Source organism: Diadema antillarum, unplaced genomic scaffold, assembly GCF_040938485.1.
Source record: "Diadema antillarum isolate AM-2024a unplaced genomic scaffold, OU_Dant_1.0 seq00000962_RagTag, whole genome shotgun sequence".
Taxonomy (NCBI): domain Eukaryota; kingdom Metazoa; phylum Echinodermata; class Echinoidea; order Diadematoida; family Diadematidae; genus Diadema; species Diadema antillarum.
This window is the reverse complement of record NW_027271809.1, coordinates 185,186-257,274: the sequence shown is the minus strand read 5'-3', so window position 1 is coordinate 257,274 and position 72,089 is coordinate 185,186. Positions and strand designations below refer to the sequence as shown.

Here is a 72,089-nt window from a genome sequence, read left to right as displayed (position 1 = left end):
ATAAATGATATATATTAATTTTCAGTCTGTCAATTTACGTATGAACTAAACAGTGATGTTTTATCACATCTTTTTGATACATTGTTTTTTAAAAAAATCCATCTATAAATACCATCCATAAATCCATCCCTAAATTACAAGTGAATTATCGTCAGTTACAATCGAAACGCGCAAAAAAAAAAAAAATCAGTTTTGTCTCCAGCGTTCCCTGTATTTTGGAATTCCTTGGAAAATAGCATAGAAAATGTAGTTAGTCTTACTAGCTTCACACTAAAGTTAAAGAAATCTCTTTACTGATCTACAAAATCTCATCAAGGCACATCGCTGTTGACATCAGATGATAAATAGTATACATTTTTTTTTTCCACTCAGACACAAGAAATATCTTCCTGAGGGGCCAAAAACATTTTCAGCGCTTGGAAATCATGTACCACTTAATTCTTTTCGCAAACTTCTCGAATGTCTTATATTTGCTTTGTTTATACTGTCTTTAAAGTTTCCGTCTTCTCTCACCCTTCCCCTTTACATCAATATCGCATTTTTATCCCATATTGGCATATATGTGGAGAAAGGCTTATTTATATTTCTCTGCTTTTTTACTAATCCTGCGATATACAGCACTCTCCTCCATTTCCAACAGTCTACCTAATTACCCATCCTACCAATTAATGCAACGTCAATGGTTTTGCTATCTTATCACACAACATATTTGAAATAATTGTATTGTCTTCCATGATTGTGTATATTTTTGTTGGAAATGGAAAAATAGATGAAATAAAATGAAATGAGAAATTGAGATAGAAAGCGAGAGATGTGTGACAGATGGAGAGAGACCAGGACAGACCAAAGAATATGGACATCTTAAGTAGGTGACATCTGAGTTCCCATCGAACTCTCAGCTTGCCCCCAAAATTACAAGTGGTCATCATATTTTACTCCAACATCAAACAGCGGAAGAAGGCGATCTTCGTCTTGCTGGCAGCAGTTGGTCGAGCCGCGGACGAGTTGAGATCTACCACAACAACGAATGGGGTACTGTGTGCGACGACGGATGGGGCCAAGAAGAGGCAGAAGTAGTTTGTAGACAACTCGGTTTTGGAGATGTTATCTACTCCAGCGAGTCTTTCGGGGCCGGAACTGGCCCTATCCATTTAGATGACGTCAGCTGTGTGGGCACTGAATCTCGTCTGTCGTACTGTTCCCACCGTGAGCCCTGGGGTTCGAACAACTGTGGGCACCACGAAGATGTCGGTGTGCGATGCAGCACTTACACTTATGGTGAGTATGGAAGCGTGAAGGCGACTTGTTGAAACAATCTTGGTTGCCTTGTTCTGCCTAGAGGGCGCAAGAAGGGACTTATCATAAATCATCTATAGGTGTCCTGTTTGAAATGGATAGACGCCCTTGCCCAGAAGGAATTTTCCTAAGTTGCCTCTTGCCTTCTCTTGCCTTCTCTTTTGGAGCAACAGCGATGTAAGAGAAACCCGGCCCTCCATATCGCAAATTAGAAAAAGAAAAATGTTGCCTCTCCTCTCTTCTCTGCTTGTGACTTTTTTTTCTGTCTTGACTCGTATTGCCTGCCGGAGCCAATTCATAAGAGATAAAATGTTAATCGTTAATATCAGGTAAAACAAACAATATGTTCCGGAACTTTTTTAGTCATTTTAAATGAATTAATGAGTAAAGAAATACAAGTATTTTTTGAATTGATATCTTGGGCCGCTTCATGTATTTATACTTTCCATATTTCTTGAACCTGTCACGATATTGGAGATCTCATCGATTCTGCATTAAAAAAAAAGAAATGGGGCGGTGTACTAGAAATACAAGAGGTATCGCGCCTAGGCCATTTACACGCATAGCACGACCTCCAGCAAGAAAATTTCTGTCGACCATCGACAACCAAGCGGCAACCAAAACCTCAGATGTTTGAGCAGTGCCTGGTTGCTGACCAATTCTATACTAGTAACCTCCCTGTTGCCAATCAGCTGTCGACCATCTTTTACAAACAACTTGACAATCGGTTGGAGAACGCTTTGTGATCGTTTTGCAACCCCCTCCCTAAGAAACAAAAAAAAAAAATGATGTGCAAAAGGTTTGCAAATGGTCCGCAAATGGTAGGCAAATGGTTTGGGACTTTATGAAGACAACTAGATATCACCTGCCGATTAGTTACAGATTTTCGTTTTAGGTCACCAACAATTACTACAGGATTATAATGATGTAAGCCCCTGGACACATACTCTAGAAAAACGTTTCCAGTACGGTATTTGTTAAGTTGTACATGTAAACTGACAGGCAGTCACTAGGCAAATGGTTCGCAACCACATTTATATAGCAGACAATAGGTTGATAACTGGTTACCGATCAAGCAACCATTCTACAACCGCTTACTGACCAATTTATGACCCGTCACCGGTCAAGGTTTTCGATGGATTATCGAAACCCTTCAGCCGACAAATACGAGTTTGTATACTGGTGACAACCGTTTGCTGACTTCCAGAAAATAAATATAAAAAAAAATATAACACTTCCAGCAACATATTGCCGACGAGATGTCGTAGAATGGTCTTCGCTTATGTGTGACTAGGGCTTTAAAAGAGTTTTTACATCTTCCATTTCACGCGTGGCACTACGCATTTGTTTTGTAGCGTGAGGCTTCTACATTCTTGGCTTCGAACATTGATGATTGGAAGGATACATAAATCAAAAGCTTACAGGTTCTGAGAGTAGTCATCACTTACATTTTGTTAATGCACCTCTAAATTACTTACATAATATGCATACTATGTAATGATGCTTCACCGCGTACTTCATTTGTATCGGAGTGAGTTTGATTAACCAATCATCGGCAAAGTATGACTTTTGTTTTGAACTTTTTTTGGGCACAACTTGCATTTTCCCCATTGCGATGTCATCGCCATAGACACCGAGGGCGACGTTCGTCTTGTTGACGGAAGTTCCTCGGACCGTGGTCGAGTGGAGATCTATCATAACAACGAGTGGGGCACGGTGTGTGATGACGGCTGGGGTGAAGACGAGGCAGAGGTCGTCTGTCGCCGGCTTGGTTACGTCAGCGTCGTCTCTGCTAATGTGTACTACGGACAAGGGAGCGGGCCTATCCACCTCGACGATGTATCTTGCGACGGATACGAGTGGTCACTGTCGTCGTGTTACCACAGGCCTTGGGGTAAAAACAACTGCGTTCACAGTGAGGATGTCGGAGTCCATTGCTCGTACTCTGGTGAGTCTGGCCACTTCGCAAGCATTATTCAGGATGACTTGTACCGCACAGGTGGTACTCTGGGCATGGTTTTATTCTCTCCCAAATAACTGATTGAATAACAATTTATTACTTGAATGTTGTAGCTCAAGTCAATTCAATGCAATGCAATTGATATTTTCAAATCATGGGGTGGAACACCCTCGTCAGCCGAAGGCTGGTTTTCACAGGGATCCACAAAGGTCTTTCTTTCTCAAGTTGTATATACACCATTTCTACACAAATTTAATGAGCAATTGCAAACACGTTCACTTTCAATAAAAGATGCAAAAAAGATACGTAATAACGCTTGGTAAACACGCGAATGAGATTCTCTGTACGAGTTTTTTTTTTTTCGTCACCAAACATTACTATATACATCATTTGTGCTCTTTCTTTTATTATAATGAACTTTATGAGTTCCAATTTATTCATGAGAAACTAACATTTCCGGTTTAACGATGACATATTTGGATCCACCTTACGCAGAAGAAGGCATGGCTGGATGGCTGATTGGGGTTATCGTCGTGTGTTCAGTCTTTGGCTTCACGATCATCCTCACTATCATCGGAACTGTGTGCTCGGCATCCAGCCAGAAGCGACGACGTCAGTCACCAACCGTGTTTTCCGTCAGCGGGAATCCCACCGCCACCACCGACACGGCAGCGGCCCGAGGTGGCGGTGGATACTATAACAGGCAAGACGCACCTCCCTACTCGGCACCGCCACCCAGTTATGCCACAGTCATGTCCGCGCCGAGCAACAATGGTGTGAAGGGTCCTCAGGGGTTCATGTACGTACCGTATCCACCAGGTCAAACGGCGTCGCCGGCAGTGACAGGTCCTCCTGCTGGAGATCGTGGTCCTACTAACACTGCAACTGCTACTGCATTCAGTGTTAGTTCACCAACTGGTTCTCCGGGTGATACTTCATTCAATGCCTCCGGCATTGAAGTTGGGGCGAATGCGAATGGCCAACAACATTAGAATTCAAAAACATAAAAACAGGCTTTAAATGTTAAAATATTGCTTTGCGATTTCCGGGAATTTTAGAATTTTGAATCTTCAGAAGCGTGCAAGAGATGTGGAATAGTGTTCCAAATGACATTAAGCACTGTGTTTCTATGTTTGTATTCAAGAGAAAACATACAGAATATAATTTTATTGTAAAATCATCTATTTTCAATACTAGTGCCTTCCTGTAATATACTCCTTATTATTGATGTTATTATATATCACTAGTTTTTATTTTGTTTTGTTTTGCATTGTATTGTTTTGTCTTAGTGTTAACTATAATTGTTACCTTGTAATTGGGGGAAGCCTTAACAGGTCAATGTTTGTTGCTTCTTCCTCCACACTCTGTTTGCATATAATTGCCATATGTTGTCCTGTATTTTCATTTTTCTTTACTAGTTGTACAACTTGTGGAAATGAAACGAAATGAAATTGTGAATATTGAACATTCAAACACATTAAAAGGAATATTTGTAAGGAGGTACTGAATTTCGTTTTCACCAGCCTAGTGCAACGATACTTTTTATTCTTTAACCACTCCGAGACTTGCCCCCCCCCCCCCATAAGAAAAGACGGACAGAGAGACTCTGCATATAAAAAAAAAATAAATAAAAAGAAGCAAATATCAACTGTGTATCCCGACTCCACACCCCACTCGTAAGTAAGTGTACAAAGTAAGTAAAGTAACTAGTAAGTGTAAAAGTATACAAGTGTCTCACACATCTGTGAATCACATAATGCCGGTTTGACAAAAATTGAGACTAAAGTACGACTGAGTTTGACGACCATCATATTATCTTAACAGCATATAAAGTGCTTTGATTTGTTCGTAAAATATGAATATGAAAAAATTTATGAGTCCTGAAAATATCAACTTGTATCATTGAAAACGAATTACGAGCTTGTGTTTATGACGTTCTCATTCACTAAAAACAACTGATGATTTTGGATGTTATTATTGTTCCGAAGGTTATTGATTAGACAAGATATGATATCGAAAGTGATCATCTTTTAGATAGTTCAAGATAATTGAAAGGAAACTAAACTTTGCAAAACAGAGATATGGAAGAAAGAGAAAAAAAAAGAAAAAAAAGATATCTAGAGAGAAAGAAAAGAACGGAAATGCCTGGCAGGGGTTAGGTACACGAAGACTAGTGAAAGTTGCATAACAACTTAAGGAGAAGCAGATATTGGGCTTGCGAGTAGTTTCTCTATTTATAGAAAGCAAGCTCGTTCAACATGTTAAACTGATGAGCAAAACCCTCGTTAAAACAAGAAATATAAAAAAAAAAAATAAATGGATCTGTAGTAAAATCAAAGACATCTTTGCCCCCGAGGACATCTGGGCTAGCATCTAAAAATCCCCCTGCGCTCTTTGTCACTGGTTTAAAGTTTGAAGTGTCAGTCAATGTCAGTCTGAAAGGAACACAACTTGCTAAATACTCGGAGATCCTCACTGGCAAGTTAACTTACAGTCATTGGAATGTTGATGGCCATTTTGCTGATGTTGGTTGAACATTGTATCGTTGTTCTGATATTGATAAAATGTCTAAAAGTATGCTGTCATATCTGTCAGTCCTGGACTCTGGAAAACACGACAGGCCTTATGGCTGTGTTTCAGTAGGTGTATTAAAATTGTCAAGCAATGAGCAAATAAATGCCACACCACCTTGGAACTAATGATTTTGTTAAACGACAAGCATAATTACGCATTTTCAGTGAAAGTCTTCCATATTTTGTAGACTTGTTGCAGGCATTGCCCCCTCATGAAGAGATATTGCAAACATTCTTTTCTAATTTTCACCATTCGAGCATTTTGAGCAGTTCATCGTCTGAGGTCTGATCGCTCAGGTTGGGGTTTCTATGAATTGACGTCACAAATGATTAAGATGGTATTGTCTTTTATTAGAAAATATCATCATGCGTTATAACAAGACAACAATGTATGCTGCAAGCCTTATGATCTTATGCATATTCTTTTCTTTCTTTTACTGTGTTGATTTGACGACGGTGCCGCTTTTCAATACAATCAACCATTGAACTCCCCACTGCCATAACTGCACAAGTCGGGTGTTAAACATGAAACATCGAGCTGGAAAAATTTCCGGTGCTCATTTGTAGTGTTAAATTAGCATCTCCGGGTGTCTCTTCAAAATAAGACACTTTTTTGGGTTTTAATTATGCAGTTGGTTACTGTTCTTCTTGTTAATTTTGAACTTCAACAAAACAAGCAAAAAAAAAAAAATCCGATAAAGTACTTGATTTATGGGGGAAAAAAACACCACAGTAACACCAGTTGGTGTGGTCTCATATTGACACTGGTTGGGGGTCATACCATTGACGTTAACACCAGCAATATCAAATCAACACCATGTAGTGTCATTGTTAAATCAACACCAGCGCAGTGCCAAAAAAAAAATCACCTTGTCAGCTACAGTGTAAAATTAACTCCACGAAGTGTCACGTGAACCCTTTTCAATACCATCACAACATATACTTTCCACACCTGTCGGTGTAATCCTCTGTTGACACTTGATCGGTGTAAGACTGAACACCCAGGGTTTTAAATCTAACATCGATCTCTTTGCAGTGTTCCGATTTCAAATGTGAATCTATGCATTTCGTATTACATTGATAAAATATAATTTTATTTGAAATAAGAAACGTTTGTTATAAAGTTTGTTACAAAGTTTGTTTGTCTGTGATAAAATCTAACTTGAATCTGAAATATATTGAGCTGAATTGCTTTTCTCCTTTTCATGTAAATGATGATCTTATTAGCCTTGACATATGCTGTATTGTGATGATCCTGGCCTGACCTTTCTATTAGTCCTTGACTTTGCACGACTGTGGTGTGAACATGTCTGCTGTCACCATAGCATAGAAAGCATACAATCTATCATAGACGTTTGCTCTTCACACGCTACGACACCAGAAAGTTTGAAGTGTGTGTAGGTCTTGCGTCACTGACAGAGCTAAGGTTAAGGGTCTAGACATAAATCTAGGCAACAGCAAAGATACATTGATAGTCATGTGTAAAACACACACAAGTACGCACACACATATACACACACACACTCATATATATATATATATAATACATACATACATATAATATATAATGTAAATACATACATACATATAATATATAATGTAAATACATAATAAGCAAACAGATATTACCCTGTATATTGATACAAGATTCTGTTATAAGTTAATATTAACATGTTTTATGATCATTGTCGTGGAGGAAAACAGCCCAATGCTACTGACAACCGGCGCTTTATTGGGTTGGGTCCAAAGTTTATTTACTTGCTACCTTTGCTTTTTTTCCCTAAATGACGTCAGTCTTCCTAAAGCAATCATAACGACAGTACTTGCTTTCGGTCCATCATTTCAGTATCCTGTAAGGCTGAGACCATTATTGCTCTTTCTGAGGTACAGTGACAACACATAACGCAACAGTTTTACAAAATAATTGGTTCTACTAGCCGATTCTAAGTATCTTCTGATGTCTGAGGGCTATCCACATCGGACTGTGCAGAGTACTGTCATGGCTGCTCGGGCAGCTTTCGCGGGACATGCGGTAACGGTTTTCGTATTTTTCATGGTCTTCGGAAATGCAGTGGCGCAGTTAGGTGAGTGCAGTGGGGAAAATGGTTGACCTAGTGTCGCCCCTTGCCATGTGAATGTATGCTTGAGATGGGACATTACACCTGTACGTAATTGATGATGAGGTGTGCATAGAAATACCCAGTCCTTAGAAACCATTTCATGACTTCCTCTTCAGAGGTCCAGTGTATTTGTCATGTTGTGTACAGACCTGAATTTGAGTTCGTCTTCTTCCTTGTTCGAAAGGATAAGCCACTCTGATATCCTCTGGTCTTTTTCCTCTGTCAAACAGTCAATGTATCGAAGCGTGTTGCGATTCGTTCGTTCATTCTTTCGTTTTTTCATTCATTCATTCATTCATTCATTCATTCATTCATACATTCATACATTCATTCATTTAATTTATTTTGTTAATTTGATTTTTAACAACAAAAAACAAGAGAAAAGAATAGAAAAGAACTGATTAATCACTTGCCATGCAACCAGTTGGTTAATAAAAAAAATAAAAATGAAACTAGTGTAGTTTTTCACCTTTAAATGCTTCCTACATTTTTTTCTTTATCACTGCTAATGTCCCCCATGTATGGAAAGATGCGGATTTTAACATGTTTCATGTGGTTTCTAACAATTGAATAAATAGATAAATAAATAGATAAATTAATTAATTGATTAATTAATTAATTAACTAGTTAGAAAATAAATAGATACCAGTAATATTTTCGTCTGTTTTCTATACGGTGGTTCCACTACTAAATGAAGTCGAAACAGAGAGAAATAATGCTGAAATCTGCTAACCTATAAAAGCAATCCAGTATAGGGTAAATGAATAAACAAACAAATGAATAGATAAATAAATAAATAAATAAATACATAAATAGATGAATAAATACCAGTATAATTTTTGTCTGTTTTCTATACGATGGTTCCGTTATAATATAAAATAGAAATACAGAGAAATGATGCTGAAATCTGCTAACCTATAATAGCGATCCAGATAGGGTAAATCTGAGTGAAAAAATTCACGAGTTTAGATTCTAGCGAAATTTTCTGCAGAGGAAAATGACAAATCCATTTTTACGCTTATAATTTTGCACCTGACGAAGATTCTGCTATAGAAGTGACAGCAAAGGCCCCCTTATGACTTGAAAACAAAATGAATCAAAACTACACTTAGTTAATGTCTATTAATGGTGGACACATTTTGAAACGCATAGTGATAGAAAATGATGATAGAAAACCAAGATTACCATGATGGCAGGCTGGATCAATTCATTTTCAAATGTGAAAGGGCATACACGTTACAGTATCCGACTGGTATCCGCTGATGGCCAGTATTACATTAGTACAACCCATGTAGCCCCCCCCCCCCAACAACACCCGTTCTTTTCCATTCAGAATTCTTGAATATATACGTCCTCTTGCAATCATACCGAAATAAGCAAAAACAAAAACAAAACTCCACGAAATTCATTTATAGACCAAGAGATTTGATACACAGGACCAATCTTCTTCCCTATTGTTATAAAAATGTCATTTAAAGTTTCAGAACTCTTTTTGTTAGTACTGAATGGTTTCAATATCGGATCCGAATTAAAGAGTATTGTTGTTGCTGTTGTTGTGGTCTTGATAAGGGTTATCGGTTGGCTGATTTGATCTTAAAAAAAAAAAAACAGGCATCTGATCTTATGTTTTCTGTTTCTCATAATTATGTTGTTTAATGAGTGTAAGAATTATTTTCATTTTTTTAATGTCTTGAATACCAATTAAAAAATAACACGAATGTAAATGCGCCTGTGTGTGTGTGCTTGTATGTGTGAGTGTGTCTGTGTGTGTGCGTGTGTGAAATTCATCTTGCGACGTAACAAGTCAAAATCAGTGTTCATCTTTTTGTTTAATGTTAGGTAATGTTTAGGAATGCAGCTGTTCAACACATGTGTTATAATAGGGTGTGTTGCGACACGGATTGTCGCCCCTACACGGATTGTCGCCCCCGTCACGGATTGTCGCCTGGCGACAATCCGTGACGCTTGTGCAGTTCCCAGTTTTTGACCTCGACGGCGACAATCCGTGTTGGCAAAAGATTTGTTGCGACACGGATTGTCGCCCCGTCACGGATTGTCGCCCCGGGCTCGGGGTGGTTCCCCCGGTGTTAAGCTTTGGTGGGATGGGTATGACTGGTAAGTTATGCGTATGTGTGTGTGTGTGTGTGTGTGTGTGTGTGTATTGTGAGCTGCATGATATGTGATGTGTATGATTTGTTGTGTGTGTGTGTGTTTGTGTGTGTGTATGTGTGTGTGTTAGGAGTATTATGTAGAAACTGTGCATGTGTGGTGGTTGTATAGTGGTAGTGGTTTGTTTGTCTGTGTGTATACGTGTGCCTGTATGCTTACGTGTTTATGTGGAATATAGTGGCGCTACTGTGGCAATACAAACGCCTTCAGAGTGTATGAGCACGTGTTTAAAGAATTCACACCAGCGTTGATCTAAAAATAGTATGGGTGTGTCAACCAATATCAGCGGTGAGGCGGGCTAGGCGAGAGAGAGAGAGACCGAGAGAAAATACATACGAGGGAGGTACCCTCCCCAAATGTTATTTGTCTTTGTTCATTTTTCACTGCAGTCATTTTCTTCCATCAGTCTTATAAACTAGAATGTCCATACCACTATTCTTTGTCCCAGAATAGTTTTGGCATGCTTTATGCATGAGCGAATAATTTCCACACGCCGTAAAAAATTTGTCAATCGTAAGTTGATTTCAGCACAAACGAACTGCCATTGCACACTGCTAATACATACGTAATACAAACAAACACCAACAAACACTCAAACAAATCCTCATAATGCAAATAAACCAACTCAACACTTTTTTCCTTGATATTTATTGATTTCATTCAAATCATTCATAAATCGACCCATTCTTGGTGTAACATGAAAAAAAAAGTTACAAATGGCAATTTGAAACACGAACAAATCCATTTGTTATACCACAAATAATCTCACTTCAACATAGATAACTCGATTATAGACCAACCCTACTAACAATTTCTTCACGAGAAAGTTTTGACATGTAGGGCCCTACCAAACCTATATTCCTTGAATATATATTGGTTTGGATCATGTAACACCTTCTTACTTACAAGGGCATATACATAAAAAAAACACAAATACATTACACAAATCTAGAATGAAATCAGTCATAAAAAAAAACCCCGACCACCCCCTCCCCTCCCCAACCGAAACAAATCTGGGGCCTACATTTATCCTGAGTATTAAATCCTACCAACATCTGTCATACCATTTATAACTATCCTTCTTCAAATCCAATCCACAACCCACCAACCCCTGATTAAACAAAACCTAAATCATCCCAAACCCACATTCACCAACCCAAATACATACACACACACACACACACACGAAGGTTCGTCATTCCGAAGTTTCGTTTTTTTTTTTCCCGAGGCTTCATTTATCCGAAACACACAATTCCCTATATCTAGAGGTTCGTTGATCCAAAAATGAAATTCGGAATAACGAACCTTCGGAATAATGAGCCTTCGGACGAATGAGCCTTCGGACGAATGAGCCTTCAGAATAACAAACTTTTGCAATAACGAAATGTAGCCCCCTTCCCACATACCGACGCACAACCGAACCGATACCACATTCCTTCCTGATGAAACGATTTCCCAATGTTGATAAATAAGACAAATAATGGACCGTATGCAGAAAAGCAGCATCCGCCCGCACGCAAGCTCCACTCCGAATTCATATACAAATCTGCCAAACAAACTCATCAAATTAAAAGCTGCTGATAAAATCAATATCAACGTTTATGCCAGCAACAGCTTACTAGGTATCCCTCCCCACGCGCAGCTAAAAACACATACGCAAAAAACTGACATAATAAACACATTCTTCCATCACACACACACACACACACACACGCACAAACGGACACTAAATTATCATGTGCACGCGCACATACACACTTCCTTGAAACCTCACCATGACTTTTTACATGGCATATTTGCATGGATGTAGCCATGTAAGTTATGTGTTAGTATTTGAATGATTATGTCCAGAACGATATTACCCAGCAAAATGTGCTTCGAGAGCGGGCGACAATCCGTGCCGCCAGCCCTCGTCACGGATTGTCGCCAGGCGACAATCCGTGACGGGGGATTGTCGCCAGGCGACAATCCGTGACGGGGGCGACAATCCGTGCTGCCAACGCCAGTCACGGATTGTCGCCCCGAGCAGGAGGCGACAATCCGTGTAGGGGCGACAATCCGTGTCGCAACATGGTGCGTTTTCAAATGACATGTGAATCTTTCCAAAGGAGCTCGTCTTACTAGACTTAATTTCATTTCAGTGTCTATTGCATTTGACTTGTTTAATACCCAATAGCTGCAAGTATCCTTTGAAAGTTATTGAAAAAAAAAATCATAAACATTCGACTTGAATCGCAGTCATTTTCCATTACATTACATTACATTACATTACATTACATTACATTACATTACATCAGAACAACAATATCCGTAAAAAATGGTTACTAAAAAAGGGCAAAAACATATCATAATATGTAATGATAAACGATTTTTTTTTTCACCAGAAGTAAAGATAACGTACTAGGTGGTGATCAAAAGGACTTACAAAAAAATTATAGTAAGGTAGAACAAAAAAAAAAGAAAAAGAAAAAAAATGATTCGGCATGTAGCCTACATGTAATCAAATATGACCGTGCACCTCAAAACGAACATAAAGTCGCACACACTGATTTTGCGTGAGGACTGAAAATAAGTGAAGTAATGGGTCAACCTAGCCGAACTTGACTTTTTCATATTTTCTGAAAGAGCTGGTCGTTTACATTATGCTGAAATTTGGTATCATAAAACGGGCAGAAAAGTGTGTTTTTTAACAATTAATCTCGAACATTTTTGATAGAATAGTGTGATTAGGTGTGTCTTTAGAATCCCCTTTTCATTTCTGAAAAACCTTGTCCACACTCTTCACTTTCAACTCTAATAACTTTTGAAAGGATAGTGCTACTGCTTTGAAAGTTAATATTAATTATGGACAGAATATGTTAATGAGGCATGCTTAATTTCACTTTAATTTGATAATCCCGTCATTGTTGTTACTCTGGAGGTTTACTTCCTGTTTTTGTCCCATTCATCACACAGCCAGCACCGTTTGGTAATGATTAAGCGCTTCAATAGACACTGTACTTCAGAGCCTCTTTTCTCAGTTTACACTTTTCCTTAGTTTGTGCTTTCTTTCCAATATTTAGATAGGTTAGGAGAGTCCATTTGATTTGAGTTATACATCATTTTAAAGCTTAAAGTCTGTTCTTTCAGAATATGGTCTTAACTAAAAATTCATGTCTGGCGACTTTTTGTTTGTTTTGAGGTGCAGGGTCACAAATAATACATACCTTAAAAAAGCACATGCAATGTATAATGTATATAATATGTAACACAGATGTACGTATATGTATATATTGCGTATGTATCTGTTTTCATTCACTACAATATTATTTTCTAAATATTCAATTCAATTCAATTCAATTCATTTTATTTTCATACTTCTCATTTATGAACATTACAACAGAAACCAGACAAGTTCTTTTACCTTGTGAACAATGTGCAGAAAACAAACAATATACATGGTGATAACACAGTAATTACATGTAATGATAACTGGTCAAAATCGAAATCGAAATGGGGTTGATCAAAGAGAAATATGACGGGACCTACATGAAAGCTAGCTTGTTTGGCTGTAAGCCCCTAGTAATCAGTGTTTGTGAAAAAGAAACGGAGAACGGATAGAAGATAAGACCAGAATGATGATGTAAGGTTGCCAAATTGTATGTAATAAAAAAGAAGAAGAAAAATAATAAGAAGAAAAAACAAACAAACTATACATTAATATGAACTTACTGTGACCGAGCCATCATTATAATACAGCCTACTTTGGTATATATACTATAAACTATTGTTGCATTAAAACTTTCACCAGGATATGATCAGTAAGACACAAAAAGTAACATGTACAACTATTAAGCCATTTGGTGCCTGCCGTCAAGCTCTGCATGGAAGGTTAGAGAGGGGCAGAGGGAAAGAGGAAGAGAGGGAAACGAAGTAGAATGTGGAATTGCTATTCTAGTGATGAATTCAGAGAGCCCGACGGCAAGACCCTAAATGGAATCTGCAACGTGTTGACAAAATGTTTGATTGGACAATAACATACCACAGTATTACATAAGACATTACGACTGTTCAGTGTCTGCAAAATATGCACTCAATAAAAACTCTTTTAATTTACGTTTAAAGGAATATAAAGACGAGCAGCTTGTTATTTCGGGGGAGAGGTCATTCCAGTATCTAGGGCCCGTATACATTATCGTTTTTTTAGCGAAAATTGTTCGACTACGTGGAAGGTGAAATGCGTCACTTTGGCGGGTAGGATAATTATGAATCAAATAGTTTTTTCTGAACATGCTAGTAAAAACATCCGGTAACTCGTTGGCAGAAAATTTGTACATAAATATGCCGACGTTGTAACTGAACAGATCTGATATTTTCAGTATTTTATTTTTCAAAAATAAATCATTCGTGTGGGACAAATATCCGACATGGTTGATATTTCTGATGGCACGTTTTTGAATACGGAACAGTATATCAAGAAGATTTCTAGTTGCATTCCCCCACACAAGAATACCATAATTAAGGTACGGAGTAATCAAAGTAGAATAAAGATTAAGCAGAATTTGACTTGGAAAAACACTCTTAAGTTTATTAAGAACACCCGTATTTTTAGAAAGAATATTACTTAAATAACTAACGTGGGATTTCCAAGATAAATCACTATCAATAAAAAGCCCTAAAAATTTTTATACTACTGACTTGATTTAATTCAGTTTCATTAAATTTAATATGAAAAGGAAGGGTTTTAAGACTATTGCTAAAAAGCATACAATGAGTTTTATCAATATTAAGTGACAATTTGTTGGCGTATATCCAAGATTGCACAGATTTAAGTTCTTTATTCACTGTGTTAACAAGAGTATAAGGATCTCTGTGTGTAAAAAACAGATTGGAGTCGTCAGCAAAACATATAAAGGAAAGAATTGGCGAGGAACTAGGAAGATCGTTAATGTACAAAATGAACAATAGTGGGCCTAGTAAGGAGCCCTGTGGAACACCACATGAAATTAATTTTAACTGAGAATCACGGCCATTTATACTCACAAATTGTTTTCTGTTTGATAAATAATCTCGAAACCAGTCCAAAGCCTTCCCACGTATACCATAATGTCGTAGCTTGTAAATCAAAATATCGTGGTCAATTGTGTCGAAGGCCTTCGAAAAATCAAGAAAAACTCCAATAGTGTGGGAGACATCATCTATAGCATGAGCAACTTTTTGGATAAAAGTGAGTAAGGCATGGGTCGTACTGTGGTTTTTCCTAAAACCAAACTGGGAGTTACAAAAAACTTCACACTTTTCGAGAAATTTGTGTGTGCGCGTATATACCAACCTTTCAAGAAGTTTTGAAAATGAAGTTAAAGGGCCATTCCAGACGATTTTCATAATTTCACATCATGTAGTACATAAATCGACAACTCCATATACAGATTTGTGGAATTTATTGTGGTTCTTTAGCAGAGAAACAATACTTTGAAAAACCTTAAACAAATTACACTGAACAAGGATGATGACAAAGGAGGTTCACATATTTCAGAAATGTAGCAGTGTAATTCCATTACAATACCGCTTGCTTGCGAGTTCACCTGTGCATAATCTATGCATGCCTTCTTCTTTTGTTCTGTTTCCTTGAGCCCCAACTCATGCATTCTTATGGTGACTCTGCCATGTCATCATCCTTGGTCATTGCAATTTGTTCTAAATTTTGAAAATATTCTTATTCTTCATCCAAATTATCACAAATTCTGAAACTCTGTCCTCAGTATATCTAATTTATAGTTGTTCAAATGAAAAAATCTGAAAATCATCCGGAGGTCTCCTTTAACAAAGATATAGGGCGATAATTTGTCACAGATTCTTTTTGTCCTTTTTTAAAAATTGGTACTACTTTAGCTATTTTCATTTTTTTTGGAACTATGCCAGTAGATAACGATAAATTAAAAATGTGTGTTAATGGTATAACTATTTCATTAATGATGTTTTTAAGGAGAAAATTGGTGTTTCCATCACATCCAGAGCTTTTCTTAGTGTTCAAGTTTTGCACGATATCTTTGATTTCTTCTTCAATGACAGGTTCAAAAAAAAGAGACTGCTGATTCTGGTCTTTTAGAAAGTAATAAAAATCAGTATTTGAATGTGGAATACTGCTGGCAAGATTAGGTCCTATGCTTACAAAGTATTCATTGAATACTTCTGCCACATCAGCTTCATCTTCAATGTACTTATCATTATTAATAATATGCCTAGGTGGTTCGATGTTATTTTTAGTGTTCAGCGCTTCATTTATCACCTTCCACGTACTCTTGATGTCATTTTTATGCTTGATAAATTGCTTTGAAAAATACATTCGTTTGGCTAAACGTATGGACGATGTAAGAACGTTGCGATAATGCACATACCGAGACCGAGTTCGACTGTTAGGATCACTTCGGTATTTGTAGAAAAGAGCATTTTTACGGTTAATAGACCTCAGGAGAGATTTCGTAATCCATGGTTTCTTTGGAACCTTTTTACGGTTTGAACGAGTAAATGGCTTAACGGGTATAATGGAATTGAATGCGGATGATAATATTTGTGAAAAGTGTTCAAAAGCTAAATTTGCATCACTTTGGTTATTAACAATTGACCAATTAACGGATCCTAGTCTCTCCCTAAGTCTATTAAGATTAGTTTCTGACATTTCTCGAAAACAAGAATTGGGCGAATAAAAAGAGGCATTACTTATGTTAACATTGGGCAGAACAGCGAAAATCGGAAAATGATCGGATACATCAGACACTATTACACCAAACGTGATATTGGAAAGAGAACCTATTAACAAAGATGTTGTCAATTAGAGTTGCTGTGACATCTGAAATTCGAGTGGGCTTCTTTATAAGAGGTGAAAAGGACTCGGATAACATCACATTGAGGAAATCTTGGCATGCGGAGTTGGTATGACAGTCTAAAAGGTTGAAATTGAAATCACCCATGATGAAACAACTTTTATTCTCCAAATATTTATCAGCTAAAAGTACGGATAAAGATTCAATAAATTCAGTGGGGCTTGTATTTGGAGGTCTGTATATTTCACCGACAACAATACTTTTTCTATTTGGAACCCTAATTTCAATGAAAATACTCTCAATAACTTCAGACATTAAACTGAATTCGTCTAAGAGTTCATAATTCAAATTCTGAGTGACGTAAAGCCCAACTCCGCCGCCTTTTTTACCTGCCCTGTTTTTTGTCAAAAGTGTGATATCAAATATGATATAGCTATAGATAACGATTATAAATAAAGTGCCATATAAACACAAGACACAATTTCATGCTATCATCGCAACTTTTTGTTCATACACAGAAGATACAGTCCGTCTGGTCGGCGGAACCAGCAGGTTCGAAGGACGCGTCGAGATCCTTCGCGGCTCCCAATGGGGTACAGTGTGCGATGATTCCTGGAGCTGGCACGACGCGCGGGTGGTTTGCAGACAGCTCGGCTACGGGGACGCCATAGCTGCAAAGACAAATGCCTACTTCGGCCGTGGAAGTGACAGCCAACCCATTCTTATGGACGATGTGGGGTGCAGTGGGTCTGAGAGAATGTTGGCGGACTGTTACTTCCGCGGATGGGGAAACCACAATTGCCACCATAGCGAGGACGCAGGGGTGGTGTGTTCGGCTCCTGGTAAGTGTCTGAGAACAATCCCATCAGCGATGAAAATGATATTTGTAAAGCATCCTTAATGTGTACTTCTATCATATGCAATGTTAACACAATAGAATCATATGAGGAAAATATCAGAAGAGTTATTACCATTGAAATAAAAATGAAATGTATTGTTTTGATTTCTTAGTGACGAGTTTAATGATGAGGGATCCTTTCTAGTATTGAATAGTAATTGACAGGGAACAATGTTGTTAAACGGAAATAACATTATAGCATTAGGGAAGTGTCACCATATCATCATATGATAGGCATATAATAAAAACGATAATACACTTCATTTATATATATATATATATATCAAGTTGTCCACTTGTTGGTGTGATAATATCATCAAACACAAAACTGAAACAATGTTCATACTGTATTCACCAACAGTTTATTTCTGCACACAAATTTTCGAGAGGTTCGCTTTTTCTCAAGTGTTGATACTGAGAGAACGATAAGAATTATTATTGCTCTCTCAGTATCTACAGTAACAAAGTAAAAAGTTAAACTACTTATTTTTGAAAATTACTGCCTTTCTTACGACACCTTTGTTAAGAGATAATTAAATAAAAAACAGAGTTCACCCACTGCGTTCGAATACATTCATGAATAAGATATAGCCTGCCAATTGCTCCCTGAATGCTGGAAAGACGTACATGTGCTTGTATGAAAATGTGCAGATTTGCCAAATATACCGCTTTCAGTAACTCATGCATTTTTGGCCCGCTCCTGGTCCGAGGCAAATTAGCCCGCGCCAAGCATTAAAAATTGCGTTCAGTAACTATGCAGAGCCGCACTACTTTTACGATGACCCATTCAGAAACTCGGTCAAGTAAGGGATAACTGCCATGGTAACTGAACACCTCATGGACAGAGCGGAAGTGCATTTTCGCGCGATATTTGATGTGCGTGCCGCGCGCTTACGAGCTGAGCAGCGAAAGCGGTGACCTTTGATAGTGAAAGGAATTTTGGCCCGCGCCTGGCGCTTCTATCGTTCATAAACTCTTCGATCAGCGCCAGGCCCGCTCCTGGTGCTAGCTGCAGCAGCGCCAAAATAGTCCGCACCTGGCGCGGGCCACTTTGGCCCCCACAACCCATTCATAAACAGTCCGCTCCTGGTCCGCTCCTGGTCCGAGCCAAGAGGGTTACTGAAAGGGGTATCACACACTTACAAATGTCTTTTTTTATTCAGCCACACCGGTAACCCGAGTCTGGACTGAGCAATGTTGTGTGTAAGCATACCGTCCCCTCTAGCAAGAGGCTAAACACTGTCCCTCGGATAGGACATAAAATGAAGGTCCCGTGTATGAGGAAGCAACAACTCATGCACGTAAAAGATCCCGCTTCATTTCTTCATCGCAAAGAGAAGGGTGTTCAACCCGGTGAAGTGGTCCCACCTCACATCCAACTGGACCCCATGGAAGACCAGCTCAACGTAGCTGAGTATGGGCTATCCAGCCATCTTTTCAGATGGAAAATGAACAAACAAAAACAAACAACAAACAAACAAACAAACAAACAAACAAACAAACAAATAAACAAACCCTTTCGCTCCACTATATCAACGCCGCTTGTATTTTAGTACATATTGGCTCTCGTAGAGAAATATTGTTGACAACTACATATAGTCCATGGGCTAAGACCCGAAAAATAGGTTATTGGTACCACCTGAGGTGGCAAAACCTTTTTGGTGTCATTTTGTTTGTCGGACATAGATACGCTTATCAAGCTATGATAGCATTTCCAAATGAGTAGCTTAGTCATAGTAAATGAATTTTTAACCAATTTGGTCTCGTTTTTATATTCCTATACTTCTGAATCGAATCTAACCGGTACACAAAGACGAGCACTGCCTTCTGTATGTCCACAGGTGTTCTTTTGTAAAAGCGGTGTGCTTAGTCTTTATTCAAGGCAGCGAAGGGAATATCCAACGGTTATGATGTCCACAGCGCTTAGTCTAATATTCAAGACGGCGAAGGGAATATCCAAAGCTTATAATACAGTGTACATCCCTTTATCTAAAAACAAAATGACACCAAAAAGGTATTGCCACCTCAGGTGGTACCAATATCTGGCCTGGCCCATGGACTAATAACACTCTGTCAGAAGTGCTAAGCTCAATTTAAAGGACAAGTTCACCCTTATAGACATGTGGGTTGAGTGAATGCAGCAATATTAGTAGAACAACCCACATGTCTATGAAGGTGAACTTGTCCTTTAAGGCTATATGAATCAGGAAGAAACATAAATTCAACATTGCTTGCTTGTAGTGAATTCAGAGTATGTTTGATTGCTTTAAATAGTAATAGTAAAGTGTTCTAAGTTGCGAAATTCTGCTCTCTCCCTTCCCCCACAACAACGACAACAAGAACAAGAACAACAGCAAGAAAAAGACAAACAATACACTGAAAAAGAAATGCCAAATTTTACCTTCCTCTATGATAGTACGGTCGACCTGCTTGGTCGCTTCGCTCTCGTTTAATAGATTCACAATTCTTTTCACCCTCCTATCACTAAAACAGATCATAGCCGTAATCCTCTCCCTTCTTCCTCCCCTCCCTTCTTCCTCCCCTCCCCCATGACATTGATACGGAAATCACGGTGGTGTAATTATTTTTCCAAAGATTCATGACGTCACTCACAACGTGCGGACGCATTTATAGACACCAATTGCTTTATGTAATCTTTATCAATGGGCCGAATGCATAAAACAAGCAATTGCTTGTAAGCAATTGCTTCAAGCAAAAGCACAAGCTCGTCTAGCAAAAGGTCTAGCTCAAGCAATTGCTTAAATCCATATGCATAACCTTTTGCTAGTGCTTATACCTTTTGCTTGTCCCGCACAAGCAATTGCGTACGTTTTCAACAAAAGGGACGTCACGCCTGTGCGAACACAAGAACAAAGGCGAGTGTGGCAGCATTTATTTGAAATTTGAAACATTTCCTGACATAGCAGAAGAGCTATGAAATGACACTCATAAATGCACACACAGACGCACGTACACACAACTATACACACACACGTATTACTGGCTGATTCCCATTACTGCCTACAGTAGCCCGGATCTGCCAGATCGCACGTGGAGAGACGTATCCTTGCTCTCCATCGAAGTCAGATATATATTCTACATGTTTTTCATCACATTTTGCGTGCTAAGCACTGGACATTCCCGTTGTTGAAATGAAAAATTTCTTACTCTATTTATGTGTAATTTCTAGTGGATTTAAACCACTCCTTCACAAGTGTGGTCTTTCTTCCATGAATATGAAAATGATACTTCAAAGGGAACGTCCCAGATAAGCAAAAGCTCAAGCTCATTTTACAGAGCTTGGAAAATCGTAAGCAATTGCTAGCAAGAACTAGCAAAATGTATGTTTTATGCATACGTTTTTAAGCAAATGCTTGGTCTCTAAGCAATTGCTTGCGGGCAGCAAGCAATTGCTTGTGCTTGCTAGCAAAAGCTTCTGCTCACAAGCAATTGCTTGTTTTTATGCATACGGATTCGAGTAAAAGGCTAGCACGAGCAATTGCTAGCGTTTATGCATCCGGCCCAATGTGTTTGTTGGCAAACTTACAATTTTGCATCATGTTTAATATACACAATTATATGTCTGTTTTTATTATCATTAACAATAATAATAATAATAATAATAATGATAACAATAGAAATAGTAGGAGTAACAATAATAATGATAATCGTGATAGTATGACTTATAATGCGCCAAATCCACTCCACAATGTAGAGTGCTCAGGGCGCAAAATAGCGACACACGTCACTACACCTTATCACTCCCCAATATGATTTGTATTGGCTCTTGACGAAAAATTTGGTTCGAACTACATAATAATACATCAGCACTATTTAAGCTTTCAAGGTTAAGGCTTCAAATTAAGTGAGAAATATATTTTAGCATTGCATCAATGATTGTAACAGCTAAATTATTTCTGATGAGAACTAAGTTCGGTTTCTTGAAAAAAAAAGGAAACTTAAAGTGCTCCATGATGCGATTTCTTTACTCCAATTTTCTAAATATTACATGAACGCATGCTATTTGCAAAAATTGGTGTATGGACTATGTTCCTCCCAAAAGAGAGATCACATCATTTATCGCACTATAAAAACTGATGTAAATCAGGTATTAAAGTCCATAGATCGTGTACACCCCCATTCCAGCCAAGGACAATACATTATTACACTGCTGTAGAAATTACGTGTATTAGCATAGTTTTCATGACATGTACTTCATACTTCCATTTGTACTTACACCTTGCCTGTCCCCCAACACGTGTATTTCTGTATCATGTTCCTCTAATTTGTACTTTTCCCCTTGTTTACGTCAGAACTGGACTGTGTTTTCCGTATACGCAATAAACATGTATATGCTTATATATGCCTATCGATATTACATATTTAAAATGAACTGGAGCTGATTTCAGTCCAATGTATCAACCTCTAACTATCACTTTTGATTTCTTTTGTCTCGTTTTTTGTGTGATTGTTATTTCCATTATTGTTATCGTTGTGTGTTTGTTTGTTTCTTTCTTCAGAGGATGGAGCAGTCCGCCTTGTTGATGGATCCGGCAGTCACGAAGGGCGTGTGGAAATCTTCCACGATTCGGAGTGGGGTACTGTTTGCGACGACTCGTGGGGCTTGAATGACGCAAAAGTCGTGTGCAGGCAGCTCGGCTTCCAGAGCGCCCTCTACCCAAAGATTGCGGCATACTTTGGCAGAGGTCGAGAGGACCAGGCCATCTTTCTCGATAATGTGTACTGCTCTGGGTATGAAGACGAGCTAAGTGAGTGCGGCAGTAGTGGATGGGGAAATCACGACTGTAGCCATAGCGAGGATGCAGGGGTAATATGCAGTCATGACGGTAAGCATATTGAATTATTGTCACTTGTCCTCCCTGTCTTTTTTTTTTTTGTGTGACCTGATAGTAAACGTCATTGCGATCTTAAAGGTGGGCCCAGACCAATTTTGGGTTTTCATATTTCTTTCACAGCTGTCTTAGGGTGTTCAAATGGTCCAATAAATTATCGGAATCGTGATGTTTCATGTATCAGCAAAATAACCTACTAATATGTGCTTGGAAATACAATCATATTTATCGGAACATATACATGGGCTATAAATTCGTAGGGTAATGCTCGAGACAACTTCACAAAGCACCAGCCACATGCAGGAATCATATTTTTAGATTTCTAATGAATCCAAATGCATTAAATTTTAATATTCTATCAATCATAACAGACAAGAATGCACTCTAAACACAAGCAAATCAGCTGAGCCCCACAATATTTTTAAAAAAAGTTTTAGGTGCAAAATTCACGAGGTGTACAATACTTTGATTTCATTTTTTTTTTTGTTTTTGTTTTGAGGAGGGTTCATAGGGGTCTTACACATTTTAGTAATCTCTTGCAAGTAGTGACTATGATTTCAGCATTGAATCACAATATTTTCCTAATGGTAATTCAGTTGTAAGTAGATTGTAATTAAGCACTAACAGATGATGTTTTGGACATTTTCTCTTTGTTAATCATATGCAGCTGAAGAAGGGGCACTCCGACTTGTTGAAGGAACGAAGTCGTCCAATGGGCTACTGGAAATCTACCACGGGGGCTCCTGGGGTAATATCTGTGAGACTGGATGGACCGTCAACAATTCAAAGGTTGCATGCCGCCAACTTCGGTATCAGGAGGTGGAAGCAAATCAATGGTACTACAGGTATGGATATGGCCCTTTCCACTTGTCAAACGTAAGCTGCTCAGGTAACGAAGATGAACTTTCGGAGTGCGCCAACGTCGTGTGGGGTGAATGCAACGACTGCCGGTACGAAGTGGGTATATCATGCTCCTATACTGATGTTGAGTCTACGACGTTTCCACCCACCACCACCACCTCAAACGGTAAGCGAGCAATAACGTGCAATAAACTTTGTTCTGTATTGGAAAAACTGTGATTGAGTCGATATATGCTATGTTTAATCTGGCTTACTCTGGCTAATTGAGAAGCATTTGACTCCATTTTAATCAAACATGTATTTTCCGAAAAAAAAAGACAGAGAGTTCCCATCTAATTCCAAACTTGCTCCAGAAATTACATGTGATCATCAATTCTTATTTACCCCAATATCAAACAGCGGAAGAAGGTGACCTTCGTCTTGCGGGCAGCAGTTGGTCGGGCAGCGGACGAGTGGAGATCTACCACAACAACGAATGGGGTACTGTGTGCGACGACGGATGGGGCCAGGATGAGGCAGAAGTAGTTTGTAGACAACTCGGGTTTGGAGACGTCATTGACTACCGAGAGTCTTTCGGGGCCGGAACTGGCCCTATCCATTTAGATGACGTCAGCTGTGTGGGCACTGAATCTCGTCTGTCTTACTGTTCCCACCGTGAGCCCTGGGGCTCGAACGACTGTCAGCACAGCGAGGATGTCGGTGTGCAATGCAGCACTTACACTTATGGTGAGTATGGAAGCGTGAAGGCGACTAGTTGAAACTATCTTGGTTGCCTTGTTCTGCCTACAGGGCGTAAGAAGGGGACTTATCATAAATCATCTATAGGTGTCCTGTTTGAAATGGATAGACGCCTCTGCCCTGAAGGAATTTTCATAAGTTGCCTCTTGCCTTCTCTTTTGGAGCAACAGCTGATGTAAGAGAAACCCCCTCCATACCGCAAACGTTGAAACTAGAAAAAGAAAATTTATGCGTCCCATCTCTTCTGTGCTTGTGATTATTTTTTTTTTCAAAACAGCTTTCCGATACTCTTTTTCTGTCTTGACTCGTATTACCTGCCGGAGCTTATTAAGCGATAAAAAAAGGAATCGTTAATATTCGGTAAAACGAAAAATATATGTTCCGGAACTCTTATAGCCATTCCAAATGAATAAAGAAATACAAGTATGCTTTGAATTAATATATTCGGTTACTTCATGCATTGAAGTATTTGTACTTTCCTTATTAATTGAACCTGTCACTATATTGGAGATCTCATCGATTCTGCATTAAAAAAAAAGAAATGGGGCAGTGTACTACAAATGCAAGAGATATCGCGCCTAAGCCATTTACACACATTATACGACTGGTCGCCGACCTCCAGCAAGAAAATTTCTGTCGACCATCGACAACCAAAACCTCAGATGTTTGAGCAGTGCCTGGTTGCGGACCAATTACCTCCCTGTTGCCAATCAGCTGTCGACCATTTTTGCAAACAACTTGACGACCGGTTGGAGAACGCTTTGTGAACGTTTTGCAACCCCCTCCCTAAGAAAAAAACAAGTATGATGTGCAAAAAAAATCGCAAATGGTCCGCAAACTCTAGGCAAATGGTTTGTGACTTTATGAAGACAACTAGATATTACCTGCCGATTAGTTGCTGGTTTTCGTTTTAGGTCACCAACAATTACTACATGATTATAATGTTGGAAGCTCGTGAACACATACTCTAGAAAAGGTTTCCAGTAGTGTCTTTGTTAAGTGGTACATGTAAGCTGATAGGCAACCACTAGGCAAATGGTTCGCAACCACATTTATGGAGAAGGCAATTGGTTGGCAACTGGTTACCCATCAAGCAACCATTCTACGACCGCTTGCTGACCAATTTACCACCAGTCACCTGGAATGGTTTTCGATGGAGTATCGAAACCCTCCACCTGACAAATACCAGTTTGTATACTAGTGACAACCCTTTGCCGCCTTCCAGAATATAGAATATGAAAACAAATAACACTTCAAAAATATGCCGAGAAGAGGTCGTAGAATGGTCAGCAGTCGGTCTTCACTTATGTGTGAATAGGGCTTAAAAAGAGTTTTTAACGTCTTCCATTTCACCCGTGGTAATACGCATTCGTTTGGTGGTCATTAGTGTAGGCTTCTTCATTTTTGGCTTTAAACATTTGTTTAAAGGGTTACCAAATCAAAAGCTTACCGTTTCTGGGAGCAGTTATCACTTACATTTTGTTAATGCACCTCTAAATGACTTACATAATATGCATACTATGTAATGATGTTTCACCCCGTACTTCATTTGTATCGGAGTGAGTTTGAATAATCAATCATCGGCAAATTAGGACGTTTGTTTTAAACTTCACTTTTGGTCACAACTTGCATTTTGCCCACGACAATGTCATCGCCGTAGTCAACGAGGGCGATGTCCGTCTCGTTGACGGAATTTTCTCAGACCGTGGTCGAGTGGAGATCTATCATAACAACGAGTGGGGCACTGTGTGCGATGACGGCTGGGGCGAAAACGAGGCAGAGGTCGTTTGTCGTCAGCTTGGTTACTCCAGCGTCGCCTTTGCTAATATGTACTACGGACAAGGAAGCGGGCCTATCCACCTTGACGATGTGTCTTGCGACGGATATGAGTGGTCACTGTCGTCGTGTTACCACAGGCCTTGGGGAGAAAACGATTGCGTCCACAGTGAGGATGTCGGAGTCCATTGCTCGTACTCTGGTGAGTCCCGTTACTTCGCAAGCATTATTCAGGATGACTTGTACCGCACAGGTGGTACTCTGTGCATGATTTTATTCTCTCCCAAATAACTGATTGAATGACAACTTATTACATGAATGTTGTAGCTCAAGTCAATTCAATGCAATGCAATTGATATTTTCAAATCATGGGGTGGAACACCCTCGTCAGCCGAAGGCTGGTTTTCACAGGGATCCACAAAGGTCTTTCTTTCTCAAGTTGTATAGACACCATTTCTACACACATTTAATGAGCAATTGCAAACACTTTCACTTTTTATGAAAGATGCAAAATAAATGCGTTATGACACTTGGTAAAAACGCAAGTGAACTTTATCAGTTACAATTAATTCATGTGAAGCCAACATTTCTGGTTTAATGATGACATACTTAGATCCACATTACGCAGAAGAAGGCATGGCTGGATGGCTGATTGGGGTTATCGTCGTATGTTCAGTATTTGGCTTCACGATCATCCTCACTATCATCGGAACTGTGTGCTCGGCATCCAGCCAGACGCGACGACGTCAGTCACCAACCTTGTTTTCCGTCAGCGGGAATCCCACCGCTGCCACCGACACGGCAGCGGCCCGCGGTGGTGGTGGAAACTACCCAAGGCAAGACGCACCTCCCTACTCGGCACCGCCACCCAGTTATACCGCAGTCATGTCCGCGCCGAGCAGCAACGGTGTGGAAGGTCCTCAGAGGTACCTGTACGTGCCGTATCCACACGGTCAATCATCTCCGCCGGCAGTGACAGGTCTTCCCGTGGTAGATTGTGGTCCCGCTAACACTGCAGCTGCTGCATCCAGTGTTACGGTCAATTCACCGACCAGTCCTACCACTGTTACTCAAATCAATGCCTGGGGCCTTCAGTTTGGGGCGAATGCGAATGACCAACAACATCAAAATTCAAAAACCTAAAACTACATTCAATTTAAGAATATGGTCTCGAGATTACATTGTGAATTGAAAGTGTCCATAAAAGGGTTCAAATCAAAAGTGCTTGCAAGCGTCATTCAAATGAGCCCTGGTTTCCACGTAGTGAGCGTCCCAGAAGTTTAATTTAATGAAAACATTGTTTCTTAATACGTTGTTACATTTACAACCGGTTTTTGTTTATCACTTCAAGAAAAGAATACATGCGCTGATGTCCAGCGCTCCAAAATGCTGATGTATGAAGAGACTCTAAAGAAAAATAATACCCTTAGAATTAAAGAAAAAGCCGACACTGATGGGCGTCCCCACCTCCGCTCTAAGACAATAAAGTACAGGTTTACAAGTGTATCATATATGTATGAATTTTGAATCATTGGTTTTACAGAAATTGAAACTTACGACTTAAACTCTTATGATATGAATGCAATTACAATATTAGCTTAACATCATAGAGACTGATATTATCTGTTAATGAAAAATTGTATGTAAATAATGATAATCTCTAAAAACGTTAATGAACACTGCAGAATTAGAAGAGAAAATAGATTAAAAGGTAAAAAAATAAATGAGTTCTGGATATAGTAGTAGTATTATAGAAAACGAAGTTGAACGTTGTTTTTTATGACGTTATCATTGATGAATTGTACTGATGACATTGGATATGTTGTCACGAATGAATAGTCATTATACCTGGACAAGATATGATATGAAAATGATAATCTCATTTGGCTCAAGATAAATAAGATCAAACTCAACATTGCCCCCCCCCCCAAAAAAAAAAAAGTAATAAGGGGAAAGATAACAAAGAACCAGACAGACATCTGGAGAGAAAAATGGAAAAACCTGGCAAAGATCAGGTCCAATTGAAATGAAAACAATTCCAAAAGAGAAGCAGATATTTGGCTTATTGCTGTTGCCAGTGAGTAGTTTCTTATATATTTTAGATAAGCGTGTTTTGTTATAAGTAAGATATTTGTTAAAACTATTAGAAAGAATAATGGATCTTCACTAAAAAAAACCAAAAAAACTTTGTACTCGAAGAAACCGTGCTAACATCCAATGTGCCTCTGTCAAAAATGTCTTTTCCAATTATAGAAGCTTAAATGTTTATAAGAAAATCTCGCTTGCCAAATACTTGGAGATTGTCACTGGCTGGATACCGATCTCGTTGGCGGTTGATGATTGTGTCACGGTTTGAATCCTCTATACCGTCATAGTTGTTAGCCATAGACTCTGGAAATGATAGCCTTTGATCACCACGTTGAAGCTGTGATTCAAATCACGAGTCATTCTCAAACAATGAGGCAATAGATGCCACAACACCTTGCAACGAATTTCTTTGTTTAATGATAGATATATCATGCATGTTTGATGCACGGCTAAAATACTTTTATACTGAGACTCTTTTCTTGTGGCATGTATTTCTTTTACTTTTTGTGGTGGGTTGTAGCACATTTTATTGTTCGGTTTGTTGCATGAACTTGTCCCTAATTTAGCACTATTGCGAACATTTTTTTTTTCTTCATTTCCACTACTTAGACATCTGTAGCAGTCCATTGTCTGATATCAGAATGGGGGTTTGTGCGAATTATGTCACAAATAAAGTTATCATGCCTTTCATCAGAAAATACAGCGCTTATGAAAAAAGGTAATCCCATTTTAGAGGGCTACTATTTCATGATATATTAACTATGGAGAATGGAATATTGGATGTGAGGAAAGGAAAACTCTTCTTCTTTCCATTGGTACATAATTATTATGTTGATAAAAATGCCATGCATGACTGAGCATGATAACTTTAAATACAACTATGATAAACTTTTTGCGCGTTTTCCAAGTTTGGGTGTTATCATGAAGAAGCATTGGATGTCTCCTCACTGAAAAGGATGAGATCTATCAATGAAAGTGGTCAAATAAATAGGTCAGCCTGTACGAATACGTGTTTGTGTCTAGGGTTTCTCCTAACCTTTTATGGTCCACAACCTTTAACATAGCCACTTGTCCGATAACATGGTCACTCCGACAAAGGCCAACCCAAACAGTCCATTTTCTCTGTTTATATTCAACACATGACTTGCAGCGATATACTAGTACTATGTCTTGAATAGGAAGAGAGAAAAATAGATTGTGGCTTGATACCTTTTTTTTGGGGGGGGGGGACGACCAAGTTTTCGACAACATGACCATGTTGGAAGTTATGGACAATGAAAAGGTGAAAGAAAACCATAAACACGAACCTGCAGGCCTATTTGATTGACAATTTTCATGGACAGATCTCATTCAATCATTGAGACATTCCTTGTTCCTTCATGTGACTCTCAAATTTGAAAAAAGTGCAGTTTGTCATTGTTGTCTTTTAGGTTTGTATATTATAACATTTGTCAGCATAATTAGGTACCAATGGAAAGAAAAAGAGTTCTTCCCTCACAACCAATATTGTGCTCTCCATAGATGACAATTATGAAAGAGTAGCCCTCTTAAGTTGGATTATTGGTGGGTTTGTTTTTTTTTTTTGCCACGCAGAATTATTACTCGCAATTGCCGAGATTTATCGCTTTCTCTCTCTCTAACTTGGTTGATTTGAATTGATGACTGTGACATATTTCAATATAATCCGCTTTTACTACCCCACTGTAAAAATGCTAATGTTGTGTTATGTTGCGGTTTTCTTTTTTTTTTTGATTTCATATTTTTTTAACTTTTTGTATTACACTCATTTGTTTTAATTGTACCTGAAAAAATGTGATATTTGAAATAAAACTTGCTTTAAAATGAATTGAATTAAAGTTGTTTCTCTGCATAGTTTTATCTTCTATACTATTCTCCTCCGAAAAAGTGTGAATCTGAGTTTGATCAATTACTCCTCCCTTAGCTTAGTAATAATCAATGTATGCTTGGTACACTTGATAACCATACTTGCTATGATTATGCCAAATAGGGAAGGACAGTATTTTAGAATACAGTACTGGGTAAGTGTCAGGAAAGGAATACATGTACATTTGTTCATATGCAGTGCATATGTATGGAATCACAAGATGTAGTTTCGATGTTGTTACACTGCATAGAAATTTATTAGGTTTAATGCCGCCTCCAGACGGCATTAAATCAGACAAGAAAATCCAGACAAATATCCAGACAAGAAAAATAAAAGAGACTTATGAGGCAATGATTTGTGAGGTTAATTAGATTCAGTCATGTGTGTTTACATTGTTGTGTTAGGTTCATGCAAGCTCATTAGAAAATGAGGATAGGTTTTACTAGGTTAATGAGATTCAGAAACATTGATAGGTGATTGCCTGGCAGACAATTGTGTTCTGATTGGGACAGGCGTCATCTCACTTGGGAAGTCTTAATATAGCAAATGGATATAGTTTGCTTTGTAAACTGAGTTCTTGTTGCATACTTTTCTCTGGGTCTAATGGTAATTGGCTTGGGTAGGGTTGAGTATAAATATCGGCTGGAGGGAGTAAAAAGACGAGAAACATTTCAGCTAGCACTTCGTATGCGTCGATCTTCGTCGAAGCTCGATACGGGTTCCAGCCATCCTTCAACCACAAGATTTTACTCGACGTCAACGAGATGCTGTAAATTTTTACCTGCCTAGTCGTCTTTCGGTTGTGTTAGGGTATCGCTGGTCTCGAAAGGGGTCTAATTTTACGGTAGCAGAACTGTTTTGAAGGCAGAGGGAGCTGGGCGACTGTCGGCATGGGTGAACGTCAAGCTGAGAGCCAAGTCTACGAAGTCTACTAAGCAACAAGCTGAGCCATCCGGGATGTAGATACAGCTAAGGCATTTGACGACAACGACGCCAGCGCTGAGCGGCTAAAAAGGGATCTCGAACGTCCAAGAAGTTAAGAAATTCCGTGACTATTTCTATGTATTTTTGAATCTGTTATTTCAATAATTGCCCGTGCCATGTGTGAATCTGTTATTTCAATATTTGCCTATGCCATAAAACATTATTTTTTTTTTGTTCAAATCGACTTTAAAGGTTTTTGGGACAATTACCCCGACCCTTCCTATGACCCTATTCCTAATCATAATTTTGAACCTAAATCCTGACCCCCAAACCCAAATTCAAACCCTAACTCTTAAGCCCTTGTTACACTTGTGTTTCTTAACCCCGGACTTTCTCTGACCCAGGACTATCGTTAGTCCCGTACCAATTTTTTCAGCTTTTTTACACTGGCCAATTAGTCCCGTACTATCTCTTGTCCGGGGCTAAGGAGAAAACTGACCTTTTTACACTCGTATTTCTTAGCCCCGGACTTTCCAAACCACATGAATATTCATAATTACGCTGTGTACTGTACACGTACACGCACGCACCGGCAGCACTTGATTACCTCGTTTCTGATTGGTCAGTGAGGGTCGGACTTCGTCTCCGTCGCTTAGCCCAGGATTATTTTTTCGTTCTGTTTACACTCACTTGCTTGGCACCGCAATTGCGGTGCTAACCCCTGCTATTTTGCAGGGCCAGATAGTACCGTACTATCGGTGGGGCTAGCCCACTTTGGCAAAAACGAGTGTAAACAGAAAGTGGGCTAAGGATAGTCCCGTACCAACGGTGGGGCTAAGGCCCCCCCCCCCCCCTTAGCCCCACCGTTGGTCCGGGGCTAAGCAAAAATTTACAAGTGTAAAAAGCCCTTTACTGTAGTATTTACTGTAGCCCTTTCAATAACAGGTGTAATAGCCGGGGATAATAAGGGGGGGGGGGGGGGTAACTGTCCTGAAACAGTTTGGTTACAATTTTAAAAGCATCTTTCAAAAATACAATTCCACTTTAAGCCGCCAATCATGAAATAAGGTGCTTTCATGAAAAGTTTCAAAACGCCATAGATTTCAAATAATACTACATTGATAGTCCGCCTGTTAGTAGTAAAGGCGTGCTCTTAGCATCAGATATATATATATATATATATATATATATATATATATCCATATATATATTCATACATATTTATTTGTTCAGAACAAACAAAAACGATATCTTGACTGATGTGTGTAAACAAAAGAAATATGACTTACAGAAATATGAAATTTGGAATCAGTTACCTTGCGATTACATACACATTCTCATTTCTTTATTTCTTCACTTTGTGAACTCTAAGTAAGAAAAAGGACAGTCAGTATGTGTTTTTAGATGTTCGAATGTGTGTGTGTGTGTGTGTGTGTGTGTGTGTGTGTGTGCTTCTTGCAATACTTATGTTAGTGGATGCATGGGTGTGTGTCTGTGTGTATGCTCCTGTACTGTAAAAGTAAATAATTACTATGCTTTCGTTTTCATTATGCAATATGCAAAAATATACAACCTGGGACCTAAAATTTGTCGGCAAATAGGTCAAGATCAAATATACATTATCATTATAACAGTTCCACGATACAAGTCAAACCCAGCATACATTGTGCATTATACGTTATATAACTTCCAACAATGAGACATTTTTTTTCATAATCTATATTTTGTAATATCGTAAGTCATATTCCCCATTTTATATTTCGTTTGTTTATAAATATTAATATCGTATTTTTTGTTCTAAACAAACGAATATTTCTATGACGCTAAAATTACCCCTGTACTGCTTACATCTGTTATTCTTCCTGTTTGACCAGGTCTCTATATTTTGGTATAAACACTTGGAGTCGTTTTTTGGGAACAAATTTCATTTTCAGAATACCTTAATTTCAGTTTAACAAAAGTTCTAATTCACCCAAGACGTTATACCAATACGAACACATCTACTTCACAATCTTTTTGTTGCAACTATAGTTTTGATTCGCTCAAGCCATTTCAGTCTGACGATAAGCTTTTGGCTAGGCCTTATAGGTCAATCATAATATTCACTTTCCTTTTTGAAATGCTTGACAACATTCACAATAATGGCAGAGACAGTAGGAAACCCATTTATCAACGAGTAAAACAGTTCGATGTAATATTACCAAATTTGGGTATAATTTTTAAGGACAATCTACGAATCTTTCACTGATTACCAACTATTAGACGATCTGTTGGGCAATGATTGATCAAAGTCAATGTCCCAATTCTACTTCTGGGGATTTATTGCGATCCGTTTTCGGAAAGAACGATAATGCATGCGCTGTGAAGAATGATTTCTTGTTACCACTGAAATGTGTATTTTTCGTTGAAGTATTGCTTTAGACATGTGAGAAGATCGTATACTATTGCAAAATATTTCATATGAGGTATGGGAGATTAGATTGTACACACTCAAACATATACACAAATATGGATAGTTCGACGTATATATATATATATATATATATATATATATATATATATTCGATTTCTGCACATTTAGAATATATTTACTGAACAAAGTCGTCTATCCTTGTGTAGTGTTCTCTGAGTTTGGAAGCATGCGTACATCGTGGTGCCATAGAATTGCATGCAAATATGCAAATATCAACGGGTTCAAACAGCACATTGAAGAAATATTGATACATATTCTACAAACATACATTAGCCCAGGAGGTCCGAAAGGTGAAAAGTTACGTGATAGGCACACATAACGTGGGGGACCCCGAACAGACTATTAGACTAGAAAAATACATTTTCTTTTTAGTGCGTGCGAGTGGCTTTGTGTCTTCATTTTGCCGTAAAGTATAAATGTTAACAGGTTGAAACAAAATAGACGGTTATTAGACAGGGAATATGAGCGGACTACTGTAACAATTTTTTATTGTACAGTGTGATATGATATCAATGAGAGTAACACGTTGCTCTGTCGTGGTTGTTTGTCAATAATTTCTTTGGCATGATTTATCCATTATATACAAGGCGAGAATTTAAGAAGCTTCTGAAAATGACAGAGAGAGAAGAGAGAGAGGAGGGAGGTAGTATTGCCAAGAGGGGGAGGGTACAACTCGTAGAGATATGTACTTGCGGTTAGTATATGATACTTAGAACACTCTATCTCTCTGATACAGCTCTGTTTAGATAGGCTACTGTATATAGTGATCTTTGAACTACACTTGTACTATTCGTCTTACCATGTGACACTGCCGCGAATATGTCCGCGCTGTCATCATAGCATTGGAAGTACAGCAAACATCGTAGACGTTTTCTGCTCAGACGTTTTGAAATCAGAAAAAGGGTGCTAAATTGACTGAACACGAATAGGTTTTACTTCACCAACAGAGTCAAGGTTACAGAGATATGTATTCAGCTTTTCATCTAAAAAGGATTCATTTCTAAAGTTATATGCTTATAAAGTTCCCGGGCACGTAACTAAGAGTAAAAGGGTGGGATTTCACGGAGCACGCGAACGATTTGCGAAGGACGCGAATGGCAAAATCCAGCATTCGTATTTTAGTCTGCAAAAGTTCGGCAAACGAACGTGAGGGGTCGGAAGCGTCGTCAGTTGTTCGCGAATGTCGTTTTTACTTCGGCGAGAATTTCAAAAAAGTTTGAAATTTTTTGCGAACCTTTTCCGCACACTTGGTCGTGATTTGATCGTGAATTGTTCTCGAAAGTGTCTTTAAAGCCTCGTCATATGCGCAAGACCTTCGCAAGACACGCGCGATGTTCGCAAAATGTTCGTGAAACCCCAAACAGACTCTGAAACTTTGGAGAATGTCTCGCGTATGTTATGCGAAATCTGCGAAGTTTTTCCGATCATTTTACGACGTAATCGCAAACTGTTCGCGTACATTTTCAGACATTCTCGCGAACGTTTAGCGCACGTTTGGGGGATGTATGACTTATACGTTTTCTACAGATAAAAATCGTAGCATACATCTAAACATCAAAGAATTATTAACAACTATAGTAACAAAAGAAATTAAAGACTAGCAAAGAGAAAGAAATGTTTGATATACAAAAAAAAATCGCAGAATACACTTAAGATTAATCTTAAGTATGTAAAATTTCATTTGAACTATAGAGATTATGTGTCGGAGGAACTGAAAAAAAAATCAGATGCTCGTTTCTAGTGGAGATAGGTATTAGGAAAAAGAATGTAGGCAAGCACACGATAGAGAAATGAGAGAAAAAGAAAGGAGAAATAGAGGAAAGAAAAAAATTCAACTCAAGACAGCTTCCACCTCTCCTTGGGTACATTTTCTCCCATGATTATAGGAAATGTTTCGTTGTTCGCATTTCCGTCGCGTGTTCTTCGTGTACGTAACATGCTGTACTTTCGCAATGATACACACGACATTCGCACAAACGTCGTGGAAACTTCGCACAAAATGCGCAAGAATAGTTTTCGGCTTCATTGTCGGAACACATTCGGAGAAAAACTTTTCCGAATGTTGGATTTTGTCATTCGCGTCCTTCGCAAATCGTTCGCGTGCTCCGTGAAATCCCACCCTAAAGGCTCGCCAAAGGTATATCGACATCACTGTGTCGTACAGGCACACACACACACACACGCATATAACACTATCATTGTATAGCACCAGAAACGCACGTCGGGCCACCAAAATTTCAGAGATGAAGATTTTGGTGGCCCGATCGGGCCACAAAACAGGGTCAGATGTTTGCCTTTTGGCCACCAAAAATAAAAGTTAGTGTGGATACCTGATATATATATATATATATATATATATATATATATATATATATATATGTACCCACATACACACCAAAATGAATATGTAGATACAAAGATCTTAACACAGGAGATTGACCAAGTTAATATTAACAGGTTTTATGCTTATGGTCGTGACGGAATAGATCGGTACCACTGACGTATGTTACTATAATTATTTGGGTTCAAAAGTTTGTTTACTTTTTGATCGCAATTTTCGCTGACGGAACGTCAGTTATCCATAGGCGATCATAACGACAGTATATGCCTCCGGTAGATCATTTCAGTGCCACTGAGGCAGAGAACATTAATTCTCATTCCGAAGTACACAGACGACACAAGAAACAACATTCGGTATTGGCTAACTGTACAGTCGTTGGAGTGCGGTTTCAACAGCACCGTGTATTGTCATGGCGGCTTGGGTAACTATTATGGGACATACGGTGAGAATTTGTGTATTTTTCATCGTCTTAGGAAATGCAGTCGCCCAGTTAGGTGAGTACTGTGGAAAAGATTGCTGATTTTTGTGAAATAAACATCATACTTGTGGAAATATTAGACATGAAAGAATGGACTTAAAGGAGACCTCTGGATGATTTTCAGATTTTTACATTTGAACAACTATAAATTAGTTATACTGAGGACAGAGTTTCAGAATTTGTGATAATTAGGATGAAGAATAAGACTACAGTGTATTTTCACAATTTAGAACAAATTGCAATGAACAAGGATGATGACATGGCAGAGACACCATGAGAATGCATGAGTTGGGGCACAAGGAAGCAGAACAAAAGAAGAAGGCATGCATACATTATACACAGGTGAACTTGCAAGCAAGCGGTATTGTAATAGAATTACACTGCTACATTTCTGAAATATGTGAACCTCTATGTCATCATCCTTGTTCAGTGTAATTTTGTGTAAGGTTTTTCAAACTATTGTTTCTCTGTTCAAGAACCGCGATAAATTCCACAAATATATACATGGAGTTGTCGATTTATGTACTACATGATGTGAAATTATGAAAATCGTCTGGAATGTCCCTTGAATAGATAGCTTTAAAAAGATATGTCAGTTTCAGATTCAGTTTATTTTATTTCGATACAGTCACTCACTTCAGCCAATGGCTGTTCTTCAGTGAGTCCGTGAAGAGGTAAAAACAGATCAAGGAAACATAATACAACATTTCATACTTAGTATACATAACATAAGAGAATAAAAGCAAACACAATTATTATACACTGTAAAATCAACAACATATCAAAGAATACTACAATTTATACTGAAATAATTCCATAAAATCACTTACGCATTAAAAGAAGAAAAATATGCATTATATACAAACATGTGATAAATGAAAAAGAAATGAAAAAAATAAAAGAAAGTAAAGTGGGACCATTCAAATATATATAGACTTAATACACATACTCATCATAAAACTGCAAGTAATTATCTTAAAAATCCTACCTTTCTATAAAACGTATCTATTGCACTTTTAATGCAGCTAAAGAAACACTTTGTTTAACATCACTTGGCAAACTATTCCACACTAGGGCACCACGATATGAGAAACTGCGTTTTTTTAAATTTGTGGTTGGTTTGGGTACATCTAGCTGGAGGGTTGTCTTCTTCAAACTATACAAATATTGTTTGTACATAAATGATTCATTTATATGTGAAGGCATGTTTTCGTTTACAATCTTATACATAATACATAACAACTGTTTATCGCGTCTATCCGAAAGTCGATCAATGCTATCATTACACTTTGTTTGTATCAACTGACATAGGGCTTCACTTGGAAATTTCCAGTCAACCCGCAGCTATATGTGTTGACGTTTGTATTGCAGTACCCAGTCCTGGAAGCTCATTTCGTTATTTCCTTATCAGGGTATTAAACTGGCCCCGAAATCCACCACTTTTGCAGTGAAACGAATATCTAGAAATACTCCATATATTTTTAATATTTTTTCTTCTTTTTTTCATCAGATACTTGGGTACATCCCCCCCTAAAAAAAAAAATACTTCCTAACCAGTATTCCTCAGATGACCTCATCTGTCAATGTGTGTCAATCATTGCTAAAATACTGAAATGTTTAACAAAAGACATTAGAATGCACCTTCCCCTCGACTTACTATGTAGCATAACTCGCATGTTTTTCTGTGATGTTAATGTGACTAACAAAAGACATGTCGAGGGAATTCGAAGTTTATTTGATAAAAAATCGGTTTTGAAATGACTGAAATATCCAAAACAAAGGGATCTAGAGAAAAATGTGCCACCCATCTTTTATTAGGATTCCTTTGTTTTACTTTGCTTTTCGAATATCTCAGCCATTTCAAAACCGACTTTTATCAAAATTAATAAACTCTGAATTCCTCTTAGAATTGTATGCTTTGGAAATCTTCATAACTGATTTCTCAGTATCTCTCATAAAGTTAAAAGCCTAATTCTCATCTCAGCCAATAGTATACTACCACCCCTGCGATGAATTTGACATACTTTGTACCGACCTGAATATACCACCATCTTCTTTCTTGTTCTCGTGGATAAGCCACCCTGATGTCGTCAATGTTCATTTGTAGTGTCTTGTCATTATGTTTGACCTTCCAATCGGTGGACTTCAAGAGCTTCCTGTTAGCCAATTTTCCATGTTAAAAACAATATACAAGTAAACTGTCTACCCGAATCAGTAAACATGGTGACATAAAATGCTGATAAGACCCCGAAAGCAAGTTAGCAATGATAGTTCGATTCATTTTTCTATACGTAAGGTAAAGGCCGTGTCACACCATAACGCGGGCTTGTGGCGAGGAGGTAGTTTCCAGCACGTAGAAGATTTTCAGCGGGCGAACAAGAATGTTTGCAATTTTCATTCATGCCTTGTCATACCGTACGGGGGAACTTCTGCGGCTTGACTTGCGGGGAAACAAATTTACTCCAAGGAGCTCTCCGCAGTTGGTCCGCACCTGACAGTATCTAGCGCGTAGTTGCCCGGAGGCGCTCATCCAAGTCCGATTTAACCGCAGCCAAGTTTTGAGCATGACCAAAACTTTTTCCGGGTGAGTCGCGGGAATGCCCGTAGAGGTCCACGCAGAACGCCAGTAGGAGACCCTTAGCGGCAGTACTTCCCAGGCAATTCCCACGCAGGTACTTCGCAGTCCCGTATGCAGCCAAGATAATGAAATTCTGTGAGATTTCAGCCATTCCATTAGAGGAATTCCTTCACTAAGTTGTCAGCCCCCACGCGACTGGTACAAAGGTCACGCAGTATACAGGCAAGTATAACGCGTCCAGCAAGTAAGACACATGCGCTGACTCGCACAAATCCTTTTCCGCCCTCAGGAATGTCCGGTATGCTAGAAAATCCCTACACGTAACAAGCCCGAGTAGCTTGCCCGGAAAGGTGTGACAGGGCCTAAACACGGCTGCGGGTAAAAAAATATGCGTGCGCACCTCCGGGCGACTACTTTTTAGATACATGCTAGGTACTATCATGTGCGGATATCTACGTGGACCTCCGGGTAGTCAAAATTGTTCTTTGCAAGTCGCACGCAAGGCTGGTGTGATACGGCCTTAACAAACACTACAGTTACCAGCTCATGGTCAGATCTTCAAAGAACGAACTATTTGGAATGGAAGGATACCATGATAGTGGTACATTTAGGGAATAAGTGCGCAAAATGCAAACTAATATATATATATATATATATATATATATATATATATACGCCTATGCATAACATTTGACATTTTCATCCCTGACGACGGGGAGGTCTCCGATAATTTGGATATTAATGAATAGCAGTTGGCATTTAATGTATTCCTCTATCGTAACATTACTATCGTGACTACTGTTACTGCAAATACGCGGATCAAACAAAATGTATGCATTATGCATGTATGATTATTATCATTGGTATTATTGTCATTATTCATAGAAAACGAATATCTAAAGCGTCTAATGAGCATTAAAGAACAGATGTCATGCTACATTTTTGATACACAGAACATACAGTCCGTCTGGTCGGCGGAAGCAACAGGTTCGAAGGACGCGTCGAGATCCTTCGCGACTCCCAATGGGGTACAGTTTGTGATGATTTCTGGGACTTGGAGGACGCACAGGTGGTTTGCAGACAGCTCGGCTACGGGGACGCCATCGATGCTAAGAAATATGCTTATTTCGGCCGTGGTAGTGACAGCAAACCCATTCTCATGGACAACGTGGGGTGCAGTGGGTCTGAGAGAATGTTGGCTGACTGTTCCTTCCCCGGATGGGGGAACCACGATTGCAGCCATAGGGAGGACGCAGGGGTGGTGTGTTCGCCCCCTGGTAAGCTTCTAGGAACAATTTTAAAATAGGGAGAAATATAAAGTCAAACAAGGATAATAAAACAATGGGGTGATGTTTTCATAATATCACGATATGTATATATATAAATCAAAATAATACATATATATAAAAATGACACCACATGGTGTTGATTTGATATTTGTTGGTGTTAATATCAATGGTTTAACACCCGTCCAGCTTCAATAAGAGACCACACCAGCTGGTGTTACTTTGGTGTAAATTTATTTTCACATTTTTTCAAAAATCTAGTATTTTAATGTAAAATTCTTGATCGTCTTGTTTAAATTAAAAATCAACAAGAAGTGCAGTTACTAAGAAACTCTTCAAAAAACAGTTTAAAATTTGGAAATGACACCCGTAGGTGTTAATTTAACACCATAAATGAGCACCGAAAATTTAACACCAGCTCGGTGTTCACTATTCAACACCGGACTTTTTGCAGTGTAGGGCCTATACATAAATAAGCCTATATCAAGGCCCGAAACAAACTTTCTTCGCGGGTGACCATTCAACATTAAAATTTTTCCTGTTCCGGCAAATTACCCGTGAGGTCTGATAGATATAAATCAAAACCAAAGCAAAATAAACCATTTGATAAACTTCAAAATAATGAAGTTATAAATCGTGAGAAAATTGACTTCAGAATCATTGATCATGACTAAGAAATACGAAAGAATTGCATCAGAATATAAAATGATTTAATAAAGCTATAAAACATTTACAGCTGTAAACCCTCACAACTATGTGAAAATTAGCAGGTAGGCTTTACGATTAACGGCTTCAAATACCACATGCTGTGACTGATTTGACAAACATGACCAAGTGTAACATATTCAAAATGGAATTGAGCCATAAATTTTATTTTCCATGACGTTACATAGTTATTTGATGGTTAACGATATTTTTTTTAACCATGGTGTGCACCTCTTTCTATCATTGTACTGATAAAATCTGACTATGAATTTTGGTCTTGAGAATGAACTTTTGGCCTATGAATAGACTGAGTGAATTTAGCCTATAGTTAGCGGCGATCTGGCAACCCTGGTATAGCGGCAGTTTTGATACTAAAATATGTGGAATTTTCTAATCGCGAGTTATTCTCCCTCGAATGACAAAGAGAGAGGGAATGACTCCCTCTGACCTTGACCTTTAAATGATATGTTCTGTCATCAAAAAAAAAAATGCTGCATTACATAACATTGTTTTGATATCCTTTCCATAAACATATAATTTCGTATGCTGGAAGAGGTGTTCCGTTTGCCTTTTTTCTTTCTCTAGAAAGCAGTAACAAAGTAAGAGTTTGTAACACTTCTTTCTGAAAATCAAAGGTGTTGTACGATATCTTTGTGAAAGCTCGCTAATTGGGTTTAAAGGAATATATAGATAACAATTCCTTAAATTGAATTCATATGTCTTCAATAATGTAATGATTTTCAAAGTTTATAATACACGCTCATACGTTCAATTTTATATTTCGTCGCTAAACTTATCACTCCCCTGTCAACGCCCCTTGTACTTTGATACGTACTGGCTGTCGTCCAGGATGGTTTTAACTATATGATTTTCTGTCAATACTGATAAGCATTCAAGTTAAGGCTATAAATCAAAGGAGAAATATCAATCAAAACTCTGCCGTAAATTTATATTATGTTTGATTGCTTCTCAAACAGACGACCTGCGTGGTCGCTTCGCTCTCTAACAAAACATTTTTGACACTTTTCACCCTACACCTTACAAAAACAAACCACAACCATAATCATCTCATCCTCCCTCTCACGCCCTTATATGGACCAGAGATTATGCTGTGGCCTCATGGACTCTTAAGTCTTCGCATCCAGCTATGGCTGTACCAAAACAATTAAAATTCATGACTTGTGACATGAATGCCAGATTTTTCTAAAACTTCATTGATGTATTCATTATTCAATTGACATTGCTACATGCACGTCATCGACATATTTATATCTATGTATCATTTCTCTTCAATAATGATATTCACACTATTTGAGTATCTTGCTATGAGATAATGATACTGGTATTTTTCGGTTATCATTTCACTATGATAATAATAGTGATGATGATGATGATGATGATGATAATAATAATAATATTAGTGATAATAATAATAATGATAATAATGATAATAATAATAATAATAATAATAATAATAATATATATATATATATATATATATATATATATATATATATATATATACAGCTGTATATATATCCGTTGGATATATGCGTTGGGTGTATCCGTTGGGTATATATCCGTTGGGTATATGCGTTAGGTATATCCGTTGAGCATCGTTTGTTGAGGATTGATCAAAAGTTCTCAATGCTGTTGCTGTAAAGCAGAGCATATAAGGCAGACCTGAGCTCTGGCGTCTTATCCGCTACTGGCATGAAGATCGCCCTGCAGCGTGAAACCGTCGGTAGCGGAAAAGACGCTTAAGCACAGGTACGCCTATATGTACATGTATGTATATCTATCTATATATATATATATATATATATATATATATATATATATATATATATATGTACACACATATATATATATGCATGTATGCATATCTCTTTAATAACGATATCCATGTATGTCTTCGGGTCCTTTGTATTAAGTTTCAAAGGTGCTTGCACACCTACTTTATTTCCTTTACTCAGCGTGAATTCCGACCACAATCAAGGGTACCTTTTGTGAGGTACACCATTGTATACTAATCATGGAATTTACCCTCTATGATAAAAATTAGCACAATGATATTGGACATGATATGGCACATTCAAATTTTCTTACCCTGTGACACAAGGATGAGCTGTCATCCTAGAACTGTCTTTGACGCGATCGAGGGGTACTGTAATGTAGTAAACTGATTTTCTTTTTTTGAAAACGTTCGCACCATCCTTTGGAATATAGGAACTACATGTACCAGCATCGTTTTCGTGATATGTATACTACTTCCGGGTTGTTTGGCCCAACCTGTATCATGTTCATCTCATTTGTACTTTCTTTCTTTCTACCCTCGTGACTGGACTACATTTTACCATTGCTCAAAATATATATCTAATATAACTATCTGCAAGGTATATTTCTGAAATGAAACTGAACTGATATCAGTTGATACTGTCAACCTTTAATTGTCGCTTTTGTTTTTGTTTTTTTATTTTGCTTCAGGGTGATTTTGTGTGTGGTATTGTTGATATTGTTGTTGTTGCCATTATTCAGAGGATGGAGCAGTCCGCCTTGTTGATGGATCCGGCAGTCACGAAGGACGTGTGGAGATCTTCCACAACTCCGAGTGGGGTACCGTTTGCGACGACTACTGGGGGACGAATGATGCAAATGTCGTGTGCAGACAACTCGGCTTCCAGAGCGCCCTCAGTGCAAAGAGTTCGGCATACTTTGGCAGAGGTCGAGACGACCAGAAGATCTTTCTTGATGATGTGAACTGCAACGGGTATGAAGAGGAGCTAAGTGAGTGCAGTAGTAATGGCTGGGGAAATCACAATTGCGGCCATAGCGAGGATGCAGGGGTGATATGCACGCATGATGGTAAGCTTGTTTGAGTATTTTTCCCCTCTTTTATTCAGTCGTCTAAATCATGCATTCTTTTGTAACGTGTGGCAGTTTTATTCTCTGTTATACTCTACCTTCTTTTGACGTCTTGCCGTGAAATGTTTTCTCTCTTTTCATGTAAATAACTGGTCCGTATGTTGCTTCACCCAGCAGTTTCCTGCCAACAGGGTGCACTATGCATCTTCGATGATATTGTATTTGTACAGTGTATCATTATCAATGGCACAATGAACGAGAAGTCTCTCTATTTCTTGCTCCCCTGTTCCCTCTCACCATCTTCCACTATCGCTATCACTGTCTTCCCTTTCTTTTCTTTCTTAGCATCACCTGTTTACATGATCAAGTATATGTTTGTTTTTGTGTGTATGTGCGTGGTGTGTGCGTGTGTGTGAAATAGCTTGTTGTATGCCCAGTGGCGTATCTAGGGAAAACGGCGCCCGGGGCAAGCGCGAAAATTGCGCCCCTAATTTCTGAAAAAGTGTTCCACCCCAACCCCATCCCAGTAGGGACTTTAAACACAGTCCACATGATGTACTTTTTCAAGCACTTAAAAGGGGTCTTTTTGAGGGTGATTTAAATGTAATGAATGTTGATAAATTTTGGCGAGCGAGCGCAGCGAGCGAGCCGAAAATTTTTGTATTTCAGCTAACAAAACATGGAATTCTTGTCACTTTTTGCTTATTAAATCTTACAATTCTAATCAAGATATAGTGACGACGATAACGATTTATACCAACAAACTGAGGACTTTAAAAAATACTCTAAATTAGTAAGCGCGAGTGAGCTGAAATTTGTATATTTCCGCGGCATCATCACGATTTGTTCTTAACTCTTTTTTTATACATTTTGGCGAGCGAGCGCAGCGAGCGAGCCGAAAAATTTGTATTTCAGCTAACAAAACATGGAATTCTTGTCAATCTTTGCTTATCAAATTTTACAATTCTAATAAAGATATAGTGACGGCCTTATAGATAACGATTAATACCAACAAACTGAGGACTTAGAAAAACTACTCTAAATTAGTACGCGCGAGTGAGCCGAAATGTGTATATTTCCGCGGCATCATCACGATTTGTTCTTATCTCTTTTTTGAATAAATTTTGGCGAGCGAGCGCAGCGAGCGAGCCGAAAATTTTTGTATTTCAGCTAACAAAACATGGAATTCTTGTCATTTTTTGCTTATTAAATCTTACTATTCTAATCAAGATATAGTGACGACGATAACGATTTATACCAACAAACTGAGGACTTTAAAAAATACTCTAAATTAGTACGCGCGAGTGAGTCGAAATTTGTATATTTCTGCGTCATCATCACGTTTTGTTCTTAACTCTTTTTTGGGGATAAATTTTGGCGCGAGCGAGCGCAGCGAGCGAGCCGAAAAACTTTGTATTTCAGCTTATAGTCCATGAGCCAAGGCCTGAAAATTGCATTTTCGTAGCACCCCCAGGGGGCCCAAGATATCTTGGTACCGTTGGATAGGTACAAGTCTCTACTTTTCGGAAATGATGATCTTAAGTTCCAACTCTTGATCGTTACCATGGCAACGCAGTTGCTACATCACAACCTCTTAAAACATGTGCCAATTCAATGTCATTTCTAGAGAATGAGACAATATATTAAAGGTAAAAATTTTCTGTAAGTAATCGAATTAGTAGGATAGTCTTGTCTTGGAATAAAGGCTTAAGTAACGTACTAAAGACTTTTGCAATAAATATGAACATGGCTCATTCTTCGAGGATATGAAGGTCACTTCAAGGTCAAATCATTGAATATCGCAAAATTGATACAAATTCAGGACTAATTCTTGTGATAAAGTTTTTGTCAAATCCTTCAAGGAACTGTACATGCTACTATGAGTTTGCTACACAAACTAGGAAGCAAGCTGACTCTAACTCTACCACATGACCTCAGTCTGCTAAGTTGTTACCATGGAAACGGAAGTTGAGTCTCTTGTGCAAAATAGAGCTATTGGCTCTGTAACAGGCCCACGTAATAGAAATTTGTTTTTAAAATGTGTACCAATGTAAAATAATGATCTTTCAACTAATTATTTCTCACTATTAATCGTAATTAAGCATTTTAAGTATTTTCAATACAGGGTATCTGGTTAGTTTACCCTCTAAATCCTCCTCAAGGCCATTCTCAAGGTCATTCTCAAGGTCATTCTCAAGGTCAAAGCGCTTAATTTTTATAATAAATGTCAGTTCCTTTGCGAGAATCCCTAATGATCAAATCATTAAAGTTCCCAATCTACAGAGTGTGTTGGGTTTTTTTTTTCTAAATAAATGAAAAGATTGCTCCTTTTTGTTACCATGGCAACAACACTGCCCTACTTTGGCAAAAGGAACCAAGTGACAAAAGTGACATTTCTCGTAAAAGAGCAAAATGTGTCTGTCATTTACACTGACGTCAATGGACTATCATGATGTCTTATCTAACATATCTCTTGGTAGGATGGGTGTTTCAGCAAGAAATTTGGCCTGGAAGAAGAGCTCATTATGTGAATTATGAAAACATCAATAACTCAAATTCGAATGGTATCTCACTTGCTTCCTTTTGACAAAATAGGGCAGAACAGTATTTAGTGCAAATGATTCATGATAGCTTTCCGGCCCTATAGTTGGCTGCATATATATGACAGTAAAGTGCTTTATGTGCAAAAATGATCTGTAACCAAAACTGAATAAAACAGTATCACACATTTCATATTGACTTTCAATGAAGGATAACCATGTACACTAGGTCATTCTCAAGGTCATTTTCAAGGTCATGGTGTATATAAGATTTTCTCTTGCAATTTCGTATGTGAAAACTTAGGAAGTTTTCCACTGCCTCCTCTAAAGCTGTACAAATACATGGGTGTATAATAACATCATTTTAATTCATCATAGATCTGCAACATTTGCCCTTTCACCAAACTGACAACAACACATAGAACAGAATAAAATAATATGGAATAGCATACTTTTATTAACAAATGTTCCTTGGATTCTTCTTCTTGGATAGTTTACATACATGTCTAATTCAATATGGATAATCCACTCAATCCATTCAATGTATACAATGAGGATGAAATGCAGAATGTTTCTTTACCGTAAGGTGAAAGTCTGTTTCTAAATGATCTCAGTACCTGAAAATGAAGATGGAGGGGCACAAAATAATAGAGATCTTACAAAATATATAATGTATTATCATTCGTGATTTAATATACATGAACTTGAGAGGATAAATATACTTTGTTTGTTTCCTTGCCCTGATGATGGATATGGTTTGTTCTGCAAAATTATAAAACGTACTTACAACTATGACTCCAATTAAAGACATAACATACCTTTTGAATGAAAGCTTTTGAAAATAGATGAGAACACTAGATGAGTATTGCTCTTTACTATCAATGTCCGATTGTTCAAATCAAGCGATAATCACACTAAGTCCAATGGAGGCTGCAAAAGGAAAAAGATATATCAAGTAATAAGAATAATTATCTATGCCGCCCAAGTCTTTCGGAGCAATAAAACGTGGATACCAGAAAGACTAAATAACAAGGAACTTAGCAACAAGTAAAACAGTCAACTGAAGTCCAACGCGCAAAAAGTTAACCAACAAATAACATTCATCTAACGAGATGAAAGAACAATGTCAAGTCTGATCAGTAATGGAGATGAGCCGGTGGAGTCTTCCGTCGTGTAGAACGCCGGAGCGTGGGAGGGGAGGGGTCAGCGTCTGGTGCTGCAACACAGACGGAGCGGGGCAGACGGCAGCGTGGTTCCAGGCCCACAGGCGACTGCGAGGTAGGGGCATGGTCCGGTGAGCCGGAGGAGACGGGCTGATCACAAATGATTCATGATAGCTTTCCGGCCCTATAGTTGGCTGCATATATATGACAGTAAAGTGCTTTATGTGCAAAAATGATCTGTAACCAAAACTGAATAAAACAGTATCACACATTTCATATTGACTTTCAATGAAGGATAACCATGTACACTAGGTCATTCTCAAGGTCATTTTCAAGGTCATGGTGTATATAAGATTTTCTCTTGCAATTTCGTATGTGAAAACTTAGGAAGTTTTCCACTGCCTCCTCTAAAGCTGTACAAATACATGGGTGTATAATAACATCATTTTAATTCATCATAGATCTGCAACATTTGCCCTTTCACCAAACTGACAACAACACATAGAACAGAATAAAATAATATGGAATAGCATACTTTTATTAACAAATGTTCCTTGGATTCTTCTTCTTGGATAGTTTACATACATGTCTAATTCAATATGGATAATCCACTCAATCCATTCAATGTATACAATGAGGATGAAATGCAGAATGTTTCTTTACCGTAAGGTGAAAGTCTGTTTCTAAATGATCTCAGTACCTGAAAATGAAGATGGAGGGGCACAAAATAATAGAGATCTTACAAAATATATAATGTATTATCATTCGTGATTTAATATACATGAACTTGAGTGGATAAATATACTTTGTTTGTTTCCTTGCCCTGATGATGGATATGGTTTGTTCTGCAAAATTATAAAACGTACTTACAACTATGACTCCAATTAAAGACATAACATACCTTTTGAATGAAAGCTTTTGAAAATAGATGAGAACACTAGATGAGTATTGCTCTTTACTATCAATGTCCGATTGTTCAAATCAAGCGATAATCACACTAAGTCCAATGGAGGCTGCAAAAGGAAAAAGATATATCAAGTAATAAGAATAATTATCTATGCCGCCCAAGTCTTTCGGAGCAATAAAACGTGGATACCAGAAAGACTAAATAACAAGGAACTTAGCAACAAGTAAAACAGTCAACTGAAGTCCAACGCGCAAAAAGTTAACCAACAAATAACATTCATCTAACGAGATGAAAGAACAATGTCAAGTCTGATCAGTAATGGAGATGAGCCGGTGGAGTCTTCCGTCGTGTAGAACGCCGGAGCGTGGGAGGGGAGGGGTCAGCGTCTGGTGCTGCAACACAGACGGAGCGGGGCAGACGGCAGCGTGGTTCCAGGCCCACAGGCGACTGCGAGGTAGGGGCATGGTCCGGTGAGCCGGAGGAGACGGGCTGATCACAAATGATTCATGATAGCTTTCCGGCCCTATAGTTGGCTGCATATATATGACAGTAAAGTGCTTTATGTGCAAAAATGATCTGTAACCAAAACTGAATAAAACAGTATCACACATTTCATATTGACTTTCAATGAAGGATAACCATGTACACTAGGTCATTCTCAAGGTCATTTTCAAGGTCATGGTGTATATAAGATTTTCTCTTGCAATTTCGTATGTGAAAACTTAGGAAGTTTTCCACTGCCTCCTCTAAAGCTGTACAAATACATGGGTGTATAATAACATCATTTTAATTCATCATAGATCTGCAACATTTGCCCTTTCACCAAACTGACAACAACACATAGAACAGAATAAAATAATATGGAATAGCATACTTTTATTAACAAATGTTCCTTGGATTCTTCTTCTTGGATAGTTTACATACATGTCTAATTCAATATGGATAATCCACTCAATCCATTCAATGTATACAATGAGGATGAAATGCAGAATGTTTCTTTACCGTAAGGTGAAAGTCTGTTTCTAAATGATCTCAGTACCTGAAAATGAAGATGGAGGGGCACAAAATAATAGAGATCTTACAAAATATATAATGTATTATCATTCGTGATTTAATATACATGAACTTGAGAGGATAAATATACTTTGTTTGTTTCCTTGCCCTGATGATGGATATGGTTTGTTCTGCAAAATTATAAAACGTACTTACAACTATGACTCCAATTAAAGACATAACATACCTTTTGAATGAAAGCTTTTGAAAATAGATGAGAACACTAGATGAGTATTGCTCTTTACTATCAATGTCCGATTGTTCAAATCAAGCGATAATCACACTAAGTCCAATGGAGGCTGCAAAAGGAAAAAGATATATCAAGTAATAAGAATAATTATCTATGCCGCCCAAGTCTTTCGGAGCAATAAAACGTGGATACCAGAAAGACTAAATAACAAGGAACTTAGCAACAAGTAAAACAGTCAACTGAAGTCCAACGCGCAAAAAGTTAACCAACAAATAACATTCATCTAACGAGATGAAAGAACAATGTCAAGTCTGATCAGTAATGGAGATGAGCCGGTGGAGTCTTCCGTCGTGTAGAACGCCGGAGCGTGGGAGGGGAGGGGTCAGCGTCTGGTGCTGCAACACAGACGGAGCGGGGCAGACGGCAGCGTGGTTCCAGGCCCACAGGCGACTGCGAGGTAGGGGCATGGTCCGGTGAGCCGGAGGAGACGGGCTGATCACAAATGATTCATGATAGCTTTCCGGCCCTATAGTTGGCTGCATATATATGACAGTAAAGTGCTTTATGTGCAAAAATGATCTGTAACCAAAACTGAATAAAACAGTATCACACATTTCATATTGACTTTCAATGAAGGATAACCATGTACACTAGGTCATTCTCAAGGTCATTTTCAAGGTCATGGTGTATATAAGATTTTCTCTTGCAATTTCGTATGTGAAAACTTAGGAAGTTTTCCACTGCCTCCTCTAAAGCTGTACAAATACATGGGTGTATAATAACATCATTTTAATTCATCATAGATCTGCAACATTTGCCCTTTCACCAAACTGACAACAACACATAGAACAGAATAAAATAATATGGAATAGCATACTTTTATTAACAAATGTTCCTTGGATTCTTCTTCTTGGATAGTTTACATACATGTCTAATTCAATATGGATAATCCACTCAATCCATTCAATGTATACAATGAGGATGAAATGCAGAATGTTTCTTTACCGTAAGGTGAAAGTCTGTTTCTAAATGATCTCAGTACCTGAAAATGAAGATGGAGGGGCACAAAATAATAGAGATCTTACAAAATATATAATGTATTATCATTCGTGATTTAATATACATGAACTTGAGTGGATAAATATACTTTGTTTGTTTCCTTGCCCTGATGATGGATATGGTTTGTTCTGCAAAATTATAAAACGTACTTACAACTATGACTCCAATTAAAGACATAACATACCTTTTGAATGAAAGCTTTTGAAAATAGATGAGAACACTAGATGAGTATTGCTCTTTACTATCAATGTCCGATTGTTCAAATCAAGCGATAATCACACTAAGTCCAATGGAGGCTGCAAAAGGAAAAAGATATATCAAGTAATAAGAATAATTATCTATGCCGCCCAAGTCTTTCGGAGCAATAAAACGTGGATACCAGAAAGACTAAATAACAAGGAACTTAGCAACAAGTAAAACAGTCAACTGAAGTCCAACGCGCAAAAAGTTAACCAACAAATAACATTCATCTAACGAGATGAAAGAACAATGTCAAGTCTGATCAGTAATGGAGATGAGCCGGTGGAGTCTTCCGTCGTGTAGAACGCCGGAGCGTGGGAGGGGAGGGGTCAGCGTCTGGTGCTGCAACACAGACGGAGCGGGGCAGACGGCAGCGTGGTTCCAGGCCCACAGGCGACTGCGAGGTAGGGGCATGGTCCGGTGAGCCGGAGGAGACGGGCTGATCACAAATGATTCATGATAGCTTTCCGGCCCTATAGTTGGCTGCATATATATGACAGTAAAGTGCTTTATGTGCAAAAATGATCTGTAACCAAAACTGAATAAAACAGTATCACACATTTCATATTGACTTTCAATGAAGGATAACCATGTACACTAGGTCATTCTCAAGGTCATTTTCAAGGTCATGGTGTATATAAGATTTTCTCTTGCAATTTCGTATGTGAAAACTTAGGAAGTTTTCCACTGCCTCCTCTAAAGCTGTACAAATACATGGGTGTATAATAACATCATTTTAATTCATCATAGATCTGCAACATTTGCCCTTTCACCAAACTGACAACAACACATAGAACAGAATAAAATAATATGGAATAGCATACTTTTATTAACAAATGTTCCTTGGATTCTTCTTCTTGGATAGTTTACATACATGTCTAATTCAATATGGATAATCCACTCAATCCATTCAATGTATACAATGAGGATGAAATGCAGAATGTTTCTTTACCGTAAGGTGAAAGTCTGTTTCTAAATGATCTCAGTACCTGAAAATGAAGATGGAGGGGCACAAAATAATAGAGATCTTACAAAATATATAATGTATTATCATTCGTGATTTAATATACATGAACTTGAGAGGATAAATATACTTTGTTTGTTTCCTTGCCCTGATGATGGATATGGTTTGTTCTGCAAAATTATAAAACGTACTTACAACTATGACTCCAATTAAAGACATAACATACCTTTTGAATGAAAGCTTTTGAAAATAGATGAGAACACTAGATGAGTATTGTTCTTTACTATCAATGTCCGATTGTTCAAATCAAGCGATAATCACACTAAGTCCAATGGAGGCTGCAAAAGGAAAAAGATATATCAAGTAATAAGAATAATTATCTATGCCGCCCAAGTCTTTCGGAGCAATAAAACGTGGATACCAGAAAGACTAAATAACAAGGAACTGAGCAACAAGTAAAACAGTCAACTGAAGTCCAACGCGCAAAAAGTTAACCAACAAATAACATTCATCTAACGAGATGAAAGAACAATGTCAAGTCTGATCAGTAATGGAGATGAGCCGGTGGAGTCTTCCGTCGTGTAGAACGCCGGAGCGTGGGAGGGGAGGGGTCAGCGTCTGGTGCTGCAACACAGACGGAGCGGGGCAGACGGCAGCGTGGTTCCAGGCCCACAGGCGACTGCGAGGTAGGGGCATGGTCCGGTGAGCCGGAGGAGACGGGCTGATCACTTGGGCTGTCCCGCACTGGGGAATCGTGGGACGGCTCGGCAGTACCATTTGGGGGGAGTATGCTCTCTGTGGTGGGGAAGGGTGGCTTATCATGGCCCGTCGTGGTGGGGTGAATTGCACGAGGTGGAGGCGAGACCGTGGAGGGCCCTGGGTATGTGGTGAGGGTCGCTCGAGGGATAACCAGCTGGTACTTGCGGAGGAACTACCTGTTACGGAGTGTGACACGTCCTGAGCCATCCACCCTGATGACATACTGGTCGAACTGGCGCACTTCAACCACTATTCCAGACAGATTGTCCCACTTTGTCAGGTGGGGGCCTGTTTGGTTCTGGATGCAGACGCAGACACCAACGCAAAGTGGGCGGAGTACCCGTGTGTGGGCGGAGAGACGTTCGGCAGCGCGCATGTGCCTATTCCGCAAGGCCTCCTCCCGCGATGAAAGAGTGTCCCGCCATGTCGAGTGGGGACGATACTTGCCCGGGTGGATGGGGATGAAATCCCGGATAGGCTGACTGAAGACACACTGAGCAGGGGATAGGCAAGTGTCACGGTCGGGAGTGTTCCGATACTGCAGGATGGCACGCTGGAATTCATCAGTGTCGAGGGAGCCATCAGCAGTGGTGTCCCGGCGATGAGACGCTTGACCGTCTTGACCCCGACCTCTGCACGGCAATTACTGTGTGGAAACGCGACAGAGGAGATGCGATGGTGGACCCCTCAAGCCCGGAGAAATGTCCTGGTCTTGTTGGACGTGAACTCAGGCCCACCGTCAGAGGTGAGCTCGTCGCTAATGCCGTAGGTGATGAATATGCTTCTAAGGGCGGCAGTCAGCCCGGCGGCCCCGTTGGCAGCCTCCTCCATGATCAGCCAATTGCTGTATCTGTCCACCACCACAACGAGGAAGGACCGACCATGATAGTGGAAGTAGTCGGCCACAAGGCACTGGAATGGATATGCTGGGCTGACGGGTGGGGGTGGGGGCGCACGGCTGAGAGGGAGCCATGCGGTTGCATGTTGAACATCGTGCCTGCTGGTCCGTTATGTCAGATGACATCCCAGGCCAGAAGAAGGAGGATTCAGCCCTGGAACACATTTGAGAGACCCCTTGGCCGAGTGGAGGGCTCGAAGGACCTTCTCTCGCAGAGTGGAGGGAATCACGCTACGGTCGTTGTAGAGCACCATCCCATCAAAACTGGATAGACCATCGCGAAATTGGTGATACCGGCGAATATCAACAGGTAAGTCATTGCGGCAGTCTGGGAAGCCATTCTCCACCAAGCCGAGTAAGAAGGGGAAGGGGGGGGGGGGGTCGCTGGAGATGGCTAAGAGGATGTCATCCCAAGTGACCAACTCAACGATGGCATTGTCATCGGGGGTACCCTGGGCGCAAACCTGTGGAGTGTCCGCCATGCCCTCCACACAACACCGGGTGGCAGCTAGGATGGCACGTGGGAGTTCGACGTGGCCAGACTCACTAGTGGGTCCTTGGAGGTTGGCGATGTCATCCGGGAGGTGTAGCGGCTGGGACTCACTAACTGGATGGCATGAGAGAGCATCAGCCGCAGTGTGATGAAGGCCCGGGATGTGCACCACATGGAACCGATATCGCAGGGTCCTCTCCTTGAGGTTGCGAAGACGGGGGTTGGGGCTGGTGTCAAGAGAGCGATCACCACATATCTTCAACAGAGGCTTGTGGTCCACAGCGACAGTCAAGTCAGAGTTCCCAAGGACAAAATAACGCGCCTTATCGAGGGCGTCCACAACAGCGAGGGCTTCCCCTTCAATCGGGGCATATCGAGATTCCGACCCAGATGTGAACCAGCTGCCGACGAGTGTGACCCACCAACCAGACTTGCAGCAGAAGGGCTTGGTGCTCCGGCACGGGCAGTGCTTCTGTAGCAGCCAAACGCCGATCCCATCCTTCGACCAATCCGTGGCCAGGCAGGTGGGTCTTCCCTTGTCGAAGTATAGTGACATCTTCCTGGATCTCCCCGATGATTAGGGACTTCGCTTCATCAAAGAGCTCTTGCAGGGTGTCTGTCTATTGAAAATGGCTGCCTGGCTTGACGAGTCTTCTGAAGGGGAGCATCTGGTCTGCAGAGGCAAAGGCGTAGGACACCTGGTTCACTAGGCTGAACCAGCTGCAGACATCGGTGACGTTCTCAGGTGCGGGGAATTCGCGGATGGCCTGGAGGAAGCGCGGGCAGGGCGGACAGTCGCTGGGGTTATCTCGAATCTGGCAAACTCGACGGTCTGCTGTGCAAAGACGAACTTGGATGGGCTCTATGTGATGCCATTGCGGCCACATACGTCAAGCCGCCTGGAAGAAGGCATCCTGAATACTATCCAACCACATGTGTGTCGTCCACACACTTCGTCTTCGCTGGGAAGTCTGCCACGATGTCATCAAACCGGCGAATATAGCAGTCCCCAGAGGCAATGTACCCCTGTGGGGCCACGAGGTACCAATAGCGACCCCACGGGGTGGTAAAGATGGTGAGATGGCAGTCCCGCACATCAGGGGGAATGCTGTGATATCCATTCCATGCATCAGACAGACTTTTGTACATGTTAGATGGAACCACACGGGCCTGGTGGAACGGGGATTGCGTATGGTGGGTCTCACGGGTAGCATGGCGATTGAGTGCCTGGAAGTCAACCGTACGCCTGGGCTTACCCGATTTCTTCGCACAGATGACCATGCGGTGGCACCGTGTGACGGGGGTGCCTACAGGGACAGGTTCGAGAACACCGAGTCGGACATCCTGATCAAGGCCCTTCTTCACGTCATCCTGCCAACGGATGGGGATGGGTATGGGGGTATGGTGAGCCTCTGGTGTGGCGCCCGGTTCCACGAGTATGCGCATATAGAGTGTAGGGGGACCAGACATCATCGGTAGGGGCTGGCGCCGGTGATCACACACATTGAAAGTGCTTGACCGGTACGCAAGTAGCCAGTCTCCAAGTCTTGCACAGTTCTCCTCGGTTGCCGGGAAGGGGAGGGAAGTGGGAAGTGGGAAGGGGCCTCACGTCGTGGGCATGGGAAATCAGGTGTGGGGGTACTGTCCGGTTGCGATGTGATAGGGGATGAATCCTCTTCATCAATGCGGCCACGCACACCCCCTACATCTCCGTCGGGCTGGCATCGATTGACGGGCAATAGCTGATAGTGCTCAGACTTTGTACGCTCTCCTGAATAAGCCTGTTAAAAGCAGTCCAGCTGGGGACATTCTGATGTTTGTCATCACATTCTTGGAACATCACTTCCTCAGGTGCCATCTAGTCAAGAGCCAGGCAAAGTCATTTTTCCATGCTACAGCATTTTTAGAAGACGATGCTGTCAGAAGATCTTGATCAACTACTAGTTTCTCTAGCTGGTCCTTTCCTTGGAACTGATTGGTACGGCATCACTGCATTTGGCTGGGGCTTAATGGAACACCTGCGATTGATGATGGCGCCGTCAGATTTTGTGTTTTGAGCATTGGTGGAAGACTGTGACAGCCCTGTTTCTTGACGTCTAGTTTGTAGTACTATGCCACTAGTGCAGTGTGTAGTTCAACGTCCAGAGAGCGTCTCTTCTTGAAGGTCACTGTTATCCCAACAAAATGTCTCAAATACACCATTTTGTCAGTTGCTTGGCAAATTGGAGTAAGTCTTTGAAACATTTTCTTCAAGCGAAGTTTCCATCTCTTCTGCCTGTGTGTGAGACAAACCATGACCCATTCTGTTCAAGACAGTTATCATTTCTGAAGATCCACCCAGGGTTCTGACAAGGAAAGGAAGTGCCACATGCTTTGGAGTTTTTACTCGCCCCGACTCACAGCATGTATGAGATCTTGACTGATAGAGAGGACTTGACGATGGATAGTAGCTGGTACAGAGACCCACTGATCTACTTGAAATTTGCATTTTCCGTGAATAATGCAGGCCAGCAGGTTATACACAGAATTCGGAATGTGAACATTGTTCTCATCTATATCTTCAGGCCTAATGGGTTGGGAGACCGCTGGGTTTACCTGAAGTAGAGCCTGTTGTATGATAACTGCCACATGTTGCAAGCTTTTTTCCTCACTTTCATCATATGAGATGATGTCGCTGCTCCATGCTTCTTCTTCCACAGAAGTAGATGAAGACTGCACACCTGCCTCAGCAATTTGGCCCTTTGGTACCTCTTCAAGGAATACCATCTCAGACTCGGAACGATTCTTCGGATGCCAAAAAGACAACTGATTTCCATAGTGGCTCACTATTCTTCTTTTAAGTTTTTCTGATCGATAGTCAGATTCAGTGCCAGCATCAAAGAGGAGCTCTTTGAACTTCCTAAGAAGATCAGCCATCTGCATTACCTTCATATCCTTAATTATTTCAGTATTGATGTATTCCTTTAAGGCATCAAATGCAGCATCATATGAGCTTGTAATGTGAGCATCGTTCTTCTGAGCCAAGCGTTCCAAGGATTTGCGCTTCGTGAAGCGTTTGTGATAACTCTTATGGTATCTGATGTGCGTGATTGTGAGATCTCTGATGGCTAGTAGGAGTTCTTCATCTTCTCTGACTTCTGCGGCTCTTTGGATGTTTTCGGCAACCTCCTGAGATTGGCAAGTTATAAGAGTCTCTGCCACCTTACTACCTGAGTGTGACTTGACATAGGTCATTGCTTGGCAAACGATACATTTCCTGAGATCTCTTGGAGCAATGCTAGCTCTAGTTGTTTGCTTTTCAGGTAGTGGTCCATCGTGAATAGATGGAGAAGTACTCTCACTCACAACTGACCACTTGACCGGCTGGTGGGATACATTAAGTGAAAAGGCATCCATATCTGAAAAAAAGAGTCCATACACAAACAAGTTTATAATATAAATTAAGCGTCTACTGGTGATATAAAACGTGACATAAAGTGCAAATTAAAAAAAGATACTTTAAATGAAATATTCCCTGAGATGTTATGAAAGTGATTTAAAGGAAGAGCTTATGGAAATAAAGGTTTTCGATGGAAATGAAAATCCTGTATATTTTTGTTTGACAGTTTAAAAAAAATATATATTTTTTGGCTAAAACAATTTTTTTAATGTAAATCATTGTTATAGTCTACATTTTCACTACTTTGTGGCACGTTTTATGAAATAGCGCCCGCACATGGCAACCTTCAGATAATGAATATCTGAAGGTCACCATATCACCATTGAAATTTCTTATGGAACCAAATTTAGGTCATGACTTGTTTTACATCTGCGCCAAATTTTAGAGCAATCGCTTGAAAAAGAACGAAAATACACGGAGGTGGCACAATGGGCCCTTTGCCAACCTTGTGCCATGGAATCTAGAAGTAGCTTGGACTACGTAGTGATCACTATGTCCATTGCGCCCTTGATCTAGATCTGGGGACCGTTTCATGAAACTTGTCAGTTGTTGTCAGTGATTTACACTGACAACTGTTAAAAGCTACTGAAATCCTTGCGTCTGATTGGCTGATAGCAAATTTGTCGGTGAAAACCTCCGACGAACTCGTTGATGAAACACCCCCCCCCCCCAGGTCTTCCTTTTGGTTTAAATCATACTGACTTTGTTCTTAAATATGAGAATGTTTTGCTTTATGTCAAATTTTATCATCTTAAATCCGGTATTTTCCCACTTTGTTCAGCGTTTATTTTGACCAACATTGACTGGGTTTTTCTTTTGTTTTGTTTAATTATGATCATGGCATTTCCATAATCTTGGTCCTGATATTTTATCTTAGACTCAGTCTAGGTCACTAAGTCTTATTCCTGATACTAATCTAATATGTGCCTGAACCTTATGATGTTCTTAATCATATTCTAAATCTTAAAGGGTGTGTACAGTTCTGGTCGAGGTGAGGATTTAGCTTTTAACGTTTTGCGAGATATTCAGAAACCACTCTATGAGATGTCAAAGAGCATGCAATTCTAAAGGGTATCAAAAGTTTATTTGATGAAAATCGGTTTTGAAATGGCTGATATATCCAATAACAGGGTGAAACAAAGAGATCCTAATAAAGTTGTGGCCTGTCGACTTTTATCATTATCACTATTTTGAATATCTCAGCCATTTAAAAACCAATTTTCATCAAATAAACGTTGAATCCTTCTTAGAATTACATGCTCTTTCATATTTCATAAGAGGTTTGTCATTATCTCACTTAACAATGTTCAAAACATGAATCCCCATCTCAACCAGTACTGTACAGTCCTTATAATATTAGGATAGGGTAAAAGGTTTTGTTCACTAGCAAAGACCAATAATCGTAGTATTGATAACATATTTATTCATCAGCTCATAACGTGATCGTGATCTTGGTCCTGATTTAACATTTTGGTCTAAATAAAAAAAAAACAGGTTTGAACCTAATTCTTGCATTGGTCCATATTCTTCACCTAATCTTGATGATATACAGATATAATGATTTTACTCTAACTATCGTTATCTATTTGTCACAATGCCAATGCTCCTAATCCGAACAAGTGATTTCCTTTTTAATAGCTTGGACAAACAGAGATTTAACAAAGACTACGCTTTAGCCTTTAATGAAAGTTCATATAACTTACATGAAAATTAATATATGGGACTAATCTTTCAAGATCTTGGTTTTCTAGTTCTAAATATTGTAACTTTTGTGAACACTTACCTATTGTAATCAATGCTCTCTGTTCGGGGTGTATCAGCTGGTTAGCTTTCTCCCTTATGACAAAAACAACTTACACCTGGATCATGCCATCAAAGAAATATTTCCGCCATTTCCGCCATCTTTGTTTCCTTCAGATGTAGAAGTATTATTTCATATTTGGACAAAAGAGGGCGCTTTTCTAATGATCTGAAAACTTATTTTTTGATGTCATGGTGCTCCTTCAGCATTGCTTGGTATATCTTATATTTTTTTATTTTCTTTGCAGTGTTTATTACATACCATGATATAAAGCTGCAGGATGTCACTGTACCATATGACCTTGAGCATGACCTTGAGATTGACCTTGAGAATGACCTTGAGAATGGCCTAGACATGACACTGCACACTGACCTGACAAAAATATTTAATTGTTCATAGGTCAATCAATTTGGTCCTTTATTGGGACAATCAATCTTTAATGAAGTTTTGGTTTTAAGACTGTACACTTCACAGACATTATTGCCCTTACTGGAGCTTTGTGTAGGCAGAATCACGTTTTTATGCTCTTTACATGATTTCAGTTGCCATGGTAACAAACCGGTAGTCTGCCTCAATATGGGGAAATTGAAGTCATTAGACACTATTCTTTATGAATATGCTCCGTTATAACGAATTTTGTCCATTTTAATTGAATAATGCCAATATAGAATAACATTTACTAAAATTTTGACAATGCATTGATATGACTTACAATGAAAAGAGTCACATGACATTCAAACGGCATCAGTACCCATAATGCAACACTCATGTTCATTTAAACCAATTATTTTTCAAGAAATTTATTAAACCTACATTCTTACAAAATACTACTTATATGCTAAGAATATGTTCATAAAAAATAAACTTTGAACTATTTAACCCAATTTCTTGATTTGACACTGAAATGGCACACACTACCAAAGGTTGTGATAGATCAACTGCGTTGCCATGGTAACGATCAAGAGATCAAGGTAAAAAATGTCATTTCCATGAACTACAGACTTGTACCTATCTTTTGGAAACAAGAAATCTTGGGCCCTCCGGGGGTGCAACCAAATCGAAAAATAAGGGCTTTTTCAGATTTGGCTCATGGACTATTACAAAACATGAAATTCTTGTCACTTTTTGCTTATTAAATCTTACAATTCTTACGAGATATAGTGACGACCCAAACTGAAGACTTTAAAAAATACTCTAAATTAGTACGAGCGAGTGAGCCGAAATTTGTATATATCCGCGTCATCATTACGTTTTGTTCTTATCTTGTTTGTTTTGGGTTGTTTGGGGGTTTTTCTGCGCCCCCAACCCCCCCCCCCCCCGTATGTTCGAAACCGTTGGCGCCTTCTTTTGATCCAATTGGCGATCGCTTCAGAACGAAAGAAATGGCAGCCGCTGCTCCGTGAAACATTTGCCTGCTAAATATAAAGTGACATGTGTGAACACAATAGACATTGTCATTTTGTCCATGTCATCATCACGTTTTGTTCTTACCTTCTTTTTTATATAAATTTTGGCGAGCGAGCGCATCGAGCGAGCCGAAAATTTTTGTACTTCAGCTTACTTACAGAACATGGAATTCTTGTGTGAACACAATAAACATTGTCATTTTGTCGGCGGCATCATTTTTTTTTTGGTCTTGTTTGATTTGGTTTTCTGCCCCCCCCCTTTTCCGGGCGAGTTTTTTTTTTTTTTCTTCTTCTTCTTCTTCTTCTCTTTTTTTTTTCTTTTTTTTTCTTCTTCTTCGTTTTTTTTTCCTTTTTTTTTCTTCTTCTTCTTCGTTTTTTTGCGCCCCCGGGGAGTGGCGCCCGGGGCACGTGCCCCCCTTGCCCCCCCCCCCCCCCCCTAGATACGCCACTGTGTATGCCGTGAGGTAAAGTTAATGAGGTCCTAATATTAAGCCTGGCTTATTGGAGATCCTCCTATATGGTACTTTGATTTTTTTTCTCTTATCATATCTCTGTTCTCTGTCACAATGATTTCGTTGATTATTTGTACCATGCAAATAACAATCAAATTGAATTAAATGAAATCACAAGAAGAGAGATCTTACGGCCGCTGTATAGTGGTGATTTTTTTTGTTAATAGAAGCACCCCGCCCCCCCCCCCCAATAAAAAAAAGAAGAAGAAGAAGAAGAAATGATATACCGCACAATACTCGAGTATAACCAGGGAGGTGGATCCCTGAATATACTGCACGTGTCGGTTCTTGCTGTCTTTACTAGCTTTGGCGCTCCCCGGTATATTGGGCTGGCATTGTAACGTATTTAGCATTTCCTTCTCGTACATGCGTAGATCAGCTCTTTGCAAATTATCGTCCCCGATTGCAACCCAAATTTCAGAATGTCCACAATGGAAACTGACTTTTGCCCCCTATTTTGTTTCCAATCAAGGCGCATAATGCATTTCAGTTATCGCTCGACAATTAATAGTTGCCAAGCTTTCAGAATGTAGTTACATATTTTCCATTGTAATTCATATAGCCATTTCGGAGAGGATGTTGCAACATTTTTCTTGATGTTATTTTTGCATATACCGTAATCCAGCTGAAGAAGGGGAACTTCGACTTGTTAAAGGAACGAAGTCGTCCAACGGGATACTGGAAATCTACCACAGGAACTCCTGGGGTAGTATTTGTAAGGCTGGATGGACCTTCAACAATTCAAAGGTCGCATGCCGCCAACTTAGGTATCAGGAGGTGGACCTATTGTCCTACGGCTATGGATCGGTGCCGTTCTACTTATCAAACATAAGCTGTTCTGGTAATGAAGACGAGCTTTCGGACTGTGGCAACATCGTGTTGGTTGACTACGACTATTGCCCCGGGTATTATCAAGTGGATATAGCATGTTCCTATTCTGAAGTAGAGTCTACTACGACGATTCCACCCTCTACGACATTGCCCTCCACCACCACCGCTAACGGTAAGTTGGCATGCAATACAATTAATTGCTCTTTATGCGTAAATTGAGGTTGAATCGATACAAGCTAGATTTACTCCGGCTTACTTTGAAAAGTTAAAAAGCATTCGACCACATTAAATGAAATGTGTATTAAAAAATATAGGGAGTTCTTATCTAAGTCCCAACTTACCCCTGAAATTACATGCCGTACTCAATTCATATTCTACTCCAACATTATACAGCGGAAGAAGGCGATCTTCGTCTCGCTGGCAGCAGTTGGTCTGGCCGCGGACGAGTTGAGATCTACCACAACAACGAATGGGGTACTGTGTGCGACGACGGATGGGGCCAGGATGAGGCAGAAGTTGTTTGTAGACAACTCGGGTTTGGAGATGTTATCTACTTCAGCGAGTCTTTCGAGGCCGGAACAGGCCCCATCCATTTAGATGACGTCCGCTGTGTGGGCACTGAATCTCGTCTGTCGTATTGTTCCCACGAGCCCTGGGGCTCGAACAACTGTGGGCACAGCGAGGATGTCGGTGTGCGGTGCAGCACGTACAGCTATGGTGAGTATGGAAGCGTGAGGGTCACTTGTTGAAACATGTCTCGTTTTGTGAAGACAACGCGAGAAGGTGACTATTCATTAATCACCTATGGCTCTTGTTTTGAGATGAATTTTTACCTGAAATTGACGTACGTCATGTACTGACATTTCTACCAATTCAAAATGATTCAATGAATACAAAAATAGGGATATCCCTTGGAATTGACTCTGCCTCACACACTTCATGTTTATAAGTAATACTTGCTGTACCTACATCTTGACCCTGTCATAGTATCAGAAATCCCTTTGATTCCATACAATAACAACAAAGAAATGGTGCGGCGCGCAGAAATATCAGAGGTATCTAGCCTATATTCTTAGAGAATAAGTGAGGACTGATCGCCGACTTCCAACAACTAAAGTATTGAAAAAAAAAGCAACAATCAAAATATCGGCATGCAATCCGCGACCGGGCCCCAAGATTTTTAATTAGCGACCGGATGTTGACCGATTACCGACCGGTTGCCGACCATAATATTTGCAAACCATTGACGACAGGTTGGATAGCGCTTTTCGGTTGTTTTTGGACTTATACAACCTCAAAAAGGTTTTTCAGTAGCATGAATATTACACTTGTAATCTGGTCGAAAACCATTTGGCGACCATTTAATCAGATTTTTTTCTTTAATATGCAATTGGTTTGCAACTGGTTGCCGACCGAGCAAGCAGGATGGTGACAATTTCATGGTCCATTGCAAGCCCCCAAAATATGTTGCTGAACAGAAGTTTTCGATGTAGCATTGTAAACATCAGCCTGACAATATCTGGTTGCCGACCACCGACAACCATTTGCCCACTTCCAAAATGCTAATGGCTAAAGACCTGTCGCTACCAAGTGAATTAAGATTCAGAAAGATCATCAAATCAAAATCTTACAATTTCTATGCATTTGTAAGTTATAGGTAACGTTTTCTTAATGTACCTTTGAAAGATTTTCATATTTCAAAGGTACATACACTTTGAATGATTTTCATATTTCAAAGGGGGCGCTGTGGCATAGTGGATAAGACTCCCGACTCCCGAACGGAGGACCGTGAGTTCGAATCCTGCCCAGTGCTTACATCCTTGGACAAGATGTTTTTACCCACAATGTCCCTCTCGACCCAGGTGTATAAATGGGTACCTGGCAACGCTAGGGTAATAATAATAGCAGGGCCCTCTGGTAGAGCAGTGGCGACACTGAAGAGGCTACCCTGGGTAAATAAGACCTTATTATTATTATTATTATTATTATTATTATTATTATTATTATTATCATTATTATTTCGACGTGCGCATGGCAGATTGTCGTTAACGCGCTTCCCCGCACATGACACATTGTTGCTAGGCTGTGGGAGTGCGCTCATAAACAATATTCTGCCATGCGCAGGGGAGTGCGTTAACAACATTCTGTTATGCGCACGACGATTTATATTATGGGATTACGCTTTACCTCGTCATATCCTTCTTTCATGTCAGAGTAAGTTTATCCATCAAGCAGCTGCAAACTTTGACTCATGTTTGATATTTCACATCTTGTCACAACTTGAATTTTCTCCACGAACAATGTCATCGCCGTAGACACCGAGGGCGACGTCCGTCTCGTTGACGGAAGTTCCTCGGACCGTGGTCGAGTGGAGATCTATCATAACAGTGAGTGGGGCACTGTGTGCGATGACGGCTGGGGTGAAAACGAGGCAGAGGTCGTCTGTCGCCAGCTTGGCTACTCTAGCGTCGCCTTTGCTAATATGTACTACGGTGAAGGGAGGGGGCCTATCCACCTTGATGATGTGACTTGCGACGGATACGAGTGGTCACTGTCGTCGTGTTACCACAGGCCTTGGGGAGAAAACGATTGCCACCACAGTGAGGACATCGGAGTCCATTGCTCTTACTCTGTTGGTAAGAATCCCTTGCTTTGCAGGCATTCATTCAAAGGTTTACCTTACCATACTGGTGGTAGCCTTCGAATATGTGTCTGCCTTTATGTCCCAAATAATGAATAGTACATGCATAATATCTTAACCGTGAGATTTGCTACGTATCAAGACCCGTTCGAAGGCTTAAAAGGGAACAATGCGAAAGCATACCATGCCATTGATGATGGTCACCATTATGAGTACCAATTCATTCTTGTAATGCTAGCTTTCTTCTGTTTTATCGCTGCCGTGTGCAGATCCACCTTACGAAGAAGAAGGCATGGCTGGATGGCTGATTGGGGTTATCGTCGTGTGTTCAGCATTTGGCTTCACGATCATCCTCACTATCATCGGAACTGTGTGCTCGGCATCCAGCCAGACGCGACGACGTCAGTCACCAACCGTGTTTTCCGTCAGCGGTAATCCTACCGCTGCCACCGACACGGCAGCGGCCCGCGGTGGCGGTGGAAACTACCCAAGGCAAGGCGCACCTCCCTACTCGGCACCGCCGCCCAGTTATGCTGCAATCATGTCCGCGCCGAGCAGCAACGGTGTGGAGGTTCCTCAGAGGCTCTTCTACGTGCCGTATCCAAATGGTCAACCGGCGTCGCCAGCAGTGACGGGACCTCCCACTAACACTGCAGCCACCGTTCCTCCCAGTGTTACGGTCCGTTTACTCAGCAGTCCTACAGGAGATACTCCAGGGGATGCCGGAGACGAGCCCGCCACTGATGATGCACCCGAAAAGACACCTGGGTACCCTGCGACCTTTTGTTAGAACACCTAAATGGTATGATTTTCAAGCTCACGTCAGACACACAATGGCATTGAGCATAAGTATACGCATTATTCACGACTCGATGATTTTAGAACGAAACGCAATATTCGTCTAACCGTTTCCCCTCCTGAAAACGTGATATCTTATCTTTGTCTGCCACTGCAGCTCTTGGAAAAAACAAACATAGATTTCCACCAACAAGATATTATACTTTCCACAAACTTTTGCAACGTATGTTGCTTGCGTTTTTTATATACAGATTACATGATGATATCAACGAGTAAGCAATTATCACTGAATAGAACAGGTTGATGAAAAACACGCAGACGTTAGATAAAGTGGGCAAGAGCATATAGTTTTAATGAAGGGATCAAATACCTTAAAGATATACTTCCCCTTAAGGTATAGTACATGAATTTATGGTCCCGATAGAAAATCAGGATGAAATTCGAGAGTATTCATTTGTAAGGATGTTTTCTTTAATTGAATTAAAGTTTGAACCTTTGGCGCAGCGCTAGTTTAGTATTCCTAAGACATTTCCTATAATCCCCAACTTTTTGTGTACTATGCTTACCCAGGAGCTCAAGAGTTTTCTTAACCAGACATTTCTACTCAATGTATACCATTAGTTCGTAGAGAGTTGACAAGAATTAGAGTGTTTATCATCTATGAGAAAAACTACTAACCCTATTCAGTACCGTTTGCTGGTTGCTGAATTGAATGTCTGTATTAATGCCTCATATCATATTACATAGACATATAGGTATATATAGTTATTGTTTGTCAAAGTTACCCATCATGGCTACAGCTGTAGTGATTTCATTTGTATGACCGACTTGGACTATTATTCATCCGTGATGCCGAGTTACCTTTAAATTGTATTTTGTAATTGTGGCGTATTGCATTATAAGATACAAATACGGTATTATAGATCGCAGTTCAATACCTGTGAAGTGCCCACAGAATTGCACTTTCCACCTTTTAAGGAATGAAAAGTCATATAGAATTCCATATTATTGTGAATGCCACTGAAATATAAGTTTCTTTATTCTCTTACTCTGTGTGTGTGTGTGTGTGTGTGTTTAATCGCGTAAAACTCTTTTCTTGAAATGGACATCTGGATATATTAGAATTTTCTATAGTGACAAGTTTGTTGACATACCCTATCAGTAATCCTGTAGCTTGTATCAACTCTCATTCGATTATCAAAATCAGCTGGTAAGATTCTGATCTGGACATGGTACGCGGTCTGTTCACTGTTGTGAAAATATTTATAATTTTTGCAATAAAAAAAATCACAATCAGTAACTCCAAGAAGAGATACATATTTTTTCTTATGTACTTATATACCCATCATGGCAGCAGCTTCAGTAATTCCATTTGTATGTTTGATTTGGGTTACTAGACATCTATGATAGTAAGTCGCCCCTGCACTGCCTTTTGTGATTGTGATGTATTGTATAGTAAGATTAAGTACGGTAAGTTTTTAATAGTTCAGTACCTATAAAATGCCCTTTTAAGGAATGACAAGTCATGTAGAATTCCATTTTATCGTAAATGCTGCCAAAATATTCGTTTCTTTATTCCTTTACTCTGTGTTTCTGGTTGTTTCTTTTTAATCAAGTAAAGCTCTTTTGACGAACAGCTTATAACAATAATGCAATACATTTATAAGGCGCTTAATACAGATGTTTCTAAGCGCACAGTTTACCGGAAAAATTAATATTTATACCAGAATAATACAAAAATACCAAAAAAAATGAAATAAATACAGTGTATAATTACGATAAATAATGAAAATCAAAATCAGTGTGCACTTCCATCGACCGACCCACAACTGGACCATTCCAAAGGACTATCTACTTAAAAGATAAGTCTTCAGCAAAGTCTTAAACTTATTAACGGAAGTGGCTTGATGTATATAGGCCAGTAGAGAATTCCAGAGAGAAGGGGCAATTGTAGAAAAAGCACGATCACCGTATTTTGTGGAAGTACGTGGTCCAGGAGTCAATTGCATTGTGGAGGATGAATAGAGGGATCTTGAGGAAGTAATGGAACGTAAAGAAACAAGATCTGCGAGATTCCTGGGGGCTTGCCCATTCAAAATTTTGTACGTAAGCAAAAGAACTTTAAAAGATATGCGGTGATGTATGGGAAGCCAGGGGAGAGAACGGAGGATTGGAGTTATGGGCTCGGATTTCCTGGAGAGGGAGACAAGTCTTGCGGCAGAATTTTGTACCCGTTGAAGTGGGAATATGAACTGGACATCTGGAGTGAAAGAAAATCTGAAGACGTAACCTCAGTAATCTTGTATAAACCTGCTATCAACTCTCATTCGACTATCATAATCAGCTGATACGATTTAGATAATGATGATTATTGTTGAATGTTTGTTATTTTTGCAATAAAGAATAATTACAATCAGCAAATTCATAAAGAAGCAATTCATGTTTTTTTTTTGATTTGTTGTGATTACATTTTATGCCCCTTTCACATGCCGCATACACATACTTATACCCATATAGGTCACGTATATTAACATTAACATTTAAAGTGTGAAACGTTCATACGTCAATGGAACATGCACGGTAAATAGCTTTATTTTAATACCTTTAATTTTACTTATGAGTACAGGTGAAATACATCTTAGGTAGTCAATGTAATATTCATATAGAACTGTGAGAATGTTATCCAAATCTTTCTTCTTGAGGTGTAGGTGATCCAACAGAAGTAAAAGCATCGTGATTACTCAGGGTATGAGATCATTCGATTGGATTTCAGAGATTGCTGTGATGACCCATTGACTTCGATACATGAGTACAGACCGTGTTCATTCACCAACGATTTAAGTGAGATAATGGTGACAGATATATCCTAAAGAGAGTTTTTTTTTTTAAAGTCAAACTTAAAACGGAAGTACGACAACAGCCAGGCTGATGCAAAGAAGTAAAGGGCTTTATGTTAAATCAGCAGGATATAGATTTACATACGAATGCACAACGATAAATAAGAAAGAGGAAAGGGGAAAGAGAGAGACAGAGAAAAAAAGTACTCATATATCTATTTTTGGTATATATGTGTGATTTAATATATATATATATATATATATATATATAGATAGATATAGATATATATATATACATGAGTATCTGAACATAGGAACGACCCAAGTCCATGGAAGACCATTTCCGAGTAAACTTTAAGAAACTTCATATCTTTTTTATTTGTCCGATGATATTCTATTTAACTGTGATGGGAAGGCAACATTGTATATACAAATTAGAACATATATTCATTTGACAATTAACATTTACGTTAATTGTGGAGAGGCCATTTTGTGTGATGGACTTGGGTCATTCTTTGAATCATGTGGACTTGGGTCGTTCTTCAAATCATATTTATACATGACACTCTGCTATAGAGATGAGAGAAGGATGAGACAGGGCGCTATAATATGAATGTAAGAATGACCCAAGTCCTTCATTTTTCCATTCATATAAGATTTAACTCATTCATTTAAGGCACTTCCGGGGGTAATTAGGATTTATCATTTATGCACAAGATGAGTCCATGCATAAGCTACAATTTCCCATGTCAAACTGAATTTGGCCAAAAATTGGACTTGGACCATTCTTATATTCAGGTCTTCATATGTATATACATATATATATATATATATATATATGTAGACATATATATACATATATATATATATATATATAGTGTGAAAAGAGTGTGAAAAAAGTGTGTAAATGGTCGATACCCCTTCTCACACTCTATATATATATATATATATATATATGTAGTTATATATATATACACATATATATATATATATATATATATATATATATATTTATGTCATAAAAGCATCTTATAAAAATGGTTGAGAGAAAGATATAGCGAAAGAGGGAGAGAGAGAGTGGGAAGGAGAGGATATTCCCGAGTATATAAAATGAACGAAAGCTAAATAGGTTTTGCTGCGCACAATCAATTACTCATTATAATGTCAAACGCCCCAGATGCCCAATATCACTCATCTTACGTATACAGATATGATAATGATAGTGTCCAAGTAAGATGAGAGCACCCCTAAACGCATTAGGCATAGTGCATATAATATGACCTTCATGTGCAACATGCGTTTTATAGTTTCAAACACAACGTACCATGCATAAACAATGTCTATCTCAAGAAGAAGAAAGAAGGAAGAAACACTTCAACTGCAAACGAGGAGTAGCTCTTATACTGCGACCTGCATAAAACCGTGCATAGATTAAACAATTACAAAATCATAGCATACATCACAAATTCAAAAAAGCGGATCTAAAGATGCATCGTACTGTCATAGGATACTAATTCTGCGAATTGTGATTTTGGTTCAACTATAAAAATGCTACTTTCGGACTAATTTCATGGCAGTGAGTGGCGCCTAACAGGCTGCCCCCTTGTCTGCTCTCTCCAAGATCATGTATTCTACCTGTTTCTACTAGAGTTGCTGGAGTAGAATTGCTATCAGTCTCTTTGTTGTGGCACATGGAACTTGCTAGACATTTTTCGACGATTGGTTTCATGTTTCTGTGGACTTATCAGTCAGAACAACTTCTGACCTTCTTGGCTTCAGGCTTGCAGTAGCCATACTAGCTGAGTGTCAGCCTTCACTGTGCATGTATATGGACATTATCCAAGTTCACTCATCCTCGTCATGAATGGGACCTGTTCTTTCACTAGTGCTGCAGTGACTTCAGCAACATGGACTTAATCAGTTTATCCCCCATTCTTCCCATTGTCTGGATCTTGGCTCTGCTTCTGTCTGTCAATCAGCTGTACTGTGTGAACCATGTACTGACTGCATCCGTGAAGCAGCTCTCTGTTATAACTGCAAGTTACCACACATTGATGGGAAGCCATATTGTATATGATCGTGACTTTCTTCTGCGTCTCAATCCAGACCCAAGCCGAATATCTTGTTTACTGAATAAGGATGGAGATCATTTCACGTTTGATGTTCAGACACTTCCCTTGTCTTCACTCAAAAAAAGGGGAAGATGGAAGCGGATTAGGAGACATCGAGGCGTAAGGGGTGGGAGACGAAAACAGAGACACGCAGCATCAACAAGCGAAGAAGATATACCTCCTAAAGATATAAATCGGGGTAGATCAGTGAATGCTCAGCCTCTTGCCATTGCAAAATGCGCTGTTCTAAATGCACGTTCAGTTTGCAACAAAGCTGCTCTCATTCAAACATTTCTCCTCGATCATGACATTGATGTCTTAGTAATTACTGAAACCTGGCTGACGGATGGAGATGAAGTCACCCCTCGACAGTTACTTCCAGACCCTGATGGCTACAGCTTCATCTCAGTGCCCAGAAATGGTCGTGGTGGTGGTCTTGGTATTGTAGCTAAAAGTCACATAAGCATCAAGCTGCGACCTCCTCAGAAATGTGAAAGCTTTGAATGTGCCGAGTTCGATCTTAGGGCTGCTAGTTTGTCAACGCTTCTGGTCGCAGTCTATAGACCTCCACCCTCTACGCAGAATGGACTCTCCAGGCATCAGTTCTTAACTGATTTCACCCCTTATCTGGAAGATCTGGTCACTAGGCAGGATAATTTCATCATTATGGGGGACTTCAACATTCACATGGATAATCTGGACAATCCGGAAGCTGCCCAGTTCGCCAATCTTTTGAATGACTGCAACTGTATTCAGCTCGTAAATCAGTCAACTCACATGGCAGGTCATATCCTGGATCTCATTATAATCAAGTGTTCTTATAAGCTCCTGGATCCAAAGGACGTTTCGATCGGATCGTTTATCTCTGACCATGCAGCTGTTCATTTCTGCTGTAGACTTGAGGAGTCTTCTCACAAGAAATGTGACAGGAAATTTCGTAAACTGCGCTCAGTTGACATTCCTTCCTTCCTCGACGATATTGAAACAGCTCTGAATCAGAAGGATTTTTGGGACAAAGCTGATGCTAATGATCTTGCCGACTGTTATAATGCCACAATCAAATGTACTTTGGAAAAGCATGCCCCAATGAAAACTGTACGTGTACCTGAACGTGAGCCAGTGCCGTGGTACACAGGTGGCTTGCGGCAACAGAAACAGCATGTAAGGAGGGCAGAAAGACGCTGGCGTAAATCAGGACTCCCTGTGGATCGCAAAGAGTTTACAAAGCAACGAAATATCTTCACTGATATGGCATCTGTAGCCAAGAAAGATCATATCAAGCAGAAGATAAAGGACTGTGACGGTGATCAAAAGCTTCTGTTTCGTCTGGTTAATGAGCTCCTAGGAAGATCAAAATCAAAAAGGTTACCTACCATCTATGATAGTGAAGCAGATCTTGCCAACATGTTTAGTGACTTCTTTCATGAGAAGATATCCAACATCCGCAATGTGCTATCCAACTTCTCTGCCAGTGGAACAGCTCATGAAACTTCCCACCCTCCTTCCTCTACATGGCTCTCCTTCCAACTCGTATCATCAGTCGAGGTTTCTAGAATCATCAAAAGCTCACCCTGCAAGTCGTGTGCCCTTGACCCTGTTCCAACGTGGATGGTGAAAGCGGCCCCGGAGAGATTTGCAGACATCATCGCCAAGATCATTAACTCTTCCCTTGTAACTGGCATTGTCCCAGACATCTTCAAGCGTGCTCATGTCACGCCCCTGCTGAAGAAGACTACTCTTGATCCTGACTCTCTCGACAACTATAGACCGATTTCGC

At 39.5% G+C, this 72,089-nt stretch overlaps 2 protein-coding genes across 2 annotated transcripts; both read left to right on the top strand.

Moving 5' to 3' along the window:
* The first annotated feature begins 18,597 nt into the window (after positions 1 to 18,597).
* On the top strand, positions 18,598 to 27,534 carry LOC139741906 (scavenger receptor cysteine-rich domain-containing group B protein-like). The gene is made up of 6 exons (XM_071652479.1): positions 18,598 to 18,622; positions 22,340 to 22,666; positions 23,340 to 23,699; positions 23,933 to 24,259; positions 25,932 to 26,249; positions 26,661 to 27,534. The coding sequence occupies exons 1-6, from the start codon at positions 18,598 to 18,600 to the stop codon at positions 27,188 to 27,190; spliced, it is 1,887 nt and encodes a 628-aa protein (XP_071508580.1). The 3' UTR covers positions 27,191 to 27,534.
* Positions 27,535 to 35,990: 8,456 nt separating this feature from the next.
* Positions 35,991 to 67,800, top strand: LOC139741897 (scavenger receptor cysteine-rich domain-containing group B protein-like). Its single transcript, XM_071652471.1, has 7 exons — positions 35,991 to 36,252; positions 39,768 to 40,091; positions 43,344 to 43,670; positions 61,720 to 62,097; positions 62,319 to 62,642; positions 64,241 to 64,561; positions 64,836 to 67,800. The coding sequence occupies exons 1-7, from the start codon at positions 36,168 to 36,170 to the stop codon at positions 65,354 to 65,356; spliced, it is 2,280 nt and encodes a 759-aa protein (XP_071508572.1). The 5' UTR covers positions 35,991 to 36,167; the 3' UTR covers positions 65,357 to 67,800.
* Positions 67,801 to 72,089: the final 4,289 nt, after the last annotated feature.

Excerpts from the sequence above, each read along its gene's own strand:
- LOC139741906 (XM_071652479.1), top strand. The coding sequence starts at position 18,598 with ATGACCCATTCAGAAACTCGGTCAA. Across the intron at positions 18,623-22,339 it reads CCATTCAGAAACTCGGTCAA|AGGATGGAGCAGTCCGCCTT; the intron begins GTAAGGGATAAC and ends TTCTTTCTTCAG. Across the intron at positions 23,700-23,932 it reads CACCACCACCACCTCAAACG|CGGAAGAAGGTGACCTTCGT; the intron begins GTAAGCGAGCAA and ends AATATCAAACAG.
- LOC139741897 (XM_071652471.1), top strand. The coding sequence starts at position 36,168 with ATGGCGGCTTGGGTAACTATTATGGGACATACGGTGAGAATTTGTGTA. Across the intron at positions 40,092-43,343 it reads GGTGGTGTGTTCGCCCCCTG|AGGATGGAGCAGTCCGCCTT; the intron begins GTAAGCTTCTAG and ends GCCATTATTCAG. Across the intron at positions 64,562-64,835 it reads CCATTGCTCTTACTCTGTTG|ATCCACCTTACGAAGAAGAA; the intron begins GTAAGAATCCCT and ends TGCCGTGTGCAG.